This window comes from Eublepharis macularius, chromosome 9 (genome assembly GCF_028583425.1).
Source record: "Eublepharis macularius isolate TG4126 chromosome 9, MPM_Emac_v1.0, whole genome shotgun sequence".
Classification (NCBI taxonomy): Eukaryota; Metazoa; Chordata; class Lepidosauria; order Squamata; family Eublepharidae; genus Eublepharis; species Eublepharis macularius.
The window spans coordinates 50,713,123-50,785,211 of NC_072798.1; the positions used below are offsets into that span (position 1 = coordinate 50,713,123).

General features: G+C 42.8%; 1 protein-coding gene across 4 annotated transcripts; it reads left to right on the forward strand.

Annotated features, from left to right (window-relative positions):
• The first annotated feature begins 680 nt into the window (after positions 1 to 680).
• Positions 681 to 53,992, forward strand: POC1B (POC1 centriolar protein B). Of its 4 annotated transcripts, none has more exons than XM_054988655.1 (12): positions 681 to 916; positions 2,589 to 2,673; positions 4,649 to 4,820; positions 6,615 to 6,794; positions 10,499 to 10,606; positions 11,339 to 11,454; positions 17,735 to 17,868; positions 20,134 to 20,202; positions 20,511 to 20,663; positions 28,186 to 28,269; positions 51,702 to 51,926; positions 53,722 to 53,992. In XM_054988655.1, the coding sequence occupies exons 1-12, from the start codon at positions 902 to 904 to the stop codon at positions 53,842 to 53,844; spliced, it is 1,464 nt and encodes a 487-aa protein (XP_054844630.1). In that variant the 5' UTR covers positions 681 to 901; the 3' UTR covers positions 53,845 to 53,992. The 4 variants fall into 4 exon arrangements, with proteins under 4 accessions (XP_054844630.1, XP_054844629.1, XP_054844631.1 ...); XM_054988654.1 differs by lacking the exon at positions 681 to 916 and adding an exon at positions 1,272 to 1,350; XM_054988657.1 differs by lacking the exon at positions 681 to 916 and adding an exon at positions 1,299 to 1,342.
• The last annotated feature ends 18,097 nt before the right edge of the window (positions 53,993 to 72,089 follow it).

The following is a 72,089-nucleotide window of genomic DNA, read 5'->3' on the forward strand; positions in this document are numbered from 1 at the left end:
GAGAGTAACATTCAAGTCCAGTTGCACCTTAGACACCAACTGGATTTCCAGTTATAAGCTTTTCATTTCTGATGAAGGGAGCTTAGAGTCTCAAAAACTGGTACCTTGAAAAGCTAGCGGCTCTCTAAGGTGCAATTGGACTCGAATCTTGTTCTTCTACTGCAGACCAACACAGCTACCCAACTGAAACGATTTTCACCAGGGGAATGGATCTTTGTAATTTGGAGATTCGTTGTAACGGGAAGGTCTCCAGGCCCCACCGAGAGAATGGCAACCATTGTTCGAGATGTCAGATGAGGGTAAATCCCTACGCACGAGACACACTTCTTCATACAGGGAGTCTTTCCAAAAGGAATGGGGAAGGGAATGATTGGTGTGAGCTGGCTATTTTTAGGGAATACCTTCATTTCTCCCCTGCCACAGCACTAAGCCGATATTGGCGGTCTGACGCCCGCGAAACCAAAGCGGAGCCCTCCCGCTCCTTCCTTCTGCGTGAGGAGGGAGGGCGATGACGCCATCCACCTTAGGCTAAGCCTTTTTAATCGCCTCGCGCCCCGCCCATAAACTCACATCCGGGGACATCCTGTTAACTAGGCAACAGCCCTAACGCGTCTTCTGCCGCCGCAGAGACGCAGTTGCTTTTAGGACGAATCGAGCGCCTATTGCATAGATGTCCAAACTGGGCTTTGAGTGGCCGGGCCGGCGCCCCCCCCCCCAACGGCTTTTCCGCTTTCCCGTTTGGGCGAGGGTGATGACCTCGCAAGAACGGAGCTTCATCCCCTTTCCTTTCTGCGGAGGCGTGATCAGGGCTCGACTGAGGCGGTCTGGGGCGCGGGGTTTTTGACAGGGCCGAGGGGCTGGCGAAGCAGGAAGCGAGCGCGGCGTCTGGGTTTAGACGTGGATGGCGTCTGTACTGGTACGAGGCAGGGGATGTTGCGATCCCGCGGGTGGGCCGCTCCCCCCCTCCTTCCTTTGTTGTTTCCTCAGGCTCCGGCTAACACGCTGACCGTTGAGTAAACGGGGCCTTATTGAGCAAAAACCTGCGCCCGTCCGCCTCGGGAGCCTTACAATGCAGTCCTAAGCAGAGTTGCTCCAGTCTTAAGCCCACTGAAATCAGTGGGCTTAGACTGGAATGACTTTTAGGATTCCACTGTTATTCCAAGCGCAGCGCTCCTCAATTGCAAAACATCGAAGAGTCTTATGGCATCTTAAAGACCTACGCATTTATTGTGGCAATCGTTGTCATGTGGCGTTTTGAAGATCCAACATTTTTTTTCTTGCCTAAGCTTTCATGGACAAGAGCCCACTTTCTGCAGCGCCAAGTACATGATGAAGTGTTTCAGTAAGCAGGTTGTGTTTGCGTATGTGTGTACATACATAGAGAAGGAGATTATTTCTCCCTGCTGGGTAATGTTTCATTCCACTGGTACAGTGAGATCAGGCTCGCTTAAAACGTATGCTGCCATACACTTGTCATTTTTAAAGTTTGACATTGTTCTTCGTTGGTTTGGCAGCAACAGACTGCTCCAACTATTCATCTAGGATTTCACACTTCTGGTGTGAGCTGTTAAATGAAGGGATGTGTCCTCAGAGGAGACCCAAATCTGTTGTTCTGATGCTTTCGAAATGCATGTTCTTCTTTCCCTCCCCCATCTTGCACTGTAGTCTTAACTGACATGATGACTACTATCATCATTTTCCTAGGATTTTTAATGCTATAAAAGTCATACTAGGAAGGAACAAAAACCAAAACCAGTGCTGAAGATTGAGTGTACCTTGGTCATAAGCTTAATCATTTTAAAATTGAGGGATAATTCACATCACCGATATGCTTATGACCAGCTTTTTTTCTGCCCAAGTTGCTTTATTTGCATGACAGAGGTGTTACCTGGATTGTTTACTGGAAATGCAAGTCATGGTTTTTGTGCACTGCCAGTCAACTCTAACAAAGAAGTTTCGTAGTGGAAAAATTACTACAAATTACAAATGATCCATACAGACTATGTGGTTGGTGGAATCTATGACAAGAAAAAGACAGGCCAATGAAGCCACTAAGTTTCATTGATTTATATAAGTAGTGATGAACCTTGTCAGGAAATGTGCCACAAGTTACGGGTGAGGCAGCACCATTCTAGTTACATGCTAAGCTTAAAATGCAAGCCTTTCTGGCCTGTTGCCTTAGAATAGCATAGTTTTATTCAGCTGGGAAGCAGACAAATGCATATTAGACAAATGCATATTAGAGAAATAGGCAGATGTATGAGCATTGCTGTGACAAGATTGTGGATCGCCCTGTCTGGGCGTCTCATGAACTTACACTGTTACCCATGCAACAGTGCCTACCCATGATTTAGTTGTAGTGCTAAATCACCTTAAATCAGGTACTGGACAAGTGAATTGCAAATCAAGCTGCAAGCATTACTTCAAATGTGGAAAGCACATAGTTAAGTGGATTAATAATTTACCAACTAATTTATGGATATTAAAGACTTAATAGAGTTATTGTAGAATTTTGTATATTGAAGCAATTTATTTATTCTTCTAGTAAACTATGTGCCTATTTAAAATAAAATACTCTTTTTTATTAGGAGGATCCTATTTTGATCCGTCATTTTAAAGGCCACAAAGATGCAGTAACCTGTGTTGCCTTCAGTCCAAATACTAAAGTACTTGGTAAGTTTGTTACAGAAGCACATACAAACAGAGGATTCATCTGGTCTTTTGTTGGAATTTTCATTCTGTGTCAAAGTAAAAAATGTTCCCTAGTGGAAACACTTTGCTGTGGAATCTTTTGAATTCTTTGTCCTATAGCGAAGTGGGTATTAGAAAAAAACAGTATAGTTGCTCTGTGATAATAAGCAGTGAAATTGGAGCAGCAATCAGAGGGCAGCTTCTTCCATTGGTAGACCTCAGGAGCCCTGCAGTGACAGGAAAGACCTAGTTTTAAGATAAGCGGAACTGGAATATACCTTCAATATATAGAATAAAGTGTCTTTTGTAATGCAGTTCTAATTTCCCAGTTAGAAGTACAATTTGCTTCCCACACGTGTTGAATGCTGATAATTCATAATTGCTCAAAACATGGGAGAGTCTTTTTCTTGTCTCTTTATATATGACATAATTGGGGAAATTACTGAGAAGTCTAAACTTCGGATTCCAGGCTTCCTTGCCTATTGTATCTTATGGGCAGACTTAGGACCCCTTGCGACTTTGAGCCAAGATAGATGTTTAACAAAACACCTAAAATATATTTTTTAGTCATCTTATGATGTGGCTACCCTTAAAACTGACTTCAAAGTAATCTTTTGTCTCCATGGAAAGTGTTAGAATGGATTACTGCTTTCCATATATTATTTCACTGAGACGTGCACTGAGACACGCCCACATATGTATGCACATGAACACACATGAAGCTGCCTTATACTTAATCAGATCATTGGTCCATCAAGGTCAGTATTGTCTACTCAGACTGGCAGTGGCTGTCCAGGGATTCAAGTGGAGGTCTTTCACATCACCTGCTACCTGATCCTTAACTGTAAATGCCAGGGATTGAGCCTGGGAGCTTCTGTGTGCCAAGCAGATGCTGTACCACTGTTCAGCAGCCTCTCACCTACATTATCAGTTGCCAATTTATTGTGTTGATCCATCTCATCTTTTTTTTTCTATGACTGGCATAAAATTATTTTGAGGCTGAATTCATTGTATGGTGAAAAAACTGTGTTACAAGATTAATTTAACTGCTTAAGTGGCCCTTACATATAGCTGTCAATATACGTCTGGGCACACTGATTTTCAAAGGAGGGAAATAAAACTACATATACAGTGTTGCATTAAAACTGGATCTTGGGCTCCTTTTCCTTTACCCTCTCATGTCTTTAGGAGCCAGAAGAAATTAACATTATCTCTTGTTCTGTCGGTTCTACCTGTAACAGCCAAACAGGTCTTCGGGCATTATTAACAACAATATATAGCTTCCTGTTCTATAGTTTATAAAGAACATACGCCATAATTTGCTATAATTTTTTGCAAATACTAATTTTATAATAATACTATAAATTATACGTATCAAAACTCCACTTTTAATTCTTTGTCTAAAATCTCATGTATAAAGCACTTCAAAAGTTCAGACTTCTGGGCCAAAATTCCATGGAGTGGCTTTACAGTTTAGAACCCAAAGAAAGGTAATAGCAGTGTAAATTTTTGATGAATATTCCATCATGGTCTTATTAAATGTACTTTTATAAGCAAACTTCTTAATTTTCAAAAATTGTGGAGATATTGTTTCCTTTTCTGGCAGAGGCCTGAGCCTGATGAAATTAATTAAGAGTAGGATGCTTGGGCATCTGCTTAGGGCATCTCTGGTGCTTACCAGTCTCGTGCAGTTCAGGGGAATTGACAATTTTATATTTTCCCCCTCTCTGATTCCTCACAAGCCACCATTTTCTTTTCCTAGATTTCAGTCAGATGTAAATTAATGTTTATATTAGATTCAATATTTTATTCTTATAATAACTCATGAATTGGAAGTAAAAGACCAAAGACACAGTATATAGAATAAAAACTCGGTCTATCTTATAATATATTGTGGATGCAATGATTTGGCTATGTTGCTTTTATAATCAACAGCTTTCTAACTATTTCTTGCCAGCCACATCTTCTTTGGATAGGTTTCTTATGATATGGAATCTAAGGCCAAACTCCAAAGCTTTCAGATTCATAGGTCACATGGAAGGTGTAACCAGTGTAGAGTTTTCACCAGATGGGCAGTTGCTAGCATCTGCTTCTCAAGACAGGACAGCCAGGCTATGGATTCCTTGTATGTAAGTATTACTGAAAAATAAAGTTTTCCATTTCATTTGCTTTTGCATCAGTGCCATATTGAAAGTGTCAGAGATTTAGGGCATATCTGTCCTTCATGCCCAAAATTTGTAATAGTTTTAAGTATTGTAATTAATGTTTTAATGTCTTCATATGTTTTAACTGTTGTGTTTTGGTTGGCTGTAATGGTTTTATAATGTGACCCTTATTTTGAGGCTGAATTCATTGTGTAGTGAAACTCAAGTATCAGGTGCATAAGGTCCTCATTCAGTGTGACAGAAGAATTTAAGTCTTTCTGCCCTCTGACATGAAACTGACCTGAAGCCCTATGGCTGTTTCAGGCCAGGAAATTGGCATGCAGGGAAGGCAAGGCTTAAATCCCCCCTCCTATGTAGTCCCAATCCAAATCAGGCCCCTGTGTGCCTGATAATAAAGTTTAAAAATTGCTCTGGGAGATCTAGGCATGAAGCTTCCATTGGTTGGGCCCTTAATAAACATATTGAGATTTAGAGTTGTTCTTTTGTGCAAAGGGGCTTTTCCACACAGTCGATTCATTGAAATTGGTTTGAGTAATGTTCTTTCGCACATCTGCCTTCCTTTTGCATTTTTACAGTAGTGGAGTCAGTTTATTTTGTTCTGCACATGCCTTCATAATCAAGATTTTCAAGTGAGGGGACTGTTGTCATCAGTAGCATCATCAGTGATGTCACAGCACACATACACTTTTTAATTTTTTTGTGAATGGTTATATTGCTATAAGAGCTGAATTTTTAAAAAAATTGAAAATGAATACATGGGGAAACCTAAAAGGTGAACAGCTCTGCCACCCATACCTAAATCCCGCCACATAGTCCAAACTGGAGAGCCCTGCCTGGGCTGACCCAGAGCCAGGAGGCATCAGCTGGCGTCAGCAAGGCAAAACGACTTTTGTTGGGGACGGAGCCTAGAACAGCAGTAGCTATGTGCTTTTCAACCCACATAGCTTTTTTTAGCTCCAGAAGTGGCCACCTCCCCTTCCCTGGGCCATCAGGGCTTTTGCCGTTATTTTTAAAAATCGTCATTTTCATATAGCTGTATTGGCTTGCTGTTGTAATAATAGATGCAGCAGATTCTCTGAATTTTCAGCTTTCATTTTTTAAAAGTAAGTCTCTAGTCCTTTCCCTTGGAGAGATGTAAGGAAAAAGGCATATCTCCGCAGTGGAAGAGACTAGAGATTTACCTTTTTTAAAAATGAAAGCTGGGAATTCATAGGATCTGTTGACAACTGTAGGTCACTATTATGCTATGAAAGTGATGTTGTAAAAAAAAGAAAACTGGAAGGGAGGGGGGAGGAGCAGTTCAGCAATTACCAGCATCCAATCATCACAAAGTGAGTTGGAGGTGGGTGGGAATGGGCAGGACAAACAAAACTGAAATAAACTTTGCAGAAGAGTAAAAAAATAAACTCAAAATCGGCTTCCAGAAAAAAGACAGGGTTAAAAGTGGCCTCAAAAGAACCTGAAAAAAACGGGGAAAATCAAAGAACCCCAAATAAAAAACTAAAGGCAATAAAATGTATGCAGAAATCAAGAGGTAAATCAAAGCAGTATAGGGCTAGAACTGATGGGGAAAAACATGCGGAAAACCTGAGGTCTCATGTTAAAGAAAGAGGAATTCTCGTAGGTCTTCTTTGAAAATACTAACCATCTTTAAACTACCCAAGTAGAGAGAAAAGTTAATTGAACTGTAACCTTTCAATTTCTTTTGGTTACATTATTGTGAGGCTAATATAAATGCAATTTTTCTTTTGTTTATAGTCATGGCGAATCTACACCATTGAAAGGCCATACTGCACCAGTCCGCAGTGTGAACTTCTCACATGACAGTCAATTCCTAGTTACTGCATCCAATGACAGATCGGTCAAAGTATGGAGTATATATAGTCAACGTGTTTTGCTATCCTTATCTCAACATACCCACTGGGTACGCTGTGCAAAGTGAGTGCTCAGTAGTATAGCTGCCAGCCTACTCTTTAACATTAACTATTTTGTTTAAACTGGTTTAACAAAAGAACATACTACTTTGATTCTTCCCCCCCCCCCCGGCAACATGTGATGTCATGCTCTGTGCCTTAAATCTCTTCTTATGTACTTACAGATTAGACTGTTAATTTTATATTTTTTTAAAAAAAATGTCCAGTTAACATAATTCTACATCTGAAAAGAATTTTTAAACAGCAGTTATAAGAAATCCGGTGAGTCTAAATGTACTTAAGTCCAGTTGCTTTGACTCAGCTAGGCTATAAAGTTGGTTGGTGAGCATTGATTGGATCTAACAACAAACTTTGGATTAACATTACAGGAATGAACTTGGGTCATCCTTGGTCTTATGTGTTTCTCCTCCTTCTCCCTTGTACTGTTAATGAACACTTCTATATTCACAGCTAAGCACAGTTGGTCATTATGTCCATAGTTTGTGGTTCAAGGAAATTATACATCATTGCGAATCCAGGACTTTCACTAGATCACCACATTCAAGGAGTGGAGGAAGTCAGTCATAAAATATCAGCCCTTATCCTTTAAATCAAAGTAGTTTTCCTCACTTTTGGCCTCACAAACTGCAACACAGTGTCAGAGGTATTCGAAGTTTAGCATCTGATAAAATAGCTAGCAATGTCAGTCTCTCATTGGCCACCATCAATCAAAGTTGTATTTTAATGAGAACAAGTGGGGGACCTGCAAGGACTTGGGGGGCAGCCCATTTCCCCCTATATCCTTTCCTCAATTATTTCTTCAGTAACTCCTGGCAGCCCTCATATCTCCTGGCAGCCCTTTCTCTGCTTTCTTCTTTCCTTCCCCCACACTAGCCATTCAGTCCTTCCCATCTATTAACTAACTTGTTTATTATCTGTCCTGCCATTTTCAGCTATATTTATTATTTATTTATTTCATTTATATCCTGTTTTTTTACCATGAAGGGACCCAAAGCAGCTTACATTGCTTTTCTGTCCTCCATTTTATTTCTACAAAAACCCTGTGAGCTAGGTTAGGCTGACCCAAAGTCACCCAGTGAGTTTTTATGGCAGAATGGGGGATTTAAACCTAGGTCTCCCAGAGCCTAGTCTGAAACTCTGTTACATCACACTTTCATGTGCTGGCTGCTGTTGAATAGTAGTGAGCAGCTGGGCCTGCCCATGGTTGGTGCTAGGCCTGGCCCTGGAATCCTCCCTCACAGGCCAAAACAGGCCCCGCCTTCTTCCCTTGCCTTTTACTGGCAAAAACTAAGGCTTGATGGTTGGCAGTATTGTATTTGCCTAGCAACCCCCACAGAGGCCATTGCACTGGGCATTCAGTTCTTAAATGTACAGGTGCTGTTTCTATTACTTTGGATTTTTTTAACGCTGTGTGTGTGTGTGTGTTTAGATTTCAGATTTTTCTGCAAACCTAGGGCTTTCCTGAAGTTTCTAGAAAGAGTTGTGTTGTCTGTTCACGGTCCCAATCTCCATATTTAAGTCTCCACAGATGGTGCCATGTTGAAAATTAGATATACTGATGAACTATTGAAAAACTAAGCTTACCACTACGGCTGTGCATGGGTGGGGAGATTCGGTATTCCTGCTTTGGGTTTACCTGAAGCGGGAAACCAATTCTGGATACCCACAAATCCGAAGCGGCAAGCCACTTCGGATTCGGGTTTCGGGAATCGCTTCGGTATGCTCCAAGAAGATTCGGAGCATACTGAAGCGAGGGGGGGAAGCTCCCCACCACCAACCCCTCTACCCCCCAACCCCCCTGGGGAGACCCCTCCACCCCCACCCAACCCTGGGGAGAACCCTCCAACCCCCACCCACTTACCTGGCGGCAGGAGAGTTATCAGCTGGGAGGCAGGCCGCCGCCGCTGTCGTGGTGGTGGCGGTGGCAGCACAAGGCAGCGTGACCTGGAGCCAGCCGGCTCATTTGCCGCCGCCCGAGCCTGGGGTGGTGGGGAAGACTGGAGCCTCCTCCTCCGGCCCTTCCTGCCCCTCAAATGGCCATGTCATGCTGGCACCACAGTGGCTATTTGAGGGGCAGGAAGGGCTTTCTCTGCCTTCTCTGGCCCTTCCTGCCCCTCAAATGGCTGCTGCAGCGCCAGCATGCCACGGCCATTTGAGGCCGGAGGAGGCGGCTTGAGCCTTCCCCATCACCCTGCAGGCTCGGGTGGCAGTGCGGCGGCGGCAGAGGAGCCAGCCCCGAGCCACCGCAAGGTAGGTGGGGGAAGGTGGGGGGTTGATGTTTAAAGGGCCCTGCCGCTGCTTGCCCTTTAAACAAGCCCCAAAGTGACCCGAATCACTTTGGTAAGCTTAGCTTCGGCATTCCTGAAGCGGGGCCAGCATGCTGGCCCCACTTCGGGAATGCCGAGGCTTGCTGAATCGGGTCCACTTTGGGTAACTTTACCTGAAGTGAAACCCGAATAGCACAGCCCTACTTACCACTCATGACTATGACCAGCACCATGAGCAGAATCCTAACTCTTGTGTGAGTTCGCTGCCTACAGATTTCATATTTGTTATGATATCATTCACGTGACAGGACATGGCCGCTGTCAGGAAAGTCTGTATATGTGTCTGAGGGAGTAAAAGATGGAAAAACCTTTATAATATTGATAGCCCTTAAAAAAGCAACATGTGAAATGATAAACTGTACTGGCATTGAATTTGTCGTCGAGCAGAGCCGCAGGGGATGTCCGGTCTCTGGGTGCTCCTGTTGTGCCTATAGTTCAAGAAAGACAAAGTAGATATACATTATTGTACAGTCTTGTGAAGATAAAATTGTGATGTTTATTCTGAAGAATACTACTACAGACTGACGTAATTCTAAGGAGTGGTACCTTTAAGAGGTCTTGCACAGCCATAGTGGACTTTGTTAATCTGGATGTGCGTGTTGTCTCTCTCATGACTATATTTATTGTGAAATATTTATGGTATTGTGAGTGCTTAGCACTTCAGCATATTTATTGAGTAAAATATTTTAATTTTTTTTTAATCTTTCTAAAATATTTATTGGGGATGTATAATTATTGCTCTATTTAATCGTGTGTGTTTAATGTAGTGAGTTATTGTTGCCCTATTGGGGAGTTCTCCCCACCCCTTTGTTGGTTAGTTTCCTTAGTAAAACAAATGGTGCAGTGTGTAACATTTTATTTAAGCAGACTTTAACAGTGCAGAGTTACACCCTTCTAAGTCCATTGAAGTCAGCGGGCTTAGAAGGTGTAATAATAACAACAATAACAACATTCAATTATATACCGCCCTTCAGGATGATTTAACACCCACTCAGAGCGGTTTACAAAGTATGTTGTTATTATCCCCACAACAAAACACCCTGTGAGGAGAGAGGGGCTGAGAGAGCTCCAGAGAACTGTGACTAGCCCAAGGTCACCCAGCTGGCTTCAAGTGGAGGAGTGGGGAATCAAACCCAGCTCTCCAGATTAGAGTCCTGCTGCTCTTAACCACTACACCAAACTGGCTGTGTAGGATTGCACTGTAAATGCTCAACACAGGTCTGATTGAATTTTTTTTGTCATTTAATACATCCAAATTTCTGTATGTCAGTAGGTCAGGATAGAAATTTGTTTTCTGTTCTTATGAAAATTGTTAGTGCTATATTCAAACACTGAACTATCTCTAAATTTATAAATTGCTTATTCTGCATTTCTTTTCTAGATATTCACCTGATGGAAGATTAATAGTATCTTGTAGTGAAGACAAAACTGTTAAAATCTGGGATGTAAGAAATAGAATATGTGTTGATAACATAATAGATCGTGATGGGTAAGCTTTTTTAAAATGTGTTTTACTGATTACTTCAGTTCGTCTATATTTCTGATTGCTCTATCAGCATGGTGTTATAAGAGACATGTAAGGCTGTTATGATTCATTGAGAAGTTGTCTGAATAGTAACTGTTACTAGTCTGTATAAAATTAAATTAGTTTCTAATACTTTAATTTTTTTGGATACTAGACTTCAGTATTACCTTTCTTCTGAATTTACTCTGTTCATTTACTTCATTCTGCTATACAATATTCCACAGCTGGAATGTGTCTTTTCAGGCGCTCCATAGCAGTATATGCAGTTATATCCTGTTAGCGGTGGTTTATATTCTCTTTAACTGTGCATGTGTTCTTTCATTTCTTCTCTTCCATGGTTAAAATATATGTGCCACAAAAGACTGGCTCACACTATGGAACTTGGCACTATGGAAAAGAGACATATGGTTTCATGTTCCCTTCTCTCTGTGCAATTAGCAGTGCAGTTAGCTACTTCCTTTTCAGCTTAGCAAAATACACTTTGCTGTTCCAAACCTGCAAATGATGAGGGATGGAGAAATCTAATTAGTAATTGTGACTGTGTTTATGTGAATTAGAATGTGATTGTATCTGCTATTTCTGTACTGACAGTCACATATTCCCTTATATAAGAATAAAATCTTTAGACAGACTTAAACAAAGTGGGTGCCACTGCTCCTGAATAACGACAAAGATATTTCTGTTGTTTTCTTGTAGATTTGCAAACTATGTAGATTTTGATCCTGATGGTACATGCATAGCTTGTGCAGGTTCTGATCACACAGTGAAAATATGGGACATTCGAATAAACAAATTATTGCAGAATCATCAAGGTAATTGTTCATGCAGCTCAAGATCACAAAATTTCTTTGTAATTTCTTTAAGAACAGATAATGAGGCTAAGAATATGGGATGCCCCTTTTCAAATCTTCCTTTTGCCATGAATTCACAAGGAAATTCTCTGTGTGTGTGTGTGTGTGTGATGTGCTATCAAGTCTCTTTTAGTTTATGACGATCCAGTGAATTAATGACGGCCCCCCCAAATGTCTTATCATTGACAGCCTTGTTCAGGTCTTTCAAACTGAAGGAAGTGGCTTTCTTTATTGAGTCAATCCATCTTTCTCTTTTCCTGCTGCCTTCTAACTTTTCCTTGCATTACTGTTTTTTCTAGGGAGTCTTGTCTTCTCATGTTGTGGCCAAAGGAGAATAGCTTCTGTTTAATGATTTTAGCTTCTAGGGAGAATTCAGGCTTAATTTGATCTAGAACCTGTATTTTTGGCAGTCCATGGTATCTGTAAAACTCTCCTCCTTCAAATGAATCTTTTTTTCCTGTCAAATTTCTTCATTGATTAATTTTTACATCTATACATAGTAGTGGGGATTGGGGAATACCATAGTATGAGTTATCGTGATCATGATTCCCAGTGAAACAGATTTATCCTTAAGGATCTTTTCTAGTTCCTTAATGGCTGCCCTTCCAAGTCTCAGTCTCTCTCTGATTTCTTGTTTGCAGTCTCCCATTTGGTTGATGCTTGAGCCACGGAATAGAAAATCTTTGACAATTTCAGGTTCTTCATTGTTAGTCTTAAAGTGGTGTAATTTCTCAGTAGTCATTACTTTTGTCTTCTTGATGTTCAGCTGTAATCCTGTTTTGGCACTTTCTCCTTTAACCTTCATCACTAGTTGTGTCAAGTCTTTACTGTTTTCTGCCAGTAATATGATATCTGCATATCTCAAATTGTTAATGTTTCTTCCACCAGTTTTCATTCTACCTTCAATTAAATCTAATCCAGCTTTCCTTATGATATGTTCTGCATATAGGTTGAACAGAAAGAGAGAGAGAGAGTACATATCTTTGTCACCTTTGCCAGTTAGAAATAATTCTGTTTTTTCATATTCTGTCCTAACAATGACTTCTTGTATGGAGTACAGATTACACATCAAAATAATCAGTTGTTGTAACACACTCATTCCTTTTAAAACTGTCCTTAGTTTTTCATGAGCCACACTGTTGAAACATAAACTGATTTTCTTCTGAAATTGTCTGGTTACTGGAGCATACCATACATTTGCAATATGATCTCTAGTGCCTCTTTCTTTTCTGCATCCAGCTTGCACATCTGGCATTTCTTGATCCACATATGGTAAGAAGTAAGACATAGCATTAAGTAAGTCATTATTTGCTCAGAAGTAGGACTTGCTTTCTCCATCTTTAATAGTGGGGTAATAAAACTGACCTGTCTTTCCAATGTATTCTAAATGTTATTGAAGGACTGTAGAAGAAACGCTTGAAAATGCTTCATAATGGTTACATATCAGTAATAGTGTTTGAAATGGTCAGTTAAATTAACATGTAACATACACAGCAACATGTAATTGTCTTTGTAATTAAAGAAATCACCTTAGCCACCTTTTATAGAATATTCTCTTCCACATATGGTTGTTTTATCTCATCAGATCTCAGAAATGAACAGTAAAGTCTAAACAGAGTTACTCCAATCTAAGCTCATTCATTTCAATGGACTTATACTGGGGTAACTCTGCGTAGGATTTCACTGTAAGCAAGTCAGCTGAAGTCAATACTTGGATGAGAGACGATTAAGGCAGTCTAGGGTTTTTATTTTTACGTATTTATTCAGTTTTTATACCACTTCTCTTCAGTTAAGATCTTGAAGTGGTTTACAACAATTACAATGGTTAAAAAGAGTACAAAAATATAATATTCAATAAAATCACACTAAAACAGCCTAATACAAATAATTTAAAAAAAACACTAATCCCAACCCCAGCGTATAAAAACCCTGCAAATAACATAAAAATTACAGATAGATAAAAATGCACAGCAATTTGCTCTGCTTCACAAAAGAATATTAGATAGCAAAGGCATGCCAGAATAGTTCTGCCAAAACATCAGCAGGTCCTGCTGAGCACGAGTGCCTTCCGATTGCATTCCAAAGGGAAGGTGCCATAATCATAAAGACCCTCTTCCTGATGGAAGAAAGTCATGCCATCCTGGGGCCAGGAACCACCAGTAAGCCCTCTGAAATGAATGAAGCAGTCGGGGGGGGGGGGGGAGAGAGGTGGACCTGAAAGTTTGAGGGTCTCAGATGTGAAGGGCTTTAAAGGTGAGTACCAAAACCTTGAATTGGATCCAGAGGTTAACTGGTAACCAGTGCAGCTGCTTCAAATTCAGTGTTATATGAGCTGACCATGGTGACTTGGTCAGCAATCTAGCACCTACATTCTGTACCACCTGAAGTCATCATTCTGTACCACCTGAGCATCTTCAAAGGTAGCCCTATGTGAAGTGAGTTATTTAATTAATTAAATAAATAAATAAATTAGATTTCTAGACCATCCTCCCTCTTAACCGGGCTCAGGGTGGTGTAAATTCTGATCTTCTGAGCACAGTGCTCTTCAGGGGACATATCAGGAGAGGCGGTCCCTCAGTAGTCTAAATGGGAGGTGACAGGCGCATGGATCAGTGTAGCAAGGTCGGATTGAGATAGATACGGGGAAAGGTGTTGGGCCTGGCGAAGATGAAAAAATCTTGTTCTAGCCACCATAGACACTTACTTGTCCATGGAAAGCTTAGAATCAAGCCAAACTGTGGGGTAAATAGACTGAAGGAGTCTAAGAATGGACTCAACAATGCAGATGGAGCTGCTGGTATGCTATTAGCAACAAACTTGGCAGCCAGGTTGGCATGAAGCACAGAGGCTTTATCCATAAAATAAGTCACAAATAAGTCACAGCTAAAATTTAATCATCTACCACTTTAGACTCCATAGAAGGAATAGTTAACTGCCAAATCCGTCTAAACAGTTAAGCTGTAATTCCTCTTTGCTGCCTTCTCCGCTACTTCGTAGGCCTTCAACTGAGCCCTATAACATGTTCTCATAGTTTTGTCACGAGTCTGGCACCATTTATGCTCTAGCTGTCTTAACGACCTCTTAGCTCCTCATTATACCATTGAGCCGCTGAGGGTGAAGAGGGCGTCAGGGAGCAGCTCTATCAATGGCCTCCTGAAGTCCCTTATTCCAGGACTCAGTAATCGCATCAAGCAAGCTGCCAGCAGGCCCAGAGAAATCAAGCAAAGCATTCTGGAATCCATTAGGATCCATAAGTCTCCATAGGCAAGTACGAATCAGCTCATTACCCAAGTGGGAGGGGGCAGCTAACATCAATCCCACCCTAACAAGGAATTTATCTGACCATGGCACAGCTAACAAACAGCCATGGACTCCAGATCAATCCCTGCACAAAAGATCAAATCTAGCATGTGGCCACCTTTATGCATGGAAGTCAACACAATCTGGAAAAGACCCAGTGTCGGCAGCCATAAAGTCCGAGGCTGCCCCTGACAAGACAGCCTCTGCATGGATGTTGAAGTCCCTCAGGACCACTGACCTGGGAAACCACAGCCCCTAATCAGTGACAGCCTCTGACAGCCTCAACAGGGTGTCAGTTGGTGAGTTGGGCAGTGGTCAGCCCTCCCAGTGGTCAGCCCTCCCACCAGCCCTTACAACACGTTTGGCTGCTTATGGTCTTTGTTCACATGCATTAACCTTTCCATATGATACCACCATGAGTCTGTCTGTCTGTCTGTCTGTCTGTCTGTCTGTCTGTCTGTCTGTCTGTCTGTCTGTCTGTCTGTCTGTCTGTCTGTCTGTCTGTCTGTCTTTCTTTCTTTCTTTCTTTCTTTCTTTCTTTCTTTCTTTCTTTCTTTCTTTCTTTCTTTCTTTCTTTCTTTCTGGAATTGCTCTCTGGTCTTCCATTCAAAAGCCACTACTCACCATTTCCCATTTGCACAAGAAATCCTGCTGTAGATCCAACCATTTTATAAATTTTTCTTTAAAAAATTAACTTTTCCAGAAAGTCAAACAAGAAAATTCAGTTCAAATTGTCAAAGGCCTTCTCAGCATTCAAGAACATTAGAGCTGCTTGTTTTTCATTGTTTTTATCCACGTATTCCACAATATCCAATACAGTTCTAACATTGTCTTTCAATCGTCTTTTGGATAAGAAACCACTTTGATCTTCATGAATGAAGTCTTTGAGAACGTGCTTGAGTCTTTCTGCTAAAATTGTGGTAAATAGCTTGTAGACATTATGCAGCAATGAGATAGGTCTATAATGTTTTGCTAGTGTCAGATCTTGGCCTTCTTTGGGTCTCAGTGTAATGTTAGCGACTTTGCAAGTCTGGCATCTTTCCTCCCAGTAAAATCGAATTCATTGTATTTTGCAAGGTACTAAGATTTCATCGTCAAAACATTTATAATATCGGCCTGATAAGCCATCAGGACCTGGAGACTTTGCAATTTTCATCTTTTTAATTCCTTCCATCACGTCTTGAATTGTTATTGGGCCATTGTTGTTGTTATTGTTCTTCCGTGATTTGGGGTAGATTCTGTTTTGTTAAGTAATCATTCAGTTTCTTTGAAGAAAAAATCTGTTTTCTATACAAATTTGAATAATATTTTTTTAAGTCTTTTAGATAGCCCCATTTTCTGTTAGCATAGGATTCCCATCTTGCAATTTTAAAATAATTTTTTACTCTCTCTATACACCAGCCACCATCCTGGTTTATTAGATCCAGAGGAGTTAGTCGTGTTAGTCTGTAGTAGCAAAATAGTAAAGAATCCGGTAGCACCTTGAAGACTAACCAACTTTTTTGTAGCATAAGCTTTCGAGAGCCACAGCTCTCTTCGTCAGATGCATCTGATGAAAAGATGCATCTGACGAAGAGAGCTGCTGCTCTCGAAAGCTTATGCTATAGTAAAGTTGGTTAGTCTTAAAAGGTGCTACTGGACTCTTTACAGGTTTATTCAGTTTTTTCTCCAGATACCATTTGCACAAGAAATCCTGCAGTAGATCAACCTGCATCATCCAAACTGTATGATTCAAAGTAAACTGTACCATCCTAAGGAGAGTTACACCCTTCTAGGTCCATTCAGGTCAGTGGGCTTAGAATGGTATAACTCTGTTTAGGATAGCATTGTAAGGATCCTGCATCAGATATCAGAGTATCGTGAAATAGTTGAGTCAGAGACAGTCCAACAAGCGAGCCAAACCACATACGACAAGGCACAGATTTCAAAGGTCAATTTTCATGTAGGGGAAAAAGTGTTTCCCTGTTCTCTTAGTTAGACCCTAAGAAAATGTAGCTCGTCTAGGAATAATCTTAGTGATTTCTAGCACAAGACCAGCATCCTGTCTTGCCTGAGGGCAATCTCTGATACTCTAGACAGGAAATACTCTTAGAATCTTAAAGGAAGGGATCATGCTGTCCTATAGTCTTCTCCCTGGCTACCAAATAGCAGAGGAACAAAAATATTTGCTTCAAAATCCATTGCCTTAAATGCAGGAAAACAGAGTGTGCTGGAGCTATCAGACACAACTGATTAAGTACCTGACCCAGATATATGTTGTGATCCTGCATAATTCCTCTGAAGTTGCTTGGCTAAAGCAGTGTACTGAATAAGAGTCTAATAGCTCAAACGAACAAAGAGCAGCACTAAGGACATACTGAACCTATCATGTTTTAGAATAGCTCAACTCTTCAGGCAAAATAATGTCATCAGTGGAATATGACTAATCTACTGTCAACTTTGTGTGTATATTCTATTATCAATGGCAATTTCTGCATCCATGTGTTCCGCAAAGTTCACATCAAATATTGTGTATAAAAACTTGCATGCAAATGTTAGTTTTAACCAAGTGAAGAGATGTACAAATCTAATTTGTGAGCTGGCAAGTAGAAAATCACTAAGACACATGTAAAAAGGTAAAAAACAACAACGCTCTGCTGTTTATAAAATGAATCAATGTAAGATGCAGGAGAGCCTGATTTTGTCAGATCTCAGAAGCTAAGCAGGGTCGGCCTTAGTTAGTAATTGGATGGGAGACCTCCAACGAAGACCAGGGTTGCAGAGGCAGGCAATGGCAAACCACCTCTGTTAGTCTTTTGCCATGAAAACCCCACCAAGGCTCGCCATAAGTCAACTCTTAACTTGAGGGCTGGATTTCATTTAAAGATGCAAACATGTTGGCTACAGAGGATATTTGTCCTGTTTTTGCATTAATATCTGAATCTTTTTATTTTCCCATCAGTCCACAGAGCTGCAGTTAATTACACATCTTTCCATCCCTCCGGTAATTATCTCATCACAGCCTCCACTGATGGTACCGTTAAGATCATAGATCTTTTAGGAGGAAGACTCTTGTACACACTTCATGGGCATGAGGTAGTGTCCTGTTAACTCTCATATCTTATGCTTTGGCCTTGCTGTTAAGGGCCATCATGAATTATTATTTTCCTACACTGAGATACTGTTTATGTGGGGAAATACAATTTTTCTTAGTTTATGAACTATGATGTGAATGTGTGCATGTTGAGTGTATACCAGATGGGCACCTTATATATGCAGCATTTGTCTGTGAATCTATGGAATAAAAAGCCCCTCCTTGCTGCATTTTATATATAAGGATAAAACTAGCATAACCCTCTGCCTTTTAATTTATTGCTCATATTTAACAATACAGCATTCTTTGTAATTAAAATGTTACACAGTATCAGTAAATTTATAACATCAGAAACTTTGTGTCTTGTTCAGATGATTGTACAACTGTTGGTTATAATGCCCATGTAAAGATGAAGGGGCCTCTTCAGCCATTGAGGCTGTTCATATTATTCACATACCTTCACATAGCTAAACTGTTGTAAACTCCTAGTACTATACACTAATAAAGCCTGAGAGTGTGCTTGAGGTACACAAGCCAAAGAGCATCCTGGATTCCAGTTTCAGTTTTCTTGTGCAACACAAGTTGTACAAAGTCATTTTGTGAGCAAAAGTTCCCTTCTGGATGTTACTGTCACTGCGTCCAGAGGCTGGCACCCTGTATAGTTCAGAAATGGCTCATTTGAGAAAGATAAATAGTCCAGTAGCAACAAGTGGGTTTAAATGTTGTTGTTTTTCCTTTGTTTCTGACAATGACATGAAAATTTTGCTGCAAATAGAGAATTTTGAAATGGCTAACGAACAGATTGATTTGCTCAAATTGCTAAATAAGTTAGCAAGATACCACATTTTTAGGGGTTGTCCTGATTTTCTTCACTTTGAGTTATTAAGCTATTCTGTACGGTATGTCAAGAATCCATCTCATTACTAGATATATTTGTTTATCCATCCTGAGCTTTTCTTTAAATAAAAATATGATCAGAGGTGATTGATCCATCTACACTAGCAATCTCCCTCCTTCCCTACAATCCATGAGATCTTCCAGTCATTACTCTTCTTGTGTGCAGTTGGATCATAAATCTGGTTTCCTCAGCTCTGCCAGAGTTCCATATTGATTTGTTTACTACTCAGCCCACTTGTAATCTTGCCACACCTGGGTTTTGCCCATGTCAGAACAGATCATTCATAGCAACCGGCCATATAGTGAGAACCACATCACCACTGCTGCCATGTGCTTATTTGTAGCTGACATGATGGTGAAATACTGGCTTTATCCAGTGGCCAGTTATTAATAGTACTTTAATTTACATTTCTGTTCTATTTACTGCTGCATACACGGCTCTTGAGAGAAGTCCAGTGTCTGGGAGCAGAGCTGCATCCGGACCTATTCACTTGGGAACGCAAGCAGCAGGGAAGCCTGCCAGTATAGTGGCAGCAAGGAGAAATGCTGCAATAGCAGCAACACCAGATGGGCCCTCTAAGGCCCCAGTTCAACCACAACCAACAGCTGCCAGGATGAAAGCAGCAGCAACTAGGAATGCTGCAACAGCAGTAACACAGTATGGGCTTTTTAAGGCTCTTCTTCAATCACTGCCGACAGCCAGAGCAATGGGAGGGGACAAGAGGCTGCAAATGCAGTCTAAGATTCCCCTGAGGTCTCATGAGGTCCCTTCCCCAATCCAGTTCTGAAGCTCTGTAAGCCCAAACAGGACAAACAAGGTGTAATAAGGGAGATACTGAGGGCAGGGGCATAGATGTCCCTGAGCCCTACAACCAAGCACAACATGAAGACATCCATTGTATTCCAAAATCTGTGGACATCACACAGTGCCTGTTCATCTGAAACCGTACTGAATCTGCCAAAGCTGGGTTGAATGTAAAGCAAAGCTGGAGTTGGGGATCTTAAATATATTTACCTGATGAGTGTTAATATACTGAACAATGCTCATGTTCATATTTTGGCTCATAAAGAAAATTACATAATAATTAACGAAAGGTTTAGTAAATTGCCTTTTACTATCGTATTGTGTCAGTTTAAACTGCATAATATAACAAAAACATAGAAGTTGATGGTGATAAAAGTTGAAATTTCTCTCTAGGGGAAATGAAATATTAATATAAAATCCAGTTTTGACTGTCGAACCAGCTGCTTGAAATTAAACACTGTTTTGAAGTGAATTAGAAGGGAAAGAATGGGGGTCACCAAGACAGTGAAGCTAGAAGAATGCACAAAAAAGAAGTGACTAATCTTTATCTGATTTCTTCCTTCAGGGACCTGTCCTTTCTGTAGCCTTTGCAAAAGGTGGAGAAACATTTGCCTCTGGTGGCGTAGACACGCAGGTTTGTTTAAACTCTTGAGTTGTTTTTAGGAGAGACGTAGGTCAAATTGCCTTTTAATAAATAAAAAATCACAATTCTTAGGTGCTCTTGCAAAGATTACTTCACACTCATTATATTTTCTTTCTCAAAAGTCATATGTTAGATTTATCATTTGAACTTCTTTTGGCATGTCTTGCAAGATAATTAGTTAATTTAATTATGTTTTCCTAGTTAAATGTGCTTAAAGTAATGTCCCATGACTAAATAAAGTGAGTATGCTGTTTTTGAAAAGTATGAGTTCAGCATATGAAGTATGTGTCTTGTTACAGGTGTTGTTGTGGAAGACAAATTTTGATGTATTTAAGTATAAAAAACTTCTTAAAAAGCATATGCGGAGGATACAGATTGATGAACCTCCTCATCTTCTTGATATTTACCCACGATCACCTCATCGTCATGATGTAAAAACACAGTCAGTTGAGGTAAACAATTATGATTTCTAATACTTAACTAATTGTACATTAACAAATAGTTGTTTGAATACCACTTATATCCAGACTTGCCTATAGGAACTGACTGATACAAGTGATAAGCCAGTGCTATAGGAAATATTTGATGCATTTTTACATGATCACAAAGAGCAATAAAAACTAGCTTGCTGTTAGATTGATAAGGAATGCATATACATTTTCTGTTGAAGAATCACTCGGGATGACTCTGGGTAATGCATTGTACTGGTTCCCATTACTGGGGCTGGAAGGCGGACTGGGCTCTGACGCACAGTCCAAGGCTGGGACCCCAGGGGCTAGGCAAGGCGTGGTTATTCAGTCCAAGGTCAGGGTTCCGGCAGTCAGGCTAGGCAAGGTCAGGCAGTCCAAGGACAGGCCTTCAGAAAACAGGCAAGACAGAGTGAATGGCTTCACAGCGATTGTACGTGCTGCATCCACGCCCAGCAGCCTCTCTTGGCTGGTTTTATAGCCCCGGGGCTAAGGGCCATGCATGCAGCCCATTGCTTGGGAAAGGATCCTCTAACTGCTCCTTATCATCATCAGAGAGCAGCTGGCACCAGCCCAGGAGGTGTGCTTTGCCTCCTTGCCTGCAGTTCAGTTCTCAGCTTCCGTCTGTGGCGCTCTAAGGGTGGAGGTGAAGCTGCAGGGCTGGGGCCAGCTAACTGGGTTTCATCTGCTGGATCAGAGCTAGAAGGTGTTGACTCTGCCCCAGCTGTTGGTTGTGCCTGCTGATCAGCCAGCATCCCCTGCTGGTCAGCTTCTGTTAGCTCCGCATCTCCTGAGGAGTTCTTAGCTTCTGGTAGTTCAAGGCTGGCTGCGTGGGGCTCCTCTTCCACGGAAGAGTCCTCACTATCGCTGAGACCTGGGTGACTCATGACAAGCATGACCTCAGATAGTCAGTGCGTATGTACCAACACGCTCTCCAATTACTGTTTACCCCATCTCTTGATCTGGAAGTCTTATAATGAATACAGAAAAATCATGTACCAAGCTATAGGTAGAGGGTCAAAAGAAGAAATACACAGGAAAAAAATCAGAGAATAGAAGCATAAAGCTAGAGGAAGCTGAGAACATTGCTGGGTTCATTGAATACAAATCTGCATGAATGAGAAAAGAATAACTTTCATGAAAGGAGAGAACAGGGTCAAACCTAACAATGATAAGTTATAATCATTAATGACATTTTAAAGTTAATTTTATTGTTTTACAATAACAGTTGGTTTTTGTAATTATTTCATATATCAAACAAGTAGATTTTTGTTGTTTTTGATCTAATGAAATTAATACCAGTGTGGTGTAGGGGTTAGAGTTTCAGACTAGGATCTGGGAGACCCCGGTTTGAATCCCTTCTCTGCCATGGAAGCTTGCTGGGTGACCATGGGCCAGTCACACACTTTGAGTCTAACCTACCTCCTTGAGTTATTATGCAGATAAAGTAGATTAATTTTAATTTAATTTATTATATTTATATTCCGCCCTCCCCGCTTTCACAGGCTCAGGGCGGATAACAAATACAAACATCATTAAAAACATTTAAAAACATTAAATAATACATTTAAAAACATTTAAAAACATTAAATATTACAATTCATGCTGCATAGTGGTTCATACATGCCTCTGTGTTCGCATAGGGGTGATGGTTTAACCCCCCCTTCACGGGGGGGGGGGGGCGGGCACTGCCCGGCGTCAGCCATATGCCTGGCAGAATAGCTCTGTCTTACAGGCCCGGCGAAATGCAAGCAAATCTTGCCGGGCCCTTGTCTTGCAAGACAGAGCATTCCACCAGGTTGGGGCCAGGACCGAAAAGGCCCTGGCCCTGTTTGATGCCAGGCGGGCCTCCCTAGGGCCAGGGACACTTAAAAGATGTTTTCCACCAGAGCGGAGAGTCCTCCGGGGCTCGTATGGTGAGAGACGGTCCCTCAGATACGTCGGTCCCAGTCTGCATAGGGCTTTGTAGGTTAACACCAAAACCTTGAACCTGATTCGGTACTCCACTGGCAGCCAATGCAGCTGGCGTGGCACCAGCGTAATGTGCTCCCACACCGGTGCTCCAGCAATGACCCGCGCTGCTGCATTCTGTACCAGCTGTAACCGCCAGATCAGGCCCATGGGAAGCCCAGCATAGAGCGCGTTACAGTAATCCAACCTAGAGGTGACCATTGCTTGGACCACTGTAGTCAAGTCACGGGGAGACAAATAAGGGGCAAGCTGCCTGGCCTGCCGAAGATAATAAAAGGAAGACCTGGCAACTGCAGTGATCTGGTCCTCCATCTTCAGGGAGGAATCCAGAATCACCCCCAGGCTCCTAACTCTCGGGGCCAATGTAAGTGCTGCCCCATCAAGTGTAGGAAGCCGGGGTCCCAAAGCCATCTCCCCACGACCCACATACAGGACCTCCGTCTTCGTGGGATTCAATCTCAACCAACCAGCCACAGCCTCAAAAGCACGCTCCAGGGCATCAGGGGCCGATCCAGGCCGCCCGTCCAACAACAGATAAAGCTGGGTGTCATCCGCATAGAGAATGATGTAAGCTGCTTTGGGTTCCCATTGGGGAGAAAGGCATGCATGCATGCATGAATGAATGAATGATAGATTAAAATACTTGACCAGTTATTTTTGGAGTAGTCAAATGGTTGACTTTCCATCATTGCCCATGATGTTGTATACTAGAACAGGTAATGTTATGTGTTGCCATGTCAGCAAATATTTAGAGGAGATACTGACAACTAGTAATAATTGCGGTTTCTTACAGCAACCAATGTCACATTAAAATCAGTATGTCATTATTATGCATAATACTGTATTCAAATGCACAGTGTAACTATAGGTGCTCTTCAGAGGCATTTGAAATCAATGTTCCTTTTTCTTCCAGCCTACACTAGGTGGCACTAAAATTTAAGAATAGTATGTATACTGGAAGTCAGCTAAGAATAGTATGTATACTGGAAAATCGGATTTTCAGACTGAGCTCTTTTTTCAATATTGAAAATATAGTCTATATTGTAATTGTTCTTTTTTCAGGACAATAAATGTATGTAGATAGAGGAGAAATGTGTTTAAGGATAAGGAACAACTTTACTGACATAGATTAAGAGATTTCCCAAAATTCTTTGTATCTCATTGCCTCTAACAACTTATTTTAACATTTTGAGTTGCTAAAGAGAGATCAATGTGTCTTATGTTTTAATTGCTGTCCTTGTGTTTTATGGATGTATTTTTGTTTTGGTTGTAACTAGTTTTATGATGTACTTTCTTAATGTTTTGTATTTAACAGTTAGTCACCTTGGTAGCCCTGATTGGGCAGAAAGATGGGATGTCAATTTTGTAAATAAATAAATAAAATATGTTTAAGAGCATGGTTTGGCAGCTTTAGCTGGTATAGCATGCCTCAACCCACTTCCTAGCAGGTGTGGGAGCAAATTTAGCTTCTTTTATGGCTACTGAGCTGTTTCTCTGGATTCATGTTAATTTCTAGACCCAAGTCAAATTACCTTTTAACGCCCTTCACAGGGTTCCTCTTCTCCCTCCATCTTACTGCATCTCTGAAAGAAGTTAAAACAGTGAGGAATGGGGCCTCCTAAACAATTGTTCCATCATAACATTCACTTCTTAAGGATCTGTGGACCTGGGAATAGTCATGAGGGCAAGTTTGGTGTATTGGTTTAGAGCAGCAGGTCTCTAATCTGGAGAACCAAGTTTGATTCCTAACTCCTCTGCTTGAAGCCAGCTGGGTGACCTTGGGCCAGTCACTGCTTCTTGGAGCTCTCTCAGCCCCAACCACCTCACAGGATGATTATTGTGAAGATAATAATAACACATTTTGTAAACCATTCTGAGTAGGCATTAATATGTCCTGAAGGACAGTATATAATTTGAACGTTGTTATTGGCAATTTTCCCTAAGCCAGGTAGCAATTTCAGGAGGCAATTTTCCCTAGGCTAGTTTGGCTAGGGATCCTAATGGAGTTTTGGCATCTTCTGGGCATGTGTGTGGGGGAAGATATTTGGGAATTTTCCTGCATTTTACAGGGGGTTGGACTAGCTGGCCCGAGGTCCCTTCCAATCCTGTGAGTCTAACATTATTGTTGGTTTTGGTGATGGTGGTGTAAGGTATATTTGTTTCAGCAGACTTAATAGGGTGAATGAATTTGTTAATACATTGACATTTATGGTGGTTGATCTTTGAATGTACCATGATTGCATTCTAGATGCAGTTAAGATAATGTGTTTAATGAAGTTTCAGATGACATTTTTTATGATGAAAGCTATTTTGACCACTAAATGACAATGAAGAGGATACTAAAGGAGGATAAGGTGATTTTTGAGATGCTAGATGAATTTTTCTCATCTGTCTTTACTGCTGAAGATATCAGGCAGATACCTGATCCTGAAGTGATGCTTTCAGGAGAAGAGGATGAGGAGGTGGGGGAAATAGTGGTCACAAGGGAGGAAGTGCTAGACGTCTCCCTAGAAGGTAAAATGACTAAACTGAGACTATCATACTTTGATCACATCATAAGAAGACAAGACTTACTGAAAAAGACAATAATGCTAAGAAACGAGGAAGAACCAGCATGAGATGGATTGACTCAATAAAGGAAGCCACAGCCTTCAGTTTTTCAAGACCTGAACAAGGCTATCAATGACAGGATGCTTTGGAGGTTGTTTATTCATAGGGTCTCCATAAATTGGAAGCAACATTTATTTATTTATTTATTTATTTTTGTTGTTGTTGTTGTTGTTGTTTATAGTCCGCCTTTCTCACTGAGACTCAAGGCAGATTACATAGTGTAAGATTAGTACAATCAGTATCAGGACATTACCGTACAGTATCAAGGACATTTCCATACAGCGTCAAGGACATTTCCATAAACAATGTCATAGGATTTTTCAAAGATACAGCATTAGCAGGCTCCAGTACAAAGTTGGAGAATTGCTGAAACAGAACATAATCAGTTCTGGGACTGACATTAGCTAACATGAACTACAAGTAGTATATAGGAGTACATATTCAAAGCAACAAGTAATATGCAAGACAGCATGCCCCCGCCCCCTACAGTACTTCCCTCCTATCTGAATAAATAAATCAGTTTTGCATCGTTTACAGAAAGCCAGGAGAATGGGTGTTCTCCTGACCTCCTCAGGCAGGCTATTCTACAGGGTAGGGGCCACCACAGAGAAGGCCTGTGTATGGGCTGCTGTTGATTTTGCCCATGTACAGGCTGGCAGCTGCAAGAGACCCTGTTTAGATGAGCGAAGCTGCCATGGAGGGACATAGGGAGGGGGGCAGTCCTGTAGGTATGCTGGGCTAAGGCCATGAAGAGCTTATCGTCCATAACACGTACAACAAATCACTGAGACATGATGATATCCATCCTAACATTTTTAAAGAACTCAAAAGTGAAGTTGCTAGTTGTCTCTATAATCAGCCTCTGGACTGGAAAGTGGCCAGTGTAGCAGACATTTTTAAAAAGGCATCTGGAGGGATCCAGGAAATTGCAGCTGGTTGGCTTAACATCTGAGTAAATTGTTGGAAAGCATTATTAAAGATAAAGCTGTTGAGCATATCAAAGAGCATAATAAGAAGAATAAAAATCAGCTTGGTTTCTGCAAAGTTAAGTCCTGTCTCATTAACCTTTTAGAGTTCTTTGGAAGTGTCAAGAAATGTGGACAGGAATGAGCCAGGAACCATTGTTTGTCAAAAGCCTTTTGGAAATCCAAACAAAGTCTCTCACCAAAAACTCCTGAGCAGCATTTTACACTCGATAGGCTAAAAGGATAGTCCTCTTATGGATTGGAAATTGGCTAAAAAACAGAAAACAGAGAGTATGAATAAATGGTCAGTTTTCACAATGTGAGCAGTGGGGTTCTTCAGGGATCTGTGTTGGCACTGGTGTTTTTCAATTTGTTCATAAATGACCTGGAGTTCGGGGTGAGTAGTGAGGTGGCCAAGTTTGCAGATGATACACATCCAGATCTTTGAAGCTAAGCAGGTGTGGCCTTGGTTAGTAATTGGATAGGAGACCTCCAAAGATGACCAGAGTTGCTATGCAAAGGCAGGCAATGGCAAAGCACCTCTGATAATCTCTTGTCTTAAAATCCCCAGCAGAGGGCACCATAAATTGGCTACAACTTGACAGCACTCTCCACCACCACCACCACCAGCAAATTATTTAGGGTGGTTAAAACAAAAATGGATTGCAAAATGCTCCAAAAGGATCTCTGCAAACTGGGGGAATGGGCATTAATATGGAAAATGAGATTCAATGTGAGCAAGTGTAAAGTGATTCTTATATTGGGGCAAAAAATCCCAAATTCACATACTTGCTGATGAGATCTGTGCTGGCAGTGACAGGCCAAGGGAGGGGTTTTTCGCTGGTAGTGGATTGCTCAATGAAAAGTCAACCTGTGCTGCAGCTGTGAAAAAGGCAATTTTCATGCTGGGCATAAATGAGAAAAGGAACAGAGAATAAAACTGCTGCTATCACACTGCCCTTACGGTGCCATCATACTGCCATCTATGATGAAAACATACTTAGAATACTGTGTATAGCTCTTGCTACTGCACCTGAAAAAGGATACGGCAGCACTTGAAAAAGTACAGAAAAGAGCAACCAAGATGATCAGGGGTCCAGAGCAACTGCTCTATGAGAATTGGTTTAAATGCTTATTATAGCAGTTTAGCTTAGAAAAAAGATGAGTTAAGGAGATAGTGGTCTATAAAGTTATGCATGATGTGGAGAGAGTGGACAAGGAGAAACTTTTCTCCCTCTGTTGTAATACTAGAACCCAGGGTCATCCACTGAAGCTGAGAGGTGAGGTGGGAGATTCAGGACAGACAAAAGGAAGTACTTCTTCATCCAATGCATAGTTGAATTGTGGAACTCACTGCCACCAGATGTGGTGATGGCCACCGGCTTGGAAGGCTTTAGAAGGAGAGTGGACAAATTAATGGAGGGCGGAGCTATCAATGGCTACTAGTCATGATGGATATCTACTTCCTCCAGTACCGGAGGCAGTATGCCTTTTCTGATCCAGCATGGGCTCCTTATGTTCTGGAAGTAGCTAAGGATTTATTCTTTTAATAACTCAAGTTTTTTTCACAGAGATTTTTTCCTGCTATAATGTGGCATAAAGTCTCCCATCCTTTTTCTGGGCTTTGTATTTTAAATAACACTAGGCCCATTTTCCCTGGCAGTTGAAAGAGCAGAGTGTCTTAGTAAATCTACTTCTGTGTAAAGCATTCAAAATATTTTTAGTGCAAGATCCAGATTTTTCTCACTTTTCACTGCATCATCTGTGCAGCAAGGAGTTTTTAGGTGGTGGTATTACATCGACACAGCAAGAGTCCTGCTAGTTCATTATGGTTAAGGGTTGAACATGAAGCGAGAGAGAGTTCTTATTACCTTGGCATAATCCAAATCATACAGCATATGAGAGTTCTACCTTGTGTCTATCCTCTGTAGTATAATATCTTCAAATCTGGTTTTCAACAGATAAATCCCAGTTATGACGTAACTGATATGCGAACATTTGACCCAACTGTCATAGATATTAGCTCTTCATCTTCTAGTTCTCAGGTAAGTTTTCCAGGGGAAAATGACAAACTGTATTAGAAACCAAATATTTGTAATGCTTGGCATTTATCCAGAGCTGTTAAAAGACTGTATGTGATGATAGACTGTGATGATAGCTTACAGATCTGGAGTAATCTTTATGTGTGACAGTTTATTCCTTTAATTGCAGCCAAATTTGAAGGAAACTCTCTGTTCACATTGTTGTGCCAAAAGGCTTTCCCTACTTTTTGTCTGCCCTTCCAGGGCAGCTGGTTGGCCACTGTGGGCCAGAATTGACATGGTAGCATCCTCATGGCCGCTGTGAAGAATCTGCTGCCATTTTTAAGTGATTTTAAAATACTGCGAGTGTAGCACAACGGGCTGAGATGCTCTTGCTTCCTCCCCCCATGACTTATCATGTACCAAAATGGCCACACACCCCTCTGCAGCAGTTTTGTCACTTGAAAAGGTGGGGGAGATGCGCACCGTGCTATGGGCCTGATAAGGATCTGGACCTTGCGGCACTTTAAAATCACTTTAATATGGCTGCGGCAGCCTCATGCCAGCCACGAGGATGCCATCGTGTCTAGTTTAGCCCTGTGTGAAGCAGGATGCTGTACTAGGTGGACCAATGGTCTTAATCAGCAGGGGGGTTCTTCTTTTCTCACTCTTTTAATATGGATGTTGCTTTTCTGCTACCTCCATAGATACAAAAATGTTTGATGTTCAGATATTTTGGAAAGCATTGTCTTCGGTCCATTATCTACTAGTTTTCAGCTTTATAGCTAGCATGGAAATACCTTACCTACTTTGAGCTACACTTAATATCTCCTTTTTGAAGGAGAGACTATCATGTTTGTTAACAGGGATGTTTTGTGCTGTGTGTATACTCAGCTTAAGCTTGCTTGTTCACATGGAAAAGTCTGAACAATTTTGATTCCCCTGTTAAGTGAATCACAGTGCAATCAGAGCATGCTTACACAAAAGAAAGCCCTAGTGAGCCTATTCCTGAGTGTTTCTGTATACAAGATGCTACTAAATTTGGCTTGTATTCTGCAAGCACACATCCAACTTGAGCTTCTATGGCTCTTCATTCCTACCAGTGTGTCATTTTGCCTGCTCAGAGCTGGAGTACTAGTCTGTAATAGTTCCATCCCTAAGCAAGTCTATTCAGAATCCTGCTCAGGTCCATCTATTTGTGCTTACTGCAAGAAAAGTGTTCTTAAGATTGCTCTGTAAGTAGTAGCAATATGGAAACCTCTTTCCTGTTGCTTCAATCCACACTAGTATAGTAAGATTTGAAAACTTTGGCCACATGGCTATTAATCAGAGAGGCTCTTCCTGTGTATGATTCACTCCCAGAAAGAACCCCGTGTTTTTAGTACCATCCACTTTATGTTGGGCCAGTTTGGTGTAGTGGTTAAGAGCAGCGGGGCTCTAATTTGGAGAACCCGGTTTGATCCCCCACTCCACTTAAAGCCAGCTGGGTGGCCTTGGGTCAGTCACAGCTCTTCCAGAGCTCCCTCAGCCCCACCCACCTCACGGGGTGACTGTTGTGGGGATAATAATTACATACTTCGTAAACAGCTTTGAGAGGGTGCTAAGTTGTCCTGAAGACCACTTTGTAAATCAAATGTTAATGTATTTTAATACATTTACATGCACACTCTTCCTCCAAGGCGCTCTGGGTTGTACATAATTCTTCCCATGTTCACTGAATCCTCACAACAACCCTGTGAGATAGGTTAGGCTGTGAGAGAGTGAGTGATCCAAAGTCATCATGGCTACACCAGGCTTCATGACACAATGGGGATTTGCATTTGGGTGTTCCAGATTCTAGTCTGATAAACAGTGCTGGCCTTATTACCATAAAGGCATAGGATTGATCTAAAAATATTGCTCCCATGCTGCAGTAGTCTATATGAAGTGACCCATTTTCAGACTTTAGTAGTATAGTGTATTGGAATAAATGTGTGCCACATTCCAGCTTTCTGAATGATCTGGGGAAAGTAAACTACTTTGGCTTTACAATTCATACTCCTCTTTTAATTCAAAATACGTTCCATTTTCATAGCCTCCTAGTCATCAGTGTATTTTGGTCTGTGCCTATACCTTGGAAGGAATTCTTGGAAGGCCTTTTATCCTTGCCAATATTGTAAATGTCCTTTGAGAAATCCTTTCTTTCTTTCTTTCTTTCTTTCTTTCTTTCTTTCTTTCTTTCTTTCTTTCTTTCTTTCTTTCTTTCTTTCTTTCTTTCTTTCTTTCTTTCTTTCTTTCTTTCTTTCTTTCTTTCTTTCTCACAATATTTTACCCCACAGAATAAGTAGATGTTATGAGAGTTCTCTAAATGATGGACTTTCTCTGTGGGGCTCAGTAGCATTTAAAAGACTTGGAGACACAACAGATATGGGGGCATGCTATCTTAATTCATCAAGGATAAGTACAATCCTCTACTTTGCCCATACTACCATGCACACCACTTTAAGTTCCTTTGGGAAAGGATGGGATAAAAGTGTTTTAGACAGACAGAAGTAGCTGTGTGCTAAGCACTTACTCAATGTGCCTTCACCTCCTGATACACTTCTCAAACTCAGCAGCTATGCTCTTTGTTATATTTAAAATAGGTGTATATTATTTCCAAATATTCTTCTTTGTAAATCAAGAGCCACTTGCAAATGAATGAAGTATGGCAGCATTTTTAAAATTTTGAATAAATCATTTTAATAAGCCATGTAATATAATGAATTCTGAGCATCTCTTTTAGGAATATGTTCATTATTGTGCAGTGTGCACAATCTACGTGTTTATTTCTTGCATATATTTTGTTATTCCAGTGCTGTTCATGGAGTTTAAAAGGGAACAAAATGGTAATTATCTATGAGTGAACATATAAACTTGCCTAAAACCGAGTCAGTCCATCCTCTTTGACTGGCAGCGTCTCTCCTGATCTCAGACAGTAAGGGTCCTTCTTCCAAGCCTGCTGCCTGAAATCTTTTATGTTTAGATGCCACCTGGGACCTTCTGCATGCAAAGCGTGTGCTCTACCCCAGTGATTTGTTTACTGATCGTAATTCAAGTTTTAAGGGTTGTTTCCTGTACAATGGTTTTTGAACAGAAGTTTGTATCTGTATCAATAGTCATCAAATTACCTCTGAGAAGCTCTCCAGTTTCACTCTAGAAAACAGTTCTTTGATGTACAGAAAATAAGGGGCATGATTGGGCAGGCAGCTGAATTTTCTTCTGCTTCAGAAAAATCAGAGCTCATATGTCTGTTGCCCAGGCTTTGTAGATTGACTTTATAAGGGGGGTGGAAGAGCTTCTGATCATTCTCACTGAATTGAGTTCATGACCTGTGATCATATTGCTGAAGCAACAAGGACAAAAGCTATGTTTTTCTTTCTAGTTCAGGGAATTATAAGTATTATCTGGGCTACTTTTCTGCGTGAAACTGCAGGAAATATTTTATTGACAAAAATGTGTCCCTTTGTAAAGTTAGATAATACTTCAGCATGTGTTACTGCAACAGCTTGCCGTAGCATTGCTAAACCACTGAAAAGAGTTGATTTCAACATTTACTCAACCAGAACTGTAGAAAATGTGCCCTGAAGTGAAACAATAATGATACAATCTTGTGTTCTCTAGAAGTCTTCAGTGGGTGCTTTGTGTGAATTGGTATAGTTGTATTAACACATCTCTGTGTATGTGGGATTGAAACATAAACATTCCAGTATCCTTTCTTGCCTGTCACTTTCTGTAGTAGTTTACCTGTGAGCTATGATTTCATGAGTCCATTGCCGATTTTGTCCTCTCCCTCCTCTGGTTCCCCCTCCCATATACTGCTGGGAATCAAAGCTGTGCCCCTCATTTTCACAGCTGACTCTGAGGCATGTAGAAAATGCTTGCCAGTCATCAGCCCACACCTCCACTACCAACTGGTCCCTTCCTCTTCCTGTGGAAAAGTAACATTCTCTGAGAGCCGTACCCTGAGGAATGCAGAAACAGCAGCAAGCCTTTCACACAGGAAATTACTACTCTAGCACTCTCAGAAAAGTGCTGCTATCACTTGGATACCTGCCCATAATGAGTTTCCTGCTGACCTACAAGATGATTTACTACTGATCTAAGTGCCTCTGCCAGTCTATAAGCATAACAGCAGCTAATGAAACTGGCCATCAGCAGTTCTGTAAATGTGTAACTGTACCATCTGAAACCTGGAATGTGGTAGGCTCATATGCTTTTTGCTGAGCTCTTTCGTATTCCATTGAGAGAAGCTGGATAGCAAATTCTGCATGCTTTTATAAAGCTGACAAATATTAGTTCAGGCCTTTTCAACGTTTGAAGACTATTTTGATTTCCAAATGGTTATTTTAATTCAGACTTTTAAAAAAAGTGTTCAATGCTCATGACACAGATAGCCAAGTGGTTTGGTTCACTCCCCGCATGTGCTGTACTGCAATTAATGGATATCACAGAGAAGCAGTACTTGAATTGGATTGTCCTTGAGTTATATTTTTATATCTCTCTACACTAGGAATCTGTAAGGGTCTTGCTCCATGACTAGTAAAAGTGTGCCATAGTCCCTCTTTAGAATAGTAAGTAAAAAACCACCGTAACTACCTATATAGGTAGTCACGGTGGGTTTTTTGCTTGCTATTCTTGTGTACTTCCATGATTCTCCTTTTCATTGTTATAGCCCCATTTTAGCCTTTGCATGGTATATCCATTTAAATTGGGACAGTTTAAATATAACAGCAGCTGGAATGGGAGTTCAGAAAGCAAATCAGATGAATGGGGAACAACTCTCTTGTTATAGCAAGGCTCTTGTGCCTTTGAAAGTGGCACTGACACAGTAGGATGATAAGTAGAATTATCCCTTTCGTTGCATGTTCATGATAGGTATAACTGAAGTGGTGTCAAACAACTGTCTGTTAAGCAATTTGTAGCCGTACAGGAGCCAGACTAGACTGGTTGGTTGAGACAAAGTCGGCTGAAATTGAATCCGTGCAGGAGCCAGACTAGGACTGGTTGGTTGAGACAAAGTCGGCTGAAATTGAATCCCACGAAGTCGGAGATCCTGTATGTGAGTCGTGGGGAGATGGCTTCGGGACCCCAGCTCCCTACACTTGATGGGGCACCACTTACATTGGCCTTGAGAGTTAGGAGCCTGGGGGTGATTCTGGATTCCTCCCTGAAGATGGAGGACCAGATCACGGCAGTCGCCAGGTCCTCCTTTTATCATCTTCGGCAGGCCAGGCAGCTTGCCCCTTATTTGTCTCCCTGTGACTTGACTACAGTGGTCCAAGCAATGGTCACCTCTAGGCTGGATTACTGTAACGCGCTCTATGCTGGGCTTCCCATGGGCCTGATTCAGCGGTTACAGCTGGTACAGAATGCAGCGGCGCGGGTCATTACTAGAGCACTGGTGTGGGAGCACATTACGCCGGTGCTACGCCAGCTGCATTGGCTGCCAGTGGAGTACCGAATCAGGTTCAAGGTTTTGGTGTTAACCTATAAAGCCCTATGCGGACTGGGACTGACGTATCTGCGGGACCGTCTCTCACCGTATGAACCCCAGAGGACTCTTTGATCTAGTGGAAAATATCTTCTAAATGTCCCTGGCCCTAGGGAGGCCCGCCTGGCGTCGGCCAGGGCCTTTTCGGTCCTGGCCCCGACCTGGTGGAATGCTCTGCCTTGCGAGACTAGGGCCCGGCAAGATTTGCTTGCATTTCGCTGGGCCTGTAAGACGGAGCTATTCCGCCAGGCATATGGCTGACGCCGGGCAGTGCCCCCCCCCATGGAGGGGGGGTTAAACTATTCCCCCATATGAACGCAGATGCTGCCGCCACACTTATTATTAAGGTATGGATTTGCTCTGGGAACACTGCTGTGTGTATACACTAAACTTTTGCTATGTGCTGCTTTAAAAAAATTTTTTTTTAATTATTTATATGTAATAGATGTAGATGAGATGATTGTGTTTTTTAAGGTGTTTTTAATGATGTGTATATTTGTATTCTGTTATCCGCCCTGAGCCTGCGAAAGTGGGGAGGGTGGAATATAAATACAATAAATTAAATTTAAATTAAATTAAGAGAATTGCCAGTGCCAATAGATTCACTTAGATGCGCTTAGCTTTTGGTTGTGTTGTGAGCTCAGCAGGTGGTTGGCACTGCGCTGTGAATAGGGTCCATTTGTGCCTCTACTCATGCTGAAGAGCTTTCTGGAAAGAGCCAAGAGAGATTCAAAGGTAGTAATGAATCTATACAGCTGTAGCAGCAAACAGGAAGTGAGCTGTGGCATTCTGCAAAATAGTATGAGTTATGGAACTGAGAGTGGCACTACCTGGGTGTTCTTTCAGTTTCTATACCTCCCACCTTGCATGTTCCCACATGTTAGGCTGCACCTGTTGATGGAGATAGAAGTATTTGCCCAATGTGTGTACCAAGGAATTGCTTTGGAACTGTGTCTGCAGATTTTGAGAGGACACTGCTCCATTGCTCTCCGATCCTACAAAGCAAGAGGCCAGCAATAACTGTGGCTGGAATGGGAGTGGTTGTGGCTGAATTCCATTTCCCCTACTTGCATATTAGGGTTGGTACAACAGCAATACTGTCGTACCAGCATATCTCCCAAGGAAGAAGGCATTTTTTGTACTGTGCATACTTAACACTGTGTCCTCTGAGGGAAGAAAGATTATAGAGCCATTGTGTAGTAGTACAGGTTGAATGGCGTGTGGCTCTTTTCCCTTGCTTGCCCTTTGCTGGATGCATTGCCCTTGCATCTTCCATTGGAAGAGTGGAGGTTTCAGGTCAGTGTTTGTGTGCTGAGAGTAGAGTGCTATTATGAGTTCTGAGCAAAGCAATATTGACAATATTCTTGAACGATGTTTGTTCTCATCCTCATCTTTTTGTGCAAAGTGCACTTTCTGTACAGTTTCCATCAGCCAAAGTATGCATAGCACAAGGCTAGATAAATGTAACCCCATAGTACTCAGCCTAAGATACTGGTATCCTGGAGTTCATATAGTTCTTAGGAGAACTGTAGCATTCAGTCAGTATCCACAACAAGCTGCCATCTTCATCTACCAACCCTAAGCTATGCCATAGATCGTCTTCGTCCTTCTGTGCAGCCCCACATTGGGACTGCGCAGGCGCAGGCCAGCCGCGGAAAAGATTTTTCTAGCTCTAAGAGATGTGAGGGGGACGTTCGGATCCACCGCGCATGCGCGCCGGTGTTCCCGCCAATTTTGAATGCATATATATCCGAACGTCCCCGGCATTCCCTCAGTTCCTTTTTCGCCGCCGTCGAAAAGGTTCTTATTGTCTAGCGTTCGTTTCCAGCGTCTCTTCGGAGTTTTGGATCGTTTCTTCTGCTGGTCGGTATTTTCCCCTTGTCAGTCGGGAGATACCGTTCATTATGTCGCAGACATCTTTGTTTAAAAAGTGTCATAAATGCGGCACTAAGATGACCCATTCGGACGGCCATGAGCTCTGCCTCATCTGCCTGGGCGAGGGGCATGTTGTCGAGCGCTGCTCCATTTGTATGTCCTTCACTCCGAAGGCAAGGAGTGATCGGAAGGCCAGGCTCCGTGCCTTCTTGTGGGATGCCAACCTTCTCCCCCCCAAGCCATCGGGCTCTTCGGGAGATAGGCCGCGCTCCGCCGCTCCGTCACCGGCGCCGTCTCGTAAGTCGCCAGAGCCGCTCCCCTCGGAACCGACGGGGCAACCCGTTCCGGAGGCCCGACCTGATTCCGGTTCCGGGGATCGTCCTTCGAGCCGGAAGGCCAAGAAGCGTTCCGCTCCCAAGCCGAAGTCCTCCTCCAAGCCTTCGGTTCCGGAGGCTGTTTCGGAGCCCCCGTCCAAGAAGGCCAAGGCGAAGTCGAGGGCCAAGGGCCGTGCATTGTCCCCAGCTCCGGCTGTGCTGCCTGGTTCTCCGGCCGAACCAGTCCTGATACCCGACGATGTGGTGAGTCTCCACACCCCGTCGCCTCCTTGCACGCCTCCTCCGTCGGTTCCCGAGGAATTTATGCCGTTTCCGCCTTTCCCGGAACCGTTCCAATCTTTTGAGCGCTCCCTGCCGTCCGCCCCGGCGCCTTCAGAGGCCTCCGTTCCACTGCCGTCTACCTCGTCGGTTCCGATGCCTCTTCGCTGGCCTGCCCCGGTGCCTGCTCCTCTGCCCCCTTGCCAACCGGTCGCGGGGGTTGGGAACATGACCTCCTGGCAGGATTTTGTGGCGTGGTTCCAGCAGTCGCTGCCCTTCCTGCAACATCCGTCGGTTCCGATGGTCTCCGTTCCGGCTCAGCCAGTCGGGCTCCCAGCACCCGCTCCTCCACCTCCGGGCTTGCCTCTGCGACCGCCGGTTCCTGCAACTTATCCGTCGGCCCCGACCGCTCACCGGTCTTCGGTTCCGACGCAAACCTCGCCGGAGTTTTCGGATTCCGAGGATGATGAAGGTCTGGCGTCACCGTCGGAGTGCTCTTCAGACGCGGCCTCGGATCCTTCCCCGGATGACACCGTGGGTGGGCCCCGCTCATCGTCCCCGAATGACGATTACAGGCTATTCTCCGAACAAATGGTGCGGATGGCCGCCGCGCTGGAGATAGACGTCTCCTCCACGATCTCCAAGCCCAAGAGTAAGCTGCTGGAGGCGCTGTATTCCGGGTCCCCCGCGTCGGTGGCGTTTCCCCCTGTGGAGGATTTTGTTGATAACGCTCTCGCGCTCTGGCAGACGCCGGCGTCCCTGTCCGCGACGGCAAAGAAGGTGGAACGGTACTACCGTTTAAAGCAAGATGATTGCCCGTACCTCTTCAATCACCCGAAACCCTCGTCGATCGTGGCTGAGGAGGGTCAGGCTCGGTTCCGTTCCGGTTCCTCGTCGGCCCCGGCGGACCGAGAAGGCAGAAAGCTGGATGGCGTGGGCAGGAAACTCTACTCATCCGCGTCTCTGGGATTCCGTATTGCCAACTTCCAGGCCATAATGGGATCCTATAATCTATTCCTGTGGAAGAGGCTGTCCTCTTACCTCTCCGACCTCCCGGAGGATCGCCGCCACCTGGTTAAGGCCCTCCAAGCCGAGGCCGTGAAGCTGTCAAAACAGCAAATGACAGCTGGCAAGGACGCCGCCGACTCTGCAGCGCGAGCGATGGCAACTTCGGTGGTCTTGCGTCGGCACGCCTGGCTCCGGTCCACGGCCCTGCCTCCAGAGAAGAAGGCGAAGGTGGAGGACTTCCCGTTCGAGGGGCCCCAGCTCTTCTCGGAGAAGACGGATGAGTCCCTCTCCCTGATGAAGAAGAATCAGCAGACGGCCAAGTCCCTCGGGGTCGCCCCTTCAGCCCAGTCGTCGGGTCCGAGGTATCGCTACGGTCGGTTCCGATCCTACCAGACCCCTTACCAGCCTTACCAGCAGCGTCAAGGGCGCTTCTTCTCGGGCCAGTCCTACGGTCACCGATCCTACTCTGCCCAGCAGCGTCACCCTTCCAGGCGCTCCGGCCGGTCCAAGGGCAGGCAACAGCCCTCTTCGCCCAAGCCTTCAACCTCGGCGCAGAAGCCCTCGGTCTTCTGACTACGCCTGGACGCTCCCCCGTTGGCCTCCGAGGGTGCTTCCTCTGCTGCCCAGTTTCTGGACAGGCTTCGACCTTTTTTGCCCTGTTGGCAACGTGTTACTTCTGACGCTTGGGTCCTGTCCATTGTGGCCCATGGTTACAAGTTAATGTTTACGGATGCACCCCCTCTCTCTCTCCCTCCCCGTTGTTCTCCATGTTGTGATGTTGTGTTACACAATAATGTTATGGAGTTGGTTACCAAAGGTGCTGTCCGGGTGGTCAATGTCTCTACTTCCCCCTGGGGATTTTATTCCAGATACTTCCTTGTGGATAAGAAGGGTGGAGGTTCCCGGCCTATCTTAGACCTTCGAGGCCTCAATGGTTATTTGAAGGCTGAGAAGTTTCGCATGCTGACCCTGGCGCGAGTCATGGAACTCCTGGAAGTGGGCGTCTGGCTGGCCATTCTAGACCTGAAGGATGCCTACTTCCACATTTCTATTTTTGAGGGCCACAGGAAATACCTGCGGTTTGTGTATGGGGATTCTGTGTATGAATATACAGTGTTGCCCTTCGGGCTAGCCTCTGCACCCAGAGTGTTCACAAAGTGCATGGCCACCGTAGTGGCATACCTGCGGTCCCAGGGTTGCTTTATCTACCCGTACCTGGATGACTGGCTCCTGGTGGGACCCTCACCTGACTCTCTCCAGGCCCATATTGCCCTCACTTTGTCCGTGCTGGCTAGGCTGGGCTTGGTGGTTAATGGGGATAAGTCTATCCTGACCCCAGGCATGGCCATTAGGTTTATTGGGGTCCATTTCAATTCCCTGCTGGGTAGAGCCTACCTGCCCCCAGACCGGTTGGCCAGGCTTTCCGCTTTGGCCCGGCATTTTATGCATTGCCGGTATCAGACTGCCCTTTTGGTTCAGACTCTGTTGGGCCTTATGGCCTCCACCACAGGGGTGGTTTTCTTTGCGCGCCTGCGTATGAGGCCTCTGCAAAACTGGTTTGTCCGGAGGTACAACCCCCTCGCCATGGGTCAGCACCAGAGGTTTTCCATCCCCAGGGTGGTGCTGCGCTCTCTGGCCTGGTGGACTGTCCCTGGGAACCTGTCTGAAGGTTGTCCTTTCGGCCCCTTCCTACCTGAGGTCACGGTTTATACCGATGCCTCCAACTTGGGATGGGGGGGGCGCTGTGGACAGCTTTCGGCTCAGGGCATCTGGTCCCCATCTGAGGCATCCATGCATATCAACCTTCTTGAGCTTAGGGCGATCCGTTACTCCCTCGCTTCTTTTGCAGATGCCATTCGGAACAGGAGGGTTCAGGTCCTGTCGGACAATACCACGGCCTGCTACTACCTCAACAAGCAGGGAGGGACGGTCTCGCTCAAGCTCTGCAAGGAGGCAACGACTCTATGGAATTGGGCCATGGTCAACAACGTCCTTCCCAGGGCCGTGCACATTGCCGGGGATCTCAACACCTCGGCGGATGCGCTGAGCAGGGTGTTTTTGCCTCAGCACGAGTGGTCCCTAAACAGGGTTTACCTCGACCAGGTTTTCCGCACATGGGGCACGCCGTTGGTCGACCTCTTCGCCACTGCCCGCAACAAACAGGCCCCGCTGTTCTGCTCCCGGGCCGGCATTGGCCGCCACTCCCTAGGGGATGCCTTCCAAATACCTTGGTCCCCAGGGCTCTTTTATGCCTTCCCGCCCTTCCCGCTCCTGTACAAGGTTCTTTCCAGGGTCAGGGCCTTCCGAACCCACTGTATCCTCATTGCCCCTCGGTGGCCTCGCCAGGATTGGTTCCCCCTTTTACTTTCCCTGTCCCAGGGGCGATGCCTCTCCCTGCCTCACGCCCCGGACCTCTTAACCAGGGACGGGGTGTGGCATCACGATGTGGCTGTACTGAATCTGACTGCCTGGCTTCTGGGCACCCGGGAGTGAGCCTCTCTTCTGGAGTGCTTGGGGTGATCTTGAATGCCCGGAAACCGTCCACCAGGTTGTCCTATCAGAGGAAGTGGTCACGTTTTTCCCGGTGGTTGGCCCTGAAGGGGGTTTCTCCCTTTAGTTGCCCGCTTCCTGTCATCCTGGACTACCTCCTGGAACTCTGCTCCCAGGGCCTTGCGTTTTCCAGTGTTAAGGTCCACATGGCTGCAATCTCTGCCTTCCATGAGCAGATTGATGGGAAGACAGTTTTTACTCACTGGCTTTCCAAGCAGTTCCTGAAGGGCCTGTTCAAGACCTTCCCTCCTAGGGCCCATCCCATTCCGCAATGGAGTCTCTCCCTGGTTCTCTCCCGGCTGATGCTCCAGCCCTTTGAGCCTCTATCTTCTTGTCCCCTACCTTTGCTCACTCAGAAGGTGGCTTTCCTGGTAGCAATCACGTCCTCTAGGCGTGTTGGGGAGCTGTCTGCCCTGCGGTGTGACCCTCCCTTCCTGCAGTTTTTCCCTGGTACTGTCATGCTCCACACTAGCATGGAGTTTCTGCCCAAGGTAGTCTCAAGGTTTCACCTACAGCAAAAGGTGTTCCTCCCTTCCTTTTTTCCAACACCTTCATCCCCAGGGGAACGAGCACTACACACGTTGGATGTAAAGCGTGCTTTATTGTTTTATTTGCACCGCACCAAATGTTTCAGGAAGTCTCCTGCCCTGTTTGTGTGTTACTCTGGCCCTCGCAAGGGCTCACCTGCTTCTGCCCAGTCCATCTCTCGCTGGATTGTGTCTACGATTAAACTTTGCTATCAGCATGCTGGAGTCCAGTGTCCCTTGTTGGTTACCGCTCATTCCACTCGAGCGCAAGCTGCTTCTGCTGCCTTCCTACGAGGAGTGCCGCTCCGGGACGTCTGCCAAGCTGCGACATGGTCCACTGCAGACACTTTCATCAAGCACTATTCTGTGGATGTGCATGCACGACGTGACTCGGCTGTGGGCACAGCTGTCCTGCAGTCCTTGTTCAAGTAGACACTCACACCCGCCCCCATTGGTGAGATGCTAGTTACTCTCCCAATGTGGGGCTGCACAGAAGGACGAAGACGATAAACAGGGTTTCTCACCTGTAACTGTTGATCGTCGAGTCTCTTCTGTGCAGACACACATTCCCTCCCGCCTGCCCCGCTGTGAGTGCTTGGTTTCTTCCATTGTTTCTCCGGCGGCTCAGGTGAACTGAGGGAATGCCGGGGACGTTCGGATATATATGCATTCAAAATTGGCGGGAACACCGGCGCGCATGCGCGGTGGATCCGAACGTCCCCCTCACATCTCTTAGAGCTAGAAAAATCTTTTCCGCGGCTGGCCTGCGCCTGCGCAGTCCCAATGTGTGTCTGCACAGAAGAGACTCGACGATCAACAGTTACAGGTGAGAAACCCTGTTTTTATGTATATATAGCATGAGGCAGAAGGGAAAGGTTTATTTTTCACTTCCATTGCAAAACTGTGTTTCTTTTCTGAAAAATGGGATTTAGTCACAGGTATCCATGTTCTGATCATATCCAGGTTGGATTACTGAAATGGTCTTCATGTGGGGTTCCTTCTGAAGACGTTTTGGTTCTCAATTGGTAAAAAACTCAGCGGCCAAATCACTAACTGGTAAAAACTACAGGGAACACATTTCACCCATTTTAAAAGCGCTTCAGTGGCTGCCTGTTCATTTTCCTATACCAACAGCCAGCTAGTCCGGCATCGAGGCTGCATGCAGGTGTGCAGATGAGGCCTTCATGACAGGAACTCTGAGAAAAACAGCTTAACCCTTAGAAGGCCATGAGGCAACAAAAACGATCTCCCAAGAGAGACAGAGATAGAGGAGGAGTCAGGTGGCATTCTCACCTTAGGCAAAGAGAAGCAGCTTACTATCAAGAGAGTTACACTACACACAGAAAGACATACAGCACACACACACACCCCATGTACGAAGCATGTTAAGCCATCTATTCCATCAGTTGCCCAGTTGTAGGTTACCATCCCCATATCCATCCAACTGACACTGAATCTTTTGACTTTTCAGTGCCAGGTCAAAACATGTCTTTTTAGCCGGGCAATTTTGCTTGTTTCTATTTAGCTCATTTAGTTCTGTTTAGTTCATTCCCTTTCTGAATCCATACTTATTCTTATTCTACAATAAAAATAAGACACTGGTCTTATATAGTTTTATTTTCCCTGTTAGGTTTTTAATTTGTATTGTTTTATTTTGTTGTGTTTCCCTGTATTTCATTGTTAGCCCTAAAAGTATCACAGCTAATATTGAGGCACATAAATATTGAAAATAATAAATTACTATATGCTGACAACCTTGGGCAGTTCTGAAGTGATCTGAACCAAAATAGGAATTCTTGTATAACATGTATTGGAACTGCCTGTTTCATCATCTTGTTAAAACACGGTTTATTTTTCAAACTTAACATTTTAACAGTGCAGTCCTAAGGACACTTTCCTGAGAGTAAGCTCCATTGAGTAGACCTGCTTAGGAATGCTCTCAAAGTTTATTTACAGAATAGTCTTCAGTAGAGTTACACCCTTCTAAGCCCATTGACTTCAGTGGACTAAGAAGAATTAGAATTGCACTGTCAGTCATTTAAAAAGTTTTTTTAAAAAGAACTGCTTATGAGTTGAGATTGCTTGTTTCTACCCCGTGGCTCACCAGATGGATACTGAACTTCATGTGGACACCTGATTAGCGTAGCCCCTTGCAGCCCAGCACTCCTGAGCTCAATGACAATATGACGGCCACAAGAGGCAGAGCCAATCACAAAATATCAGGGATCAAAGTTATGCATAACTCTCAGCATTAGGTCAGAAGCTCTGTTTAACAAGGATGCCTTTTCATCTGCACAGGCAGTCAGAAGCCTGTTGGGTGCAAGCCCCACCTGGCCCTGTCCAATTTCTAAAAGCGCTTGGCAGGTGCAAGGAAAGGTGGTGGTGGATGCCATGCTGCCGTCAGGCACCTCAGTAGGGTCCCTGGGCATACAGGATAAAAGGAGAAGAATTGATAACCTACTCGTGTATGCTCAGAGCTGCTTCTCAATTTTTTGTCCCTCATCTAGAAAGACTAAACCTTATGAGATACACAATATTGGTGAGAGTGCATAAACACCCTGCTATATGTTAACTCCTTAATTTTTTACAGCACTGTTACAGAAAATACAGTATGCAGTAGAGAAGGGGTGGGAAAGCTTTCTGGCATTCAGTGAATAGCGGGTGGGGGAGTGGGGAGCAGCAGAGTATAATTAGTTTTACAAGGTGATAAAGTAGGCAAATGGGACCGGTGGTTTGGCTAGTGTACAATAGATTCAGCTCTTATAAGTTTTGTTGTGCTGTCAGTTGAAAATCCAAATAACCCTGATAAGTATATTCAATTATATGCAACTTTGAAAAGGATGTTCTAGATAGAGGGAGTTGAGATTCAAAGAAGATGAATTGCATCCTTCTGGTCTTGAAAGGCAAAGTAGGTAAACAGTAACCTGTGGGGAGTGGGGGTGGGGGGACATAGGATGCTGCAATACCAGTTTTAGAGAAGCCAGCTTTGCCAGGTTAGTAGGCTAGCCCAATGTGGAGGTAGGTAGCATAGCATCATCTGTATACAGCCTTTGACATAGTAGATCATGCCATCCTGTTGAGGTGTCTGGAGACAGAAGTGGGCATCAAAGGATGTGCCTTGGACTGGTTTAAATCGTTTCTCATGGGACAGACCCAAAGGGTTGCTGTTGGAGATCAGCTATCTCAAGAATGGGAGCTATCTTGCGGGGTTTCACAGGGCACAGTCTTGTCTCCCATGTTATTCAACCTCTATGTAAAACCTTTAGGAGAACTCATTCGCAGCTATGGAGTTTGATATCACCAATATGCAGATGACACCCAGATCTGTATTTTGCTATCCAGGTCCACTCAGGATGCAGTAGAAATCTTGGATTGCTTCCTGACAGCTGTGGTGAAATGGCTAAAAATGAACAAATTGAAATTGAATTCCAAACAAGACAGAAGTGATGCTTGTTGGGGAGGCAGAGATCTCGAAGGACATTGTACTCTCCACTTCCGATGGAGTTTGTCTGACCTTTGCAGACCAAGGGGTTACATTGGGCCCAGTGCTGTTACTAGAACAACAAGTTAAGACAGCTGCAAAAAACTCCTTTTACAACCTCACTGTAGCCTGGAAGATGGTTTCTTACCTCGACATGGCCGACCTGGCCACTTGGATCCATGCTGTGGTAACATCAAAACTTGACTATTGTAATGCACTATACGTAGGTCTCCGATCCAAATTAACTAGGAGACTCCAATTGGTGCAAAACGTTGCAGCGCGACTGCTATCAGGAGTGAGCAGGAGCATGAACATCACCCCCATTCTGCAGTCACTCCATCAGCTACCATGCTCAGCTCAAGATATTGGTTATAACATACAAAGCTCTTCATGACCTTGGCCCAGAATACCTATGGGACCGCCTCCTTCCCTACGTTCCTCCACAGCAGCTTCACACATCTGAACAGGGTCTCCTACAGGTGCCACCCTGCACATGGGCAAAATCAACAGCAGCCTGTACATGGGATTTCTCTGTGGTGGCCCCTCCCCGGTGGAATGGCCTGCCTGAGGAGGTCAGGAGAGCCCTCACTCTCCTAGCTTTCCGTAAATGATGCAAAACCGAATTAGTCAAAAAGGCTTTTGTACTGTAGGGAGGGACTCGCAGATGCTTCGCTAATGAGTTAAGGACCATAGACTTCGCCACTATGTTACTCATACTCATACTCGAATTTATTGCAGTTGGCCAAAGGCCGTAACAAACAATAAGACAAAAACAATTGTATAAACAACAGTGCAAATAAAATATGCAACCCGAGCCAAATAGGATAAAAACACTATAAAAATTACTCTGTAGAACATGCAGCCAGGAGACAGCCATTTGCTGCAAGAGCAAAAAGAGCGACCTTGTACGAGGTCACTGCGTCCTCGTCAGATAGTAAGGCTACGATATTGTCTTTATCTTGTCTAGAGCCCAGCCTAGCTAAAATTGAGCTTAAAATTTTCATTCTGGGAGATAGGTATAGTGGGCAATATAGTAGATAATGGCACAGATCTCCTGGCACAGAGCCTCCACACAAGCAGAGACGCTGGGGAACTGGGGTCTTACCACTGTGTTGCCTTACCTACTACTTTTTGTCTTAAATATGTGCTGCTATGAGCTACTTGTGCTTCATGTAGTCTAATGTCAGCCCTAGAATTGCTTATGTTCTGTTTCAACATTCAACTCTGTATGGATTCTTACTAATGCTATGTCTTTGTAAAACTGTGTTTATTTACCCTATGGCATTGTGGAATCCGCCTTGAGTCTCAGTGAGAAAGGCAGACTATAAATGACAAAAATAAATTAATTAAGAAAATTAAGAACATTTCCTGTTGGATCTAGCAGTGAAATGTGCCTCTGGTGTGTATACGCAAGGGCTGAAGAAATTTGCTGCGAAAGACATTTGGCGTCTTTTATTTTGATTGTAAATAGTGGGGATGTTTTAGTGGTTCCGTGTTGTTCATCCTTCTCATTTTTAAGAGCTTCCTGTTGCAGCTGTTTATGGAGACACTGAAGACCAGCATTTATTACATTTCTTTACCTCCCCCTGCAGAACTCATATTGTTATTTTTGGCACCTGTGGTCTTCATAAGAATATTTGTAGTTTATGAAAGCTCTTATATATGCTCCTTCCTGCAGCGTTTTATATTTAGCACTGACTTCCTGGCAGGGAATTTCTCACCTTTGGGAGCCCAGAGCCTTTGATGATTTCAGGCTCTGGTGGTGAGCTTAAAAAAAACCCAAAAAGCTCAGGCCCGTTTTGCTGATCATTGAAACCTGAACTGTATTGAGTTTGCATTCTTAAATGTAAATTTTATATAGTATAAAACAAAGTGAGTATCCGTTTGATTTAAAATTTGTGTTTTTTAAATAAATATGTAAACTATTACATCAATATTTAATATTGCAATAAAGTATTTGGAGTGCAATCAATAACTCCTTATTACTCTTAACTGAATTCACAGTTCTTAACAAGAGCAGAAATTGTCCCATTCTCTCAGTATATATGCTTGAGGAGCATGGGACAGGTTCTACACACACAAAAATCAGTGTGACCATCGGTGACCTCTATGCACATCTGGGGAAGGCCTGATCTTCTTTCTGGATCAAAAAAGCAGAACTTAATGAACAATGTGGGAAGCTTTCTCAAAAGATATTTGCAACAGCAAGCACCAAATATACAAGGAGCTTTCCAATTATGCAAGCATACATTTTACCCCCAAAAAACTAATTCTGTTGAGAAGACCACAGACCCCCCCCCCATTTATTTCTCTGAGCAGCAGCTGCTGTTCAGTGCCAAGAGCTGTGCTAAATTTAACACAGCTGTCATCCTTAACAAATAAATATATAAAACTGGCTTACCCAAGCACAGCTGCAAAGACAGCAACTAAGGGTTTATTTCTCTCTGCACATGTTATAATAAAATCAAGTCATATTTTTTCTTCCTTGTTCTGAAATGACCTAGCACCCTCAAAAGGCTTGGTCAGCTTTAGGGTAAATTGGAAAGAATAACAAAATGTGGTGCCATGGCCTATGAAAATGTCAATTTAATTAAGGGAAATAGTAATCCTGTTAGTCTTCCTACTTCCAGTTTGGGGTCCCTGCATTGCTGCAGATTTACAGCCCATTCCTTGGACTTAAGCTGCATGAGCAAAAATTTCCTCTTAAGATGAAGCATGCCATATTCCTGGGAATTATTTCTCTCTTACTTTTCACTTAGAAATAGCTGATTTGCATTTGTGTAAACCTAATTGTTCTTATGTGCTATTTAGACACTTAGAAGGGGCAAGACTTGGTCTACTCTCTTTCTCAGATCAACACAAGCAACTGTGTGTGTCACAGCTGAGGTCCGTAAGTCATCATAGCTTGAGCCCCAATGCAAAGAGAAACATGTTAACAGCTCTGTGGTCTGAAGAGAGCTTTTTTCATGATTAATAAGTGGCATTTATCAATAACATTTGAGGATTCTTTAATTAGATGATTCCCTATAATCATATCCAAGTTTGTTGGCTTAAAAAGTTCAACCATATACTGGGAATTGGGTGTTTTGTTTTTAACGAGCATGCCTTACCAACTTCATGATTCATTAGAAAGCCAATCTTCAAATCTTTGTTGTGAGATAATTCTGGTTTTCCACAGGAAGCTGTCAAATAAGCATTGCCTATATGAAGATAGGCCTAACATTTAGATGGATGGGTGGTTATTAAGTGGTATAAGATGGCATGTTCATGGTTGTGTCTTCTGTGCAGTCATACATGGGAACTGCGCATGTGCAGGCCAGCCATGGATGTTCCAAAGCTCCTAGAGGCATGAGATGCTTGCCTGGTGTTCTCCATGCTTTCCCCCCAGGTGCAGCTCTAAAAGGCAGCTTCCTCCCTCAGTTCTTCTTTTGCCACCACTGAAGAAGGCTGTGTCTTCTCTCTGCTCCTCAGTGCCATGACTCTTTATGCAAGTTAGGGCCTTCGGTTCCATGGAGTCCATCTGAAAATGACAATAGCTTGGAACTGGCTTCTCATCATAGACGCCATCAGTTCCATTATTCGCCATAAGGCTCCCACTGTCATTACAGATTTGAAGACTCATCGGATATGGACCCACCTCTCAATACATCTTCCATGATAAAGACCCTTACGCTTCAGTTCACTCGGAATCAAAAGATAAAACTAAACCTACATTGATTCTGGCCACGGTTTCAGAAGACAATTATGCTCTGGAACCAACGTTGAACCACACTAAACAATCTGATGATGACTCTGATGTTGGCTCAGATTTTGCATCAGAACCATCTCCACTAGAATTCCTTACCGAGGATTCTGCTGTGTCCCCAAGTGAAGATCTCCACTTATTCACCAAGCAGTTAGTTCAGATGGTGAGGTCATTGGGCATTGAGATGACCTGCTCTGCTTCAGCCTCTTCGGATCTGGTTTTCAGGGACTTGCACTCAGAAGCAGCCAGACCAGAGGTATTTCCAGTCATGCAAAGGATGCTCAACATGACCAAAGATGCATGGTCCAGACCAGCTTTGACTCCAACGATATAAAAAAAGCTGGACAATATGTTAAAGACCAAACAAGAGGGGTCAGGTTTTCTCTTTACTCACTCCCCTGCCATTTCTATTGTCACCAAGTCCCTCCAGGGTAAAGGCCTTCAAAAAAGTATGGGCCATTCTACTCCAATTGATAAAGAGGGCAGAAAACCAGATATATGGGGTAGAAAGGTTTATGCATCCACAGCTTTAACCTTTTGAATTGGTCATTATGAAGCCATCATGGCCCTGCTACTAGCTTTTCTTACGGGAAAAGATAGGCCCATATTTGCACCTAATTCCTGATGACAAGCAAAAGCAGCCCTCACATGGGCTGCTGACATCCCCACCACACCATCCAGACCAGTTCTCTTGTACATGGCTCCCTGGACAACTGTTGCTTTGGCACGCATGGGCCACGGTGCATTGAGAGCAGGGGCTGTCCCTCGGCACCAGTCAGCTTCAGCCGTAGAGCCCCGCATTTGGGGGAGGCACTGGCTAATTTGTGAGGGGAGCAGGGAAGGGATGTGAACATGCAAGCCAGGGCAGCTGGCTCCTCATCTCCTTCTTACCTGTCAGTACACCCCCCCTCCTCCCTGAGCTATGACTCAAGATGGGTTAATTGTAAGGGAACTTGAGTGGGAGTTGTTAGCCAGACGTTCTGAACTTTGTTCTTTTTCCTGTGTCAGTGCAAGCTACCCTGAATATCACTAAATTCCCCATGCAAACTTTCGTCCTGCCACCATATGCACTCTCTCCCACCTTGCGTTCTAAGTGCCCACGGCAGAGGGCTCTTGGGCAGAGCCTCTGGCTGCGTCCCTACTTACCTGGGTTCATGGGCGCCTCGGCCACAAGTTATGTACAGTGGGCGAGGCACTGATTGGGTGCTGGGAAGGGGGCTCGGCTGCCATGGGGACGCAAGAAGCCTGGGCGCCACTGTAGTTGGTAATCCTATGCTCCACTGGGCCTCTTGGGTGGGGCTGGGTGCAGAAGGAGAAGCAGCTTTCCCCTTATAATGGGTGCCTATGGACTACATCACTTTCTTGAGGTACAACTTTCCATTGCTGCTGTGGGCCCCAAACAACTTAGAGAGCCAACTAACTCTTGACCCACCCACCCCCGGCCCACCAGTGCAAGGATTTACACCACAGAACTGCCTGCGCCTGGCTGCTGTGGCTGGGCACCAGTGGGGAACCCAGGGACAGCAGCACCAAAGGGGAACACAGTGGAGTTTATGATGGTATAGCAGGCAGATGCACTATTGTGGGGGCTCATCAGCTTCTTAGGCAGGGCTTTTTTTCAGTCAGAACTCCATGGAATGGCGTTTCGGCACCTCTCATGTCCAGTGGCCCCCATCTCCAGACAGAGATCAGTTCGTGTTGGCCAGGAAGCTTGCTGCCACCGAGAGCATGCCCAGCTTGGCCAGAAACCCCTTGGCTAACAGCAGGCGTGGGTGGTACCACAGCAAGCGCAGCAGGCGGGTCAGAAGCACCATGAGCAACCTGCTAAGGAGCAGATGAGGTGCAGCAGGTGCCTGAGGAACCTCTGTTTGCGGCAAGGCAGCGGAAGGATGCAGCCCCCAGAAATGCCGGCACAGCCCTGCCATATCTGCACCGCCCTCCCAGGCTCTGCGCCCGGCCCAGCACGCCTCCCTTGCTGGGCTCCAGCCAAAGCACCAAGGAGGGCTGGCAACAGTCTAACCCCTTGCACAATGCAGGAAATTCACAACTATCCCCCCCTCCCCCAGTGACCCTTGCCCCATGCCTAGAAGATGGCAAAACACCACCAGGGTTCCTAGCCAAATTGGCCTAGGGGAAACAGCTACCTGACCCCAAGATGATAATTGGCATTACCCAAGACATGTAAGAAGGGGCCACAAGAACTAAGCACCGATGTAACCCTACCCTCTCTTTCATAACCTGTGCTCCACTCTAAAAGGCATATTCTGAGTGCTGCATGTGCCGATAGCTTTCTTTAGGAAATAGGCAATTAACTCAGTTTTTTAACTAGGGGCTTCTCCTGCCCTGAACTATTGTAAAAAAGGATGTATGGGGAAATAGATGTCATTTTCCATTAATACTATTTGTGTGCTTGCTGATCAAGGTTTTGCACATTTGGCCATCCTAAACAGTGCACATTGGAAAGATAACTTTCCAGTCCACAACTTTCCAGTCTCCATATTCCTTTCCAGAAAAAAAAATCCTATGTCCCACAAGAAACTGGGCCTTTTTGATAAGTGAGTAGAGAAACTTAAAATTAATCTGGTTGCTGCCAGTGACTTTTCTTCAGACTTTTCTTCAGTGCTCAAGTGACTTTTCTTCAGAGGGACATCTTCCAGGCCACCTACAGGCCAGCACTCAGAATCCCAGGGGATTTGTAGTCCCAAAATCTGCTCCAGTGCCTTTTCTCCCTTCTTCCAGCTCTGCCACTTGGAATGTGACTGCTGTAGCATAGTGGTTAAGTGGTTGGGTTGCAAGTCAGTAGTCTGCTGGTTTGACTCCCGCTACTGCAATGAACTCTACAGTAGCCTTGGGTAAGCTACTCCACTCAGCCCCAGCTCCCCAGCTGTATTGCAGGGATAAGAATAACACTTAAAGAAAAATACAAAGAAAAATTATAATACTATTAGAGATTCTATGTTTGTGTTTCCTCCGGTTAGGGGTTTTCCTTGCATTTATAGTGGTTTCTGCTCCTGATCCCAGCTGGGTGAAGGCGGGGGTAGGCATTGCCACCTGCTCCTCTCCTGATCCCAGCTGGGTGATGGCAGGGGGCGGGCATTGCCACTTGCTCCACTTCTGATCCCAGCTGGGGGCAGGCAGGGGTCAGGCATTGCCACCTGCTCTGCTCCTGATCCCAGCTGGGTGAAGGTGAGGGACAGGCATTGCCACCTGCTCTGCAGCTGATCCCTGCTCTGCCATGGCACGCTCTTTGGAGGTCTGACTGCCTCATCTGGCCTTCCCTCCATAGCAGCGCCCTCTGGTGGCGCACCAGGGTAGGAAGTGAGTTGTCTTGAATACGCTTAACCTTTTACATAATAGGATTATCCTCATGACAATCATCCTGTGAGGTGAGGGGACTGAGAGGGCTCCTAGAAGCTGTGACTGACAGCTGGCTTCAAGTGGAGGAGTGGGGAATCAAACTTGATTCTCCAGATTATAGTCCCGCACTCTTAGCCACTATGCCAAACTGGCACTATGGTAGCTAATTTGGGAGGGGAAAAACTCAAAAAGCGGCATGAGGAGATGGTACCCATGAGAGGGTGACCACAGGCATCATTCCAGGTCTCAAAAAAGTCCCAGAATTGCGCTACTCTGCGTTCCTGTTCTGCTGCACCTTAACGTGGGGTGTGTTTCCTCCAGGGAGTGAATTGTTATTGTGCTTCAGTTTGCTTGTATTTCTCTCAACATGGCCCAGCATATCTGAAGAGCCTAGCCTTAGAAAATGTAGAGGAAATACTTGTGAGGTTCTGACCTAGGTAAAAGCGAAGCTTTGTAATCATAAATATTTGGCTAAGTTGTTTCATCAATTAACTTACAGGGAATGTTTCTCACATCACTTTTGTTTTCCTATGTGCCTCAATGTATATCCTGAATATTCTTTGTCTTGTTTTCAGGGTATTCCTGAGTTTTTGTGCCTTGTAATATCTAGTGCTGGCCCATTAAAGGCACAATCAGTTTGATTTTATTGACTTAGAAAAAGTTCCTATGCAGCCATAGTTCATGGGGAGTCTACCAATCTGCTGCCATGTAGTACACTACATGGGGGCTAAAACATCTCCAGCCATGTGTACTGACTCGATTGTATGGAGTGTAACAAATTATTTTTGTGCTTTCTCCTTAAATGAAGGCAAAGACAGGTCCTTCATTGGCTCATCCTTCCATTTCTCAAGAGGTGGTAAACAATGAAGATTCTCAGGAACCTCCTGCTTCACCATCTCCAACTATGTCAAAAAGGATGTCACAAACTGAAAACAAATATTTGGTGCATGGTTTGGATGAGCCTGTAGGCATTTCACCAGTTCTCAGTAATGCCCTGGAGCATATTGTGGAGCAACTAGATGTTCTGACTCTAGTAAGTGCAAAGAAAACTCCCCTCACTATCCTTCTGCATGCACTTCAAACAAACCAGTAGATTGGGTGGGGGGAATCAAGGTGGGTGGGAAAGGGGCACCCAGACACTGAGTTGTTTCTGTGTCTTGGGCTGGAAATCCCCAGTTCAAATCTCAGCGCAGCCATGTACTTGCTCAGCGGCCTGAGGCAAATATTGCTCTACCTCAGCTCATCATCTAAGATGATGATAATACCGTCTCCCTTAGAGTTGGGACGATTGCCAAAATCATGTTTGTGAAGTAAAGATTTTAATTGATTGTTTAATCAATTAAATACATTCATATACTCCCTTTTGAGAGAAAGTGAGAATTACAATTGAATAAAAGTTTTCTCTTTATTGGGTTGGATCCCTTTGGTTTCCTTTTGCCAGAGAAGAACTTCTTCCAGTAGTGAAAGGATGTCACAAGATCTAAACCATTGTTAGAAAGAAATGCCATTTTTATTTTACTTTCTTACAACAACAGATATAAATGTTCCTTAACTTTTAGTCTTACTTTTAGTCTTCCCTTAACTTTTAGTCTTACTTAATTGGCTAAAGCTTTAGTTGATTAGCATACCAACTTCAAGCCAGCCGTCTTAAATATGAAGCACTTTGTGCCAACATATTGCTCCTAATTCAACTTGTGTCAGTGGAACACAGAACATTATCAGATCCGTTCAGTTACAAACTGTTTGCATTTAACCTGTTTGTAAGCTTGTCTTTAACTTCTTTCCTACAAAATTTATAGTTAAAGTATTTCACACTATAATGAAGAATATATATTAAGAGTTGGCATGAATGTCAGTGTTGACTAATAATACAATATTTTATTTCTGAAATAGGTAATCATCCCAAACATTTTTAAGTTATTTATACTAACTATTACATGGTAACAGCCTCACATATAAGTGAAATGCACACAGGGGAAATTATCCATTTCCTTCCCTGGCTACATTGCCACATGTCACATTGTTCCAGTGGCTTTTTGGGAGGTTTGAGTGGCTGCAGTTGGGAGCAGGGAGACAAGAAAAGCCCGGTGGGTGCACAGAATTTCATATATGGTTATTAGATCTCAGCTACTAAATACTTAGGCTTTTTAAGGGAGGGGAGGATCACAATATTTTGATTTCTAGATAGTTATGTAACTTAAAATAAGATACATAACTTAAAAATAAGTTCCCCATATTAATGAGTCTATCCTGAATATACAATCCAGCCTGCCATCTAGGGAAATCATCCCAGAGCAGATATTTAGCATTCAGAACTCTTTCTTAGGGACAAAATAGATATTATGATGGTCACAGGTCTGACCAGTCACTGCCAACACCATTTTTAGAGCAGAGTTTGGACATTTAAAAATGTTGCAAGGGACCAATCCTGATTCGGCCTGTAGGATCAGGCAGTCTTGTCCCCTCTGTTCATGTGCTGAGTCATGAGCTGCTTTGGCGCACAGGCTGGGGTGAGGATGTCCCCCACCATGCCTTCCCTTGTGGCACTTTTAAAATGGCCAGTTCTTGTCTAAAATGGCATTGGCAGCCATGTGTCAGAGCCATGTGCTTTATGTTTTATGATTATAAGCTTCATATTATGTTTCAAATGCACCAGCATAGATATCCATGTTTATAGGAAATAAATTTTTCTTTTAAATGTTCTAAAAATTACAAAACTGACCCTAGTAGAGCGGCTGTCTGATTTGTTTTATTAATTTAAATCAATTTTTTTTTGCAAATATACTGCTCAATATTTAAATTGCCCTCATTTTTCTTCCCTGTAACAGACTATTTCAATCTTGGAGCAGCGCCTGACTTTGACTGAAGATAAACTGAAAGAGTGTTTAGAGAACCAAGAGAAAATACTGATTTCAGCCAGAAATGAAAATGAACAGTACCACGGCTGGTGAACATTTTTAATACATTCTCAGGGCAGTACCATGGCAGCCTGACATGATGGGGGGGGAGTGCTTTTTATTTTTGATTTTATGAAGATCGTTAGTAACATTTTGTTGAACATATTATTTTTCTCATCTTATTAAATATATTTTTTCTGTATATCCTTTCTGTTTATCTATCTACTAATGTGTTTCTCCATCCTTGACAAGCTAAGAATAGTCAAAGGCTCTGTAGGTTTCCACTGTGCATAAAGAGCTCTCAGTTCAAAAGTTCTTAGTTTATTTCACCTTGTGAGGCTCCTCCTTCACTGGCACCTGTCCAGCCACCTGCCATCCTGCTGGCTTCCCAAGACAGGTGTCCTCAGGCCTCAGACGGGAAGGGGAGGGGTTGCACCACCTTGTTCCTTCTCCTTCTCATGACTGAGTCGTCCCTTGTTACTGGTGAGTAGTTGCTTCAGCTGTTTGGCAGGGAGGGGAATCTCTGCATCTGTACAGGAACTAGCCTGCCCTATCTCATGCTTAACATTGATTTCCCATTCGCATATATTCAGATATCATCACAAATAAAAGTTTGTCCATGATAATTATAATAGCTTATTGTTCAGCCATCATCTCTTCCTTACACTCCTCTGCACAGAGCATGACAGACATTTCCTGTATTGAGCAGCCTTGAATCAAGGTTCAATTCACCATGGCATCCTAATGCAGGCACTTAAATGAAGCCTTCCCAAACTAGAAGGTTTTAAGTTATGCTCCACACACAGTGAGAAGAGGCAAGGAGAACAGCGTGAGCATGGCAGCAAAGCATGGCAGCAAGCAGCAAAGCATGGCAGCAAGCAACAAACCTGTTTGTTGTGATGTATGAACAGAAGAGATGAAACTGCCCTCTTATGAGCAGGAGCAACGTGGCACCAAGAGTGCCCCCACACCATCTTGGCTCCTCTTTCTCTCCCATCTTGCAATACACAAACTTGGAGGACAAGAGTAGGCACAAGGATGCTATCAGATATGGTTACAGGTAAATTTCACACAAGATAACTCAGATTTTGGAAATGAAGTGAAAAAAAACATGTCTCTGGGCTGGTTTGAGCTGTGTTGGCAGGAATCGGCATTGTGACAGCAGGAACTGAAGCATCTTTTTCTCCAGAGCATTGCAGCCTTCACTGGACTGATTTCTCCACCAGTCCATTGGTGAGGAAGGATGGTGAAGTATATTACTGACAGAACCTGTACCAAAACATCACCACTCACTTACAATGAGCTAAGTTCTGAGCCAGCCTGAAGACCACCATCATGAGGGAAGGTGAAAAGCCATGTCACCTTGCCCCCTTTTATTGGGTTTTTTTAAAATAGTGGTTTTGATTTTATTTCTGTGCTGTTGTTTAACTTACATTATTATCCCCTCCCCCTTACATTTGTGTGGTAGAAAGTCAGGATATGATGAACTGGAAGACAACAAGCATGTAGAATCAATAGAAAGGTTTTTCCAAAAGGGAGAGACAAGTTTTTCCAGAATAACACCAGGAAGTATACAGAAACCCTGAACAGGAAATAATATTTTCTGTAGCCATATATACTGGAAACTTCCCTGGGACATGGAGGTAAATTTCTTTATGTATTCATATTCTGCACATCATCTACAAATGTCTAGACATATTCCTGTGTTTGTTCAGTTTTTCCAAAGAAGACAGGAAGTATAAAACAGAGAAGATCCATGTAAAAGGGGAAAGGGTGTATGAGAGCTCCTTCTAAATACACTGTAGTCAAGGCTGTTGTACATATTACCTGAAAATGTGTATCATAAAACATTTGGGGTTGCTTCTAGTAGAATGGTTTTGGGACAGGCAACTTCCTGTGGAGGTGGAGGGAATTGAGTTTAACCTACCACTGCCTACCATTTTTCCTCTCTACATCCCCCACCCACTGGTTGCTTTGCATAAGCAAAGTAGCCATGGAAGTTTCATTAGGCATGTTTGCAGAAGTTACCTATTTCCAGGAATTCTCCTAGAATTACAACCAGTCCTCTTACTACAGAGGTCAGTTCTCTCGAGGATGTGGCATCACATACCTGCAGAACTCCCTCCCCTCTCCAAGCTGTCTTCCCCAAGCATTGCCCCCAAACCACCAAAAATTTCTCAGGCTACAATTTGCAACCCTAAATTATGTAATTGGAACCCTGTGGGGGAGGGAGAATCCAGGTAGTGGGAAAAGTTGCCCCTTATCTGCTGCAAAACATTGCCTCCCGAAGTTGCTTTCCTCAGAAGCAGCAGCTATTGGCATTTTATTGACACGTGTCATTTGGCCCCTTCTGTTTAGCCCCTCGTGGGAATGGGCTGTTTCGCTTTTCAGGTATCGCCCTGAATAAATCTCAATAAAGAGTGATGTAGCCACAGAGAATTTATGAACAAGATAAAACAACTGAACTGCTCCACAGCTGCTAAAGAAAAAACAAGAAGGAACCAGCTCTTAACTGAGTCATCTTTTCATCCTTTTGTGCTTTATCTTGCAAAAGAACAGTACCTCCAAGGGCAGTTGTTTCCTAAATCCCCAGGGAAATCCCTGTTCCTTTCAGAGAGATAAAAAGTACAAAGAGAAGAGCTCTGGAGGAACTGCCTGGTGTTGTTGGCCTGGCTGTAATAGAATTTCTCTTGAAGCTTTTCCAGCCCTTGATGATCAAACCTGAAAGCTTTCCTCATGTTTATGGTTTCACCTGTATTGAATATCAAGGTCTGTGGCAAGATGAATCGTTTAGAAAGCACTGCAGAGCATGCTTGCACCAAACAATTCTTTCTGGGAGCATTTGTATCCGAAAAAGTTCCCTGAAGTTCATAAGGTGCATCTGTAAGCTTTTTTTTTTAAAAGTAGGTAAACTCCAGCAGAGCTGCTTACAAGAGGCCTTCATGCTCTCTCCTTCTCTTGCAGCTTCTCTTGGACAACAAAACATTAAAGCCCCTATCCCTTTCAAGCAGTAAAAAAGGATAAACTCTTACTGATAGCATTTCTTCCTCATTGAAAGCATCTATCAGGCTTTTGAATGTCATATCTAAAAAGAGTCTAAAACTTAGAGAGCAGGAAACTTTTCAAATGGGGAAGAAATGTAGCTGTACAAAGTAGATTCTACCTATATGACTGTCAAATCCAAATTTAGTTGTATTCCCGTTTATTCATTTCAGAATCTCTGCATGCCACCTCTCCAGAAAAAAAAATAACTGTTCAAGGTAGCTCACAACATAAGAACAATTAGAACAATAAAATTAAAACGTAAAAATAAGCCAGTAAAGCTAACCAAAGTAACAGTTAAAAAAAAATTCTAACCCCACTGCCCGGAAAACCCTACAGACATCAGAATGGCATCGCATAAAGGCAAACAAACCATAAGCCCACTTGCTGTCTCATAACAAAGCAACAAGCCAAACCATTGTAGAACAAGGTAGAGTGTAGTTAGTAGTCTAACTCTAGTTTGGGAAATTCCTTGAGATTTGGGGGCAGTGCATAGGGAGGACAGAGTTTGGGGAATGGACAGAACTGTGCAAGGATGTGAGGCCGTATGTCCACCTTCTGAAGCTGCCATTTCCTTCAGGAGAACTGACCTTTGTAGTCTGAAGATCAGCTGTAATTCTGGGAGCAATCCAGCCACACCTGGAGGTTTGCAACCATAATTGCAGACTGTAAAATCCATACAAAGTATTAAGCTAGTCACTGAAAAGATGAGATAAAATTCAGTTTTAAGCTTGGGCAGATAAGAATAGTTTAACATGGTACCTAAATGCCAACAGACTGGCACTAGGTAAACTGCCAAGGGAGTGGGCATTCCAAAGACAGGTACCAGAAAGCTTGGTCTTTAGTTGCTATCCCCGCCTCTCCATCTGCAGGGGCATAGAAGCAGTGGGATCCGAATCTTAACCAGTGAGCAGCAGAGTATGGGAGGAGATGGTCTTAAATCCCCTGAAATTGAAGTGAGACTGGATTTGCATTTGGCATAGTGAACAGATTTCAATCTAATTCTTTATTCTGTTAAAATACATTCACTTTGAGTGATAAAAACTCTTAATAAATATAACACAACCAAATGTGCTTGTTTGTCTCAGGGCCAAGCTACACATGACGAATGACACTTGAATGGCAAGTGGATTGAGTGGAGGGCAAGTGAACAGGGAGAAATACACTTGCTGTTCAAGTGTCATTCGTCATGTGTAGCTTGGCCCTCAGACAGTCAAGCTGCTAAGCTTTAATGCTCCTTGTCTCTATATTTGTGGAGTGCTTTTAGTTTGCTTTAATTCATCCCAGACTTGTCCTCATATAGACAGTGTAGATTTTGAAGTAGTTACAAGTAGCTTCCCAGCGTGAACATGGAAATATTCCTAGGGAAAAGATACTTATCTATCCCTGCAATGCTTCCATGTTCATGAATTTGGAATATGCTTTGTTCGTTGGTTTAGATGAAGAGTTAGTAGGGGCCCTAATAGCAGGGGAGATGTAGAAAAAGTGGCAACAAGAAGATGGTGGGGAGAACAGAGAAAGTGGTATTGCAGGAGAAACTGGCAACAAGTATGAGGGTGTGAAGGAAGTAGAAATAATGGTGAAGCGGTGATAGGATGGAGTGGAGAATTGGATTGGAAAGAGAATTGGATTGGAAAGAGAAGAATTGTGACTGGGGAAACGGGCAATGAGCAAGAGAGACAGTTATAGAGGACAGCAGGGGGGTGGAATTTCCCTGTTTGCAGATCCCTTATCTGTATATTTATATATGCTAAACGTTTATCTTATATCTTTAGGAATTTTGTCTGCTATGTAAATATTTTAAGATACTTTTTGCAATACTTATATATTCCATTTTTGTAACTTGTATTTTTCTAATTTTAAAACAAGGAGCAAGTCCCACCAAGTGGAGAACCCCTTGTTTTAGAGATTTGTTCTATCTATGAAACCATGTCCCACTTCGCGTGCTTTCTTAAAGCTTCTGTTCCATCCATAGGTTGGAAGAACAAATGTTCCCACAAGCCTACACATTTATTTCCGTTATGGCTGTATGCACAATTGCACAGGCGTGCACACACACACACTGAATGAAGGGTCATATTAATTGTCCATAAATGTGGGTATGTTGCATGGGATATTGTATATTGTGGAAGGGGTCATGAGGATTCATTACTTCTTATAACTCCTACACATGAGGTACTTGTAGTGAATATCTGAGCTGGGCCTATGATTGATATGGCTGGAAGAAGATCCTTTGGGCCATTCTAAGTTAGAAAGACAATTGTATCTCTTTTTATTCCTTAAAGTGGGATAGGAGGAAATGAGAGTCTGCTCTTTGGAAGTAGGCATGAAATAATGTTAAGAAAAATTTGAAGCATATGCCTCCAATAACTGTATGCAAGAATGAAAAGAATTTGTCAGTGAATTACAAATTCTGCAAGGTACTATTGAAACCTCCTGCTCACTGGAATGCAAAAGAAGAGGAGAGCAGGAAAAACACCCACGCAAGGCTGCAAATTTAGTGGCCAGTTTCCCCCATTGTGCTGCTGTTTGATTAGGTTAACAAGAACCTTTAATTATTTGTAGTATCTGTCGCTCTCTTCTGCTTTCACCAACCACTTAATGTCTCCATGGATACGCACAGACAATTATTTAATAGGGGATTCTCTTAAGAGAAAGAAATAAGAGTTCCTAACGCCCAAATTGATAGGGATATGGCTACAGAATAATTTCAAATGCTTTCCTATGACAGTTTGCTTGACTTTAACAATGTTTTTAACAAGAAAATTATTTGTTAAAGTTCACCAAAGTGGCTCAAGTAGTAACCAATGACCAATACAGACCACAGCATTTAGTTGAGTTATGCCACTAGCTGAGTTACACTATTCTTCAGCCCTTTTTTCATAATGTTTTAATTTATAGATAGTTCAATCTACAGCTCAGTAAAGTGAAATTTTGGCCCACTCTGCTCCATAGAAGTTAATGGGACTAAAGGATGGTGTTCCATCCTGGACACAGAGAAGCCACTAAAGAGATTTTGTTATGATAATAGGGAAGCAATTATGGTTTACCAGGGCCATAAAAAATTCCCATATGAGTTATAGGGAGCCAGTTTAATGGTTGACCAAGCCCAGTTCTAGTTCCTTTGAGTGGAAGTATCTGAGGTTCATCTGGCAGAAGTTCAAACCAAAAAAAGTGTTACACAAGCTATTGTAATTCTTGTTTGAACCTTTGCCAGGTGGGCTACTGGAGTGACAGAAAACCCTTCAATGCACATTTACTGTAAAGAAAATCATTGAAGCCCTCGTGATCATTGTGCTGGATTATTTCATACATGACACTGCCATGGTTTGTTGTTACAATGATTCCTATTTTTTATAATGGTAACAATATATACACTGGCCAGGAACAAAAGATGGCCATGCACTCAGAGCACTTCCATATGTACACAAGCTGCTTCCTGGCTTTCCCTTCCAGCAGCATCTGCTCTAACTTCTAGAATCCAGTTGGTTTATCAGGCAAAACCATACTTACAGACCCTGAACCTACTATCAGGAGAACAGAATAGGCCCCAAGACTACAGAAGCTGTCCATTCTAAATACTATAGAGCTTTTGAAGATCTCTTTTTGGGGTTAGCATTTGGAGGCTGAATCTAACCTTTGATATGTTAGCTGAGTACAAAAACAGAGCAGTGAAGTTATGCTGTGCTGATTAAAGAGGCAAAAAGTTTATTTGAGGAAATACATACTTGATAGTGAAGAGGAGAGAGAGAGATAGGTTCCTTGCTATCTGATTACATCTTGCCGAGAGAGTGAATAAAGCAGGAGAGAGAAGCAGCAGGATATTGCCCTGTTTATTGTCCGAACTAAGTGATCCTTGCTGCCCCCTGCATAGAAGGCTCTTCTTCCCTTCTTGCTGCTGCAGTACACCAGACATTGCTATTTCCAACATGATATACTGGGACTTTTTACAACACAATCCTAAGAACACTTTCTTGGAAGTGTCTGACTTGTTTAACGGTGTTTTTTAAAGCGGCATTAGGACATCATATCTTTGTTTTAGGATTGGACAGACCGTATTCTTAAAGGAGGAAAAATGTTTGTGTGCATGGTGACACATGTATGTAGCCATGACGAGGGATGAAATGACCCACCATCTGAATGTTTGACACTGAAATAAAATACATTGACCTTTAAAAAATAATAGTTAATGGCTTACTGGCTTAGCTTTGTCTCTGCTTTGTAAATGTGTCACAGCTTGAATATTAATGACATTGTTGCTTGTGGCCTAATGAGGTAAATACAAATCTTCAGAGTCCTGCAATAGCAATCATGCTATTAGGAAGAGGAAATGAGCCGCCAGGTTATACAGAACATATTGTACCTTTCAAACATTAACCATTGTTAAGTGTCTGTTGCCCCAGACACTGTGGCTGCAAGGCACAGAATGGGAGGCAAAGCTGACCCACAGGGAACATCCGTTTAACAAGGCCTTCATTTCAGAGAAGGCTGCTAGAAGAGGTGCCTCACAAATGATTGGTGCCTGAATACTTGTTAAAGGCATAGGGGATCTTGAGGTGCAAACTTCTTTGATTTTTTTTAACCTTTCCCTAATTGTAACTCAGTAGAACTCAGGCAAAAACAAATCTAGTTTGGGACTTCCATGAAGGTGATCTTATTTTTAAGCCTGTACACTTTGGTGTATTGAAAGAGCCACAGGATCAGAAAGGAACAGCCACTACTACTTTTCAACAACTGCAGATAAGTCTGAAAATAAGCCCCAAACAGCATTACCATGAACTTACATAAATCCTGCAGGAACATGAGTACCTCTGTTTCTGAGAAAGAACCGAAATGTGTTCACAGTACCTGGATAAATATGGGGTTTAAATTACACATACAACTAAACAAAAGGTGAATATCATGTAAGACATATACAAAGGGCTTTTATGCACACTCGATTTACTACTGATTTTCTTGGCAATCGATCCACAAGCAATTGAATCAGTTTGGGCATAGTTCTTTTACACATGTGTTGTCCCTCTGTATTTTTATAGTGGAGTTGGTTTATTCTGCACATGCCTTAAACAGTGAGAATTTTCAATGGAGGGTGCTGTCATCATCTATAGCATTAAAGCTACCTCCTCTTATTTTTTACACTTGGTTATATTGATATACTGATATAATGCTTGTGCATGCTTATATCGATATATCAATATAATGGCTGAATTTGCGATGTGGGGACAGCAGTTTATAACATCTATTTATGAACCATATGTTAGTGCTATGACCCTTTCAAACTGCTGCTTTATTCTGGTACTGAAAGTGGCCAGCCCCAACTTTGAACTACCAGAGCTTTTGCAATTTTTAAAGAAATAGCACTAGAATATTGTTATATTGGTTTACCATTGTAATGATAGGCTTAGCAGGTTCTCTAAATTCCCAGCTTTCATTTTGTTTTTAAAGTCAGTTTCTTGCCCCTCACAGAGATATAAGGAAAAAGGCATATATCTGCAAGGAAAGGTCCTAGAGACTTGCTTTCCTAATGAAAGCTGGGGATTCAGAGTGTCTGCTAAAGCTATTGTTACAACAGTATATTAATATTATTGTATCAACAATATTCTAGTGCTGAAAAAGCATGGAGATTTTTGTAAATGTGGTTGAATTGTTTAAAAAAATATCAGAAATGAAACCACTCATCTTCAGAGAGAGGAAAAGGAGAGGGAGTGGTTTGCCAATGACAACCGTTTAATCAAAAAGTTGTTTGGAGGTGGAAGTAGGTAGGACAACAAAACTGAAAGAAATATTATGCACAAGTAAAAAATCAACTTAAAATCAGCTTTCAGAAAAAAGATTGGGGTAAAAGTGATCTCAAAAGAATTGGGAAAGAAATGGGAAATGGAGCCGGAGCCAATGGGGAAAAAATCATGATGAAAAGCTAAAAGAGAAATGTATGTGTGTACAAAGAGAAATTACGGTTACGCTATACTAGCACTGCCCGATGGGATGGGGGGGGGGGAAGGACTTACCAGTTCAGAATTCTTTGCATGCGTGTGCAGTGTGCGCGTGCTCCCGGGGCAGGCATGATGATGTCACTTCCAGAAGTGATGCCATCTGCCACCACCGGGGTGGCTCAGTAGGGCGAGGGGTGGAACGCCAGAGTGAGGGTGGCCCAGGCCGCAGCGGCAGCACCTCCAACTTGCTGGCCAGTCTCACTGAAGGGAGGAGCACCAGAGCAAGGCCAACCAGTCCGACCAGGTCCAGTATTTTAATTTTATTTTCCCCAGTCAGTCTATAAGAATACTGAATTATCTGGGTGAATACTGGACATCTGGCAACCCTACACTATACAAAGACTGCACAATGAGTTCACTTGAATGTATGCAATGGGCTGAAATTAAAAAAAAAACCAAAATGGGACTTCTCAAAATCTAGGACCTAAGATATGGAGTATTTTTTTAATGTAGCATTCAGAAATGCTACATCAAGTATGAATATTTTCATTATCACTAAGCCCATTTGCCTCTCTTTTACTCACTTGTTTACAGATGGAGGAATCAAAGTTACCAGTTGTAAGGTTATCACAGTCAACATATACACAAATGAAAAAATAGTTTAAAAGGACAACAAAGCTCAGCTGTTTCTAATTCCAGAAGAGCCAGTGTCTTTTAAAATGTGGTCAGTTAAAAGAAGCTGAAAAGGTCAGTTTTCCCTCAGGAAACTTGGAAGTTTTCAAAAAGTACTAAAATAGAAGGTTGGGGCCTGTGTGATTTTGTGATAATGTGTGTCATTTTCTCTGATACATTTTTAAAGGGAAGTTTGACGGAATGCCATCAGTTAATACTATGGACAAAGGCATGAGGATGCCACCACAGCTACTTCACAGCTGAAGTGGTAGCCTTGTCCAGCAAGATCTAGCAAAAAGAAGTCAAAGAAAGAAGAAATTTGAAGAGTAAATTGCTCAGGATGCTGGAAACAACCAACAAGCTTTTTTAGATACATAAGCAAGAAACCAGTGAGGAAGGCAGAAGAAATTTTTTAGAGTATATGTGAAAGGTAGAAGAATATTTTTAAAAACCAAAAGGAATTATTTATGTTGTCCTTCACTGTGGAAGATGATGGAGAAACAGCTATATCTAAACCACAGTTTTCAGGGACGAATCTAAGCCCTTGAGTAACTTTAGCAGTCATGCAGAGCCATTCTAAGCAGAGTTATGCCCATCTAATATTAAATTCAATGGGCTTTGAAGGATGTAACTCCACTTGGGATTGCACAGACAGCCTTTTTAATAGATGAGCAAGTAGTTAAAGAGAGATGAAGAGAATTACAAAACCAGTCAGTACTCCAGCAGAGCGCAAACTGTGTCATGCCTAAAACAGCATGGAAGGGTGTGGGAGTCCTAGAGGAAGGGTGATTACCTGAGGCAGCAGATACAGGTATCCTTGCAGAATTTATTTCCTAGTATACCATCTATTGAACTACAGATAATAAATATATCCCTGCAGAATTTATTTCCTAATATACCATCCATAGAACTACAGATAATAAATATATACTGTGAATTTATACATTATTATAGGAACACAAAGCTGTCAAGTTGCAGTCATCTTTGTGTGGAGCCACTTTTAAAATCATTTCCCTTTTATGGATAGTTTGGCTTTTTAAAGTCAAACTCACAGTTCTGTTCTGTGTGTTCTTTCAATTTCCTTAGATAAATGTCAAGTGCTTGCTATTTACCAAAAAAAAAAAAAAACCATCTTAACATCTTAGTAGTGAATTAATTTTTCACGGTTCACTTAAATATTTCTTTCTTTTACCTTACCCTCTCTGGATAATGTAAGATATGGATTAGGTGAATTCACTGATAAATAAAACATTTCCTCATGCATATATCTGAGGGAGGAGGAACAAAGCCTTGGGAGATTGGACCAGTGGTCCATCTAGCCCAGAATCCTGTTTCACTCAGCAGCCTTGGAGGATCAACCAACAGGGTATAGAGACCAAGGCCTTCCCCTAATGCTGCCTCCCAGCTCTGGCATGGAAAGGTTTGCTGCCTCTAAATATAGAGGTTCTGTTTCGTCTCCAAGGCTAATAACAACAACATTCAATTTATATACCGCCCTTCAGGACAACTTAATGCCCACCCAGAGCAATTTACAAAGTATGTTGTTATTATGCCCACCACTATCACTCTGTGAGGTGGATGGGGTTGTGAGAGCTCTGGGAGAGCCGTAACTGACCCAAGGTCAGCCAGCTGGCTTCAAGCGGAGGAGTGAGGAATCAAACCCGGTTCTTCTAATCCCATTTTAAAACCATCTATGCTCACAGCCATCACTAAATCCACTGGCAGTGAATTCCACCATTCAGTTATTCATTGAGAAAATAAGTATTCCCTTTTGCCGTTCTCAATCTATTGCCCATCAACTTCAATGTGTGCCTCCAGGTTCTAGTATAATGTAGGGGTGGGGGGAAGTTCTTTCTATCCACATTTCCAGCCCATAATTGGAATATCCCTCCTTGCCTATCTTTTTTCTGAATTGAAAAGTCCCAGGCACCTCTTAATCTATACTTTATCCAGCTCTGCAATAAAGGAAAGTACGTATGAGTCTCAAATGGACTCTTCATGTAGGATCAGGTGAACTCTAGTGTTTAAAAAGTCACTATGTGGTGGTTTCAACTGCCTAGAAAGGTGATTGTGTTCACCTGGTGAAATAGCTTGAGGTTTGGGGTGTAAGAGTGAATTTCAATATATTCAAAATGGTGTCTCAGCTTTCAGAAGTTTGAGGAAGAGTTTGTTAGTGTATTCTGGTTGGCTGGGTAACACATGATCTGGTCTGCTTAATGCCTGACTGGAAGACCTCATTCGAAGCTGATGTAACTTACTTTAAATTCCATGATAGAAAAACTGCAAATGTAGGAAAGAAATAAAATGTATTTTAGAAGGCAAACTATTGAATTACAGAGAAGCTGTTTTCAGTTCTCTGTGCACCAAACCAGGCATGATGAGGAAGGCCTGTGGCTGGATCTCCTGATGCCTTTTCTTTATTTCTAAGCAGCCATGAGGGACTACTAATCTAATTAGGAAGATAGTCAAGTGAAATTACTGCTATATGAGGTCCTCCATTTTTATCCTAAGACCTGTTTTGAGGACAGAGTGTGATTTAGATTGGGGAAACAGCACAACAGTCTTCTCACAGTGCCACTTCCCTGATCCAGTTAGCCCCCCACCCCTTGATTGCTTTGAAGCAAAAACAAACATGATCTGGTTGCAGTTTTTCTGTATTGTGTCTGTTTTGGCTGTAATTGTGACAAAGTAACAGAGAATCGTCTCTCTCTGCAGCTGAACTGAACCTGGATTTTGTCAGGTCTCTCAGGACTGATTGATACATTTGTGCTAATTAGAAACTGACTACTGTCCTGTGACTCATATGGCTATTTAAAACACAGCCACTTCCAATACACTGGATAGTCTCTGGAGAGCATCATAGTGACAAGAAAACAATTTAATGGAAATATCTTGAATAGAAGGAAGCCTTCTAAAGGCCATAAAAGTATGGTGTCTTTCTGATGTGACGCTAAGGAGTTATATGAACTTGTTCAAATGAACTTTTTCTTAAAATAATTACAATATGAGCAATAGGGAGATTGTTTTGATAGAGGCCGTTTCCACACACATTGAATAATCCACTTTCAATACGCTTTAGTTATCCTTTAGAAGTGAATTTTTTGTTCCACACATGGAAAATCAGTTACAAATGTTCACTAAAGCGTATTGAAAGTGGATTATTCAATGTGTGTGGAAACGGCCACAGTCTAGTTGTTTTGATACAGTCCAGTGGTATCAAGCTACAATAAAAATATAGTTTTTGATAGGAATTCCTCCATAAGGAAAAAGTTAGCAGTTTGGGGCTACTCTCTGATGAGGGGCTATAGATGGAAATGAAGAGCAAGATTCAAGTCTAATAGCACTTTAAAGACCAACAAGATTTCCAAGGTGTAAGCTTTTGAGAGTCAAGCTGCTTCTGTCAGATACAATTAGGAATAGAAATTCCTGAACCCTTATATTCCAGTCAGAAGTTGGGAGGGGCGTATCAAAGAAGGGAGTCAGGATCCAAAATACAATGCAAAATGTAATCAGCTTGCTTAGAGTAGGGGAGAAATGCATGGGGGTAGGAAATTAGCATCTGAAGTAAGATAAGAATACTATGTCCCTCCCCATTCAACCCTGGGTGAATCCTTTGTTCTGAATTTGTAAATGAACTTAAGTTCAGGGTTGGAGATGAATATCTCTTACATGGCATGTAGCACTTTTAATCAGTTCCAGGTGGTTCACTAGCTTCAGGCCTTCTTTGAAAAGAATGATTCAGCCTTTTTAATCCAGCACTTCAATTGCTTTCGGACCAGACTATTGCAGTGTGCAATATTAGGGGCTATTCATGAAGACTTGTACAGAGATTTTAAATGACTCAAAATACGGTGCAAAGCTGCTTGTTGGTGCAAATTTCAGTGATGATACCACACCAATCTTAAAAGCATTTCATTGGATCTCAGTTTGCATCCAAACAAAATTCAAAGTGCTGGTATTTACCAATAAAACCCCACACCTAGGATACCTAGGTAAGAGGAGAGCCTTCTTCTCTCAAACAAACATGCCTGTTCGTTAAGAGCTTCTTCAGAGGCTCTGTTCTGTGTGCCTCCGCTGTCAGGAGCAGATGAATGGATACTAGAGATAGTGCTTTTTCAGTTTAGGTACCCATATTTTTAGCAGTGTCCCCAAAGACACTTGTATGGCATAAACTTTACAGGTTTCCAAGCCAAGACATTTTCATTTTTAAGCATATGATAAAAAACTGGTGTATAAATATTTTAAATAAATAAATATCCTCCGTGGCTTTTAAAATTAATGTCCCTGTTTTAATGGGATATTTTAGCCTGACTCCTGCTACTGACCTGAGGTTGGTGGCATAGCGTGGGTTGCCCGCACCCGGGGCAAGGCAAATATTGTGCCCCAAACCCATGGACCATTAGCACTCCCTGAGTCCCTTCCACCAGTCCAGTACTGAGCTCCTTACCCCTCAAACACATGTACTGTATTTTAAGAAAATAGTGATGTAATTAAAGTAAAATGAATTTAATGCTAGTATACTCAAATCCAAACCTTTTTAAAAGAGTAGTACTTTATTTGCATTCATTGAAAACACATCCTTTTTGCATGGCTTATATTGTGGCTTCTTTGGGGGACTTAGAAAATATAGTATTTGTAATTTTAATCACACTTTCTTCCCACCCTCTCTGCCCCACTTCATTTTTTTTACTTAGAAAAGTAAAACAAGGCCATATTTTCTTTACATGGCCTTTATGTGTGAGACAGAACCCCCTACTTTGTGTGTTTTGGGTGGTGGTGGTATTAAATGACATAGGAACTACCCAGTAGGATCATACTTATCACAGTCAGTGTTTCCTCTAAGCGGTGCAATGTTGTGAGCTAAAAATTAACTTCATGAGCTGAAACAGCAGCTTGCATTAAAGTTTTGATTGCACTTCCTTTAAAAAATTATTTCAGTCAACAAACATGCAAAACATATAAGCATAAAAACATGAAATATAAACTACTTCAGTAATATGTTTTAACTTCTTTTTTAATTTCTTTTCCAGAACTTGGAAACATTGTCAATATTAATATTATTCCCAGTAGACATGTGCAGTTTAATTGTCATTTCCACACAAACTCATCCTGAGTTTTTAAATTACATCTTGTGCACAGTCAAGTTAAATTAAGCATGCTATCAACGGGACATACCAGCCCTGTTTCCAATGGACTACAGAGTTTAAATTATGTTGAAAAAAGTAACTGATGCACGATATGTGGTATGAAGGAATATCAGATACTTCTCTTTATACCTCTATAGAAATGTAACAAAGTACTCCTAATTTTAAGTAATACATATCATACTGAGAGCCAGTGTAGCCTACCTCACAGGACTGTTAAATAGAGGAGACGGATGTATACTGCTGTGATATCCTTGGTGGAAGGGTGGGTGAAAATGTAGTAAATAAAACAAATTCCAGAGCACTATCACACATAGAACACTATGAAATCCCTTAAACGTGAGTGTGAAAGAGAAAATAAACTTAGACTTGGTTTATATTTAGAAAAGAAATGAGTTTCTTTTTAGGAACTCAAAGCTCTGATGGGAAAGGAAGAGACATAGATCCCATCTACCTGTCTAGTCTAAGAATGAACACGGATGGGCAGCACAAGTCTAGCATCCATGGTGGAAGATGGAGAGAAGGGACAGAAGCATGACCAAGCCAGGAATAGAAGGATGCCAGGAGAGAGGAAGTCCTCAGAACAGCAATCTACACATCAAAGGATAGGCGAGCATTAAACAGTAAACAGATGCCCTGACCCTGATCTCTCTATCTTTCTAACTCTATGGTTTGTCCCCCTCTGAAACCTGAGGGAAAGGGGAAACTCTGTGGCATAGGGAGACTACACATGCAAAGAACCTCCATGTTCAGGGGCAGTCAGCCCCTGGAGGCACAGCAGTCATTATACCATATTTTTATCTTGTTCTGTTCAGAGCATGCCTGTTTCTTTCCCTGCAGTGTCAGGAATATGATGTACAAACTGATCCTCCATGAAATGGAATGGAATGTTTTTTGGAATGTTTTTTTGTTTTACTACTATTTCAGTTGTTATTACTTCCTTGAGTGATAAAGGAACAATTCCAGTTCTCAGAATGAGAGAATGTCGAGAATGTCTGGGATTCCTCTGGTCCCTCCCTGTCCCTTTACTGATGGGATCTCTTTTGAGACAGTTGAGAAATTCCTGGAGATTAGGGGGAGGGGTTCCTGGGTAGGTGAGTGACCTCAGCAGTTACAATGCTGTAGATTCCACCAGCCAAAACTGCCAAGTAATCTCTATGCTCTAGAGATTAGTTTTAATTCCAGGAGATCTCCAGCCACTGCCTGAAGTCTGGCAACCCGGAATCGTGGATGAAGTGAAGAAGCACTTTGGTCCCTGCAATCATGGTGCCTGTGGGACTACATCTCCCAGCATGCTCCTGGCCCAGCTGGCCCTCCAGCCAATGAAAGCCAGCAGCCCCGCACAGCAACCAATTAGGAGGCTGCAGTGAGGAGGAGGGAAGACGTGTGGCTGTTTGGCCGAGGTGCAGAGATTCAGCATGGGTGGTGCTTTGGCTGGAGAAATTTTGCACCTCTAAAAAGTGCTAAGAAGCTTGCGCCCAGGGCCGCCGCCCATCTCGCACTGTGCATGCTACCTCTATGCCTGAGGTTGTTATTAATTTGATGGTTAGGATGGCCATGTCCAGTTTGTTTTTATGTGCTATAGTGATTGTTCTAACTGCTTGGTTGATTTTTTTAAATTGTGCTATGGTTTAAATATCCAACGCAGTTAGATATTCCTATAGTAATGCAGGATACATCTTTTTAAAAAGAAATAAGATGCTTGATGAGGTTTCCTCAAGCAAAGTGTGGACCCTTATTGGAAAAGGGCAACAAAAAAAGGATCTGCTGCCAGCAGGGATGTTGAAAAAATGATTTGATAGCAACAAGGAGGGAGGAATCCCAAAGGGAGGAAATGATCAGTATGAAGGAGGCATAAGATGAGCTGAGGAAAAGAATGCTACAGAGACTATTTCATCTGATAATTTAGGGGACATTTGTGATTGTAGTGATGATGGAGTTGTTGGGCCAAAAACTAAATGGGAGGCTGTCACTGGAAGTCTTAGATGGAGGTCCAGGCCCTCTAAAAACACTGTCTTCTGCTTTCAAGCTTCTGGTAGTTTCAGATGGGGGGGGCATGTTGTTCTGCAGTTGAAGAGAAAGATCTGGGTTCTATAGCACCTTAAAGACCAGCTAAATTTCCAAGGTATCAGCTTTCAAGAGACCAGTTTCTGTTGGCCCTCCATGCATCTGACGAAGAGAACTGTGATTCTCGAAAGCTTATGCTACAATAAAATTGGTTAGTCTTAAAGGTGCTACTGGACTCTTTTTGATTTCGCTACTACAGACTAACACGGCTAACTCCTCTGAAAGGAAGCTTTGACTCTCAAAAGCCTCTGGTAGTGATTTATTTATAGCAGTAATAACTGTGCTTATACACTGCTCTTCTAGACAGATTAGTGCCCCACTCAGAGTGGTGAACAAAATCACTGTATTTTAATCCCACAATGCAGTTGGGGAACTGGGGCTGGGAGGAGTGGCTTCCCCAAGACCACCTACTGAGCTCATGGCAGTAGTGGGATTTGAACCAGAGAGTGCTGATCCACATCCCAACCACTATGCTACAGCAGAAGACCCCCAAAAGAAAGTTTTTCAAAATACAGGATTAAAACAGACAACAGATCAATAGAATAAGTAATAAAAAGTGGCACTTCAAGGGAAAAAAACATACCACACTGCACCCGTAGAAACATAATAATAAACAACCTGTAATCTAGGCAGCAAATATACCCGGCACATCAGGGCTGTGGTCATTTTTTAAAAAATCTGCAAATGTCCCATGCAAGTTCACAGATTTTTTTTTTAAAATCACATTCCTAGACCTTATGACTGCAGAGACAATGAAAAGTATACTGGCAGTGTTTGACAAAATCTCAGTTGCAGGGTGGAAGGAGAAGTTGAGCAGGACTTTATTATTTATACTCAGACTTTCCATAAACATTTCAAGCGCAAAAGTATCTTTGGAGCAGGATGGCTGTCTAATAATTTTTTGCTTCATTGCTTTTGCATTCCGGTTTTGTGGCTTCGGCACTTTTGTGGCTTTGGTTTCCCCTTCCATTTCTTTTTCTTCTGTTTTTAGTAAGCCACCTCTACAGTAGCCTTTTAGACCCATTATCTTTATCCTAGATGATTTTGGAACATGCAAACACCACAAACACTGGCTAGAACTCCATGTTTGATGACAAATACAGGATTCTCCACCCCATTGAATGGTAAAGCAGCAGTCATGAGGGAAGCATTTGTAAGGGAGAAGCAACAGGCAGGAGGCAGTTGCCTGCCTTTTGTTGCCCATGGCTTCCCTTTTCTCCTTAATCCTCATCTTGTCCCCCGCCACTTTTTTCATTAACCAACAAATACAGCTTGAAACCTTGACGAGCTGCCATATCAGCTCTAATAGTTGAGATGGTAAGCACATAGGGCATTGCATGGTTAAGTTCTTCTGTTTGCATCATGTTTTGATCAGAGCTACAGCTGCTGGCAGTGTAAACACCCATGTGCCAGAAGGCAAATGCATCTCACTGAGGTCATG

Bases quoted from the DNA above. Each gene is read 5' to 3' on its own strand.
- POC1B (XM_054988654.1), top strand. From the start codon at position 1,327: ATGATGAAGTGTTTCAGTAAGCAG. The intron at 20,203-20,510 runs GTTTGTTTAAAC...GTCTTGTTACAG, and splicing joins CTGGTGGCGTAGACACGCAG to GTGTTGTTGTGGAAGACAAA. The intron at 28,270-51,701 runs GTAAGTTTTCCA...CCTTAAATGAAG, and splicing joins CTTCATCTTCTAGTTCTCAG to GCAAAGACAGGTCCTTCATT.